This window comes from Acomys russatus, chromosome 4, assembly GCF_903995435.1.
Source record: "Acomys russatus chromosome 4, mAcoRus1.1, whole genome shotgun sequence".
Classification (NCBI taxonomy): Eukaryota; Metazoa; Chordata; class Mammalia; order Rodentia; family Muridae; genus Acomys; species Acomys russatus.
In genome coordinates this window covers 53,025,994-53,098,082 of record NC_067140.1, presented here as the reverse complement: position 1 = coordinate 53,098,082, position 72,089 = coordinate 53,025,994, and the positions used below count along the sequence as shown (strand labels likewise).

Here is a 72,089-nt window from a genome sequence, read left to right as displayed (position 1 = left end):
AGCTGTGAGGTCCAGACTGGGACTCCCTGAGTCTGTTCGTGAAACTCAGCGGCAACAACAGTAGGCTGCAGGAGAAGTTGGTTTAGCTCCAAGTCATCTGGTCCTGAGGAGAGAGAAGCTTACAACACAGAGGCTGGAAGGCAGGAGATGAAGCCTTTCCCAGGGGTTATAAACAAGATCTCTTACTCATCCCAGAAGGCAATGGGATTGGGGTGGGGGAGCTCCTATGAGATTTGGTAAAAGAGTGAAGGTAAGTCACTCTTTTACCAAAAACATATGAACAAACCGAACCAAACAATAACTGCATCCTTTTTTTTTTTTTTTTTTTGACATAAAGCCTCCTGTTCCCAAGTGCATGCTGGTGCCCTACGCATTTCTCAAATGTCTCTCTTCAGAGAGTTCTTAATGCGTTTCATTTGAAAGATACTGCTTTCTTGGATTACAGGCCATGAAACTGTGAATGGCTGGCAGGCGACCTCTATGTGTGTACACGAGTGTTGTACTGCAGATACTGTGTACGTAATAACAGGCTCTGGTGGTCACTTCATTGACACTGGAGTTCGAGAACTGAAGTGAAATGCAGAGAGAGCAGAACAGCTCTGCGTTTGCCTCGCTCTCCTCCCTGTTCTACCCCGATCATCACTCCCCCCCACTGGTCCTTTTATACACCCGAGCTAGCCTGATTCATCAGCCCCTCTTCCCTCCCTGCCTCCTACAGAAGCTGCTAAAATTATTTTCTGTTGAATTATAACAAGATTTCTCTAGAGTGCCAAGCTCCAGGCTTGGTTCCATTGAGTACAGACTCAGAGTCACGTCTTCATTCTGGAAGGCCTTTTGAACTTTCTTTTGTGCCTCTTGTGGTTCATTCTGTGATATTTAAAAAAAAAAAAAAAACCTTTCGGAGATTTATTTACTTTTATTTTATGTATACTGGTGTTTTGCCTTCATGCATGTCTCTGTACCACATGCTTGTCTTGTATCCATGGAAGCCAGAGGGCAACTTTGCTTCCCCTGGACCTGGAGTTACAGATAGTTGTGACTGAGAATGTGGGTGTAGGAACTGAACCCGGGTCTCCTGCAAGAGCAGCCAGTGCGTTTATCTGCTGAGCCATCTCTCCAGCTCCAACTCTGTGATCTTGTGGAGGTAGGTTTTCCAGGACCAAGGGAGGCCTCGCTGTGTTGTTCCAGTTGAACTGGAGAGCCTTTCCAGGCAGTGCTAGCAGCTTTCTGGAGCTGGTTCCCACCCAGTTTTTGTTTGCTTGTGTTTTCCCACCCTTGATTTAGAGATGGACTCTCTATGTGTAATGTATATGTATGTGTAGTGTATGTGTAATGTATATGTATGTGTAAATGTCTGGGTATGTGCACATGTGTGGAGGCTGGAGGTTGAGTTGATGTCAGTGTCTTCCTCTAGCTTCTCCACATTATTATTATTATTATTATTATTATTATTATTATCATCATCATCATCATCATCATCATTATTATTATTATTATTATTATTATTATTATTATTATTATTATTACTCAGTTAGCCTGGAGATCTTTGATTTGGCTAGACTTACTGCCAGCAAGGCCCAAGGATCCGCCTGTCTCTGCCTCCTGAGCACTATGACTATAGGTGCATGCTGCCACCTGATTTTTTCACGTGGGAGCTGGGGATCAAATTCAGGTTCTTGTGTTTATGCTGCAAACACTTTACCAATTGTGCTGTCTCCACAGCTCTGTCTCCTTGTTTCCTTAATGCCCTCCCCCACTCCTTTCTCTCTCTCTCTCTCTCTCTCTCTCTCTCTGTGTGTGTGTGTGTGTCTCTGTCTCTCTTTCTGTGTGTGTGTGCGCACATGCATGCATGTGTGTGCAATACCAAAGCTTGCATGCAGAGGTCAGAGGACAGCTTTTAGGAGTTGATTCTCTCTTTCTACCACATGGGTTCCTGGGATTGAAATCAGGTCCTCAACCTTGGCAGCAAATGCATTCATTCATCCACTGAATCAACTCAGTCCGCCACTCTCCTTGACTCTTTTTGTTTGTTTGTTTGGTTTGGTTTTAAGACAAGGTTTCTCTGTGTAGCCTTGGCTGTCCTGGACTTGCTTTGTAGAGCAGGCTGGCCTCGAACACTCAGAGATTTGCCTGCACCGTGCCTGCTTTTCCTTGATTTTTAATACTTAACTCCTGCCATTCTGAAGGATAGTTTCCATGTAGTTTCAATGACCTTGACTGTGTTTATTTATTTATTTTTCAGAAAATTGACTTTATGAACAAAGCCTCTATACTTCCGAAACACTTATATTTAAGACATCTCATGGAGGAATTAGCCCATGAATAAACTGAGTCTGCATAGGTAGCTAGATGTATTTTGTAAAAATTACTGAGTATACCATCACCATTTACCCCAGTGCTCAAGACAGGCATAGCTCAGACGGCAGCTTCCAACAGATGAGCCTGATGCAGACTGAGCTCGTTGGAAGCTAGGGACTTTCTTCTGAGCTCTTGAAGTTACTTGATTAGCCTGCTATCTATGAACCTAGTAATTTGAGCTGCCTCTGATAAATGCATAGACAAACAGTTCTATTAAGCACATGTGACTCATCGCCACAAAACTCAAGTATGTGTTAAGGTGTCTTTAAGGGTCATATTTTATTCCTAGTTTGCCAGCGGAGAAAGTCAGGAGCAGAGGAGTAAGTGCCGAGCTGATGTGAATACCAAGTAAGGAGCTGAGCTGGAAGAAGTCAGCCATCTTTTTACTTAAAACAAATTTATGTGTTTGAGTATTTTGTCCAAATGTATTTGGGCATAATCGTGCCTGGTACTACGGAGACCAGAAGTAGGTGTCAGGGATTCCTTGGGACTGGGGTTTGGATGGTTGTAAGTTCTATGTGGGTGTTGGGAATTGTCCCAGCTCCTCTGGAACAGCACCCAGTGCTTTCATCGCTGAGCCATCTCTCCAGCCCCGAAGTCAAGCATCTTAATTTATGATTTAATAATGTTCTTCCCAAACACACTTCATTTAAGTGTTATTTTTCTTCAAAAATAAGTGTTTATTGAAGAAGTCCTAGTACAATATGAAAGACATTATGACACACACCAAAAAACAGAGGCCTATTTCGAGTTGCTTGGAATGCATAGGTGTGGAAATCCTGACAGCAATGGCATGCTTAGGAAGAAATAACACCGGCAGTCTATAACAAAGGTATAGACTGCATACTGCATCCTGCCTGGATACTGTGGAAAGTAGACTAAGATGATTAGAAAAGATTGTGGAAGAAGCCAAGACATGACACAAGCTAGGATCTGTCCTCATGTCATCTCAGAGGGATGGATGTATCTTCTGGGCTGGTAGGAGGTTCCTGGAGGCTCATGATTATTTTGCTGAAGGAATATTTGTGAGAGCTTCATTTCCAGAGGTTAACAAGCCTGGCTACATGGCTTCTAATAACAAATGGAGTGAGCACCTTTCTGTGAAAGTTACCAGCATGCCCATGAAGATTTTAATTAGGAAAGCATGCATGTATTTATGGAGTGTCAATCACATGCTAGACATTACCACAGGCTCTGGAGACTCAGTATCAAATGAAGCCCTGTCCACACAGTCAGCAAGGTGGTAGTCTAGTGCAGATGGACACTTTGATTGGCATCTGCAAAACAGTCTGCTAATTCTGTCATGAGGTATAGGTGAATCCGAGGACACAGATAGGAAGGGATTCTAAGTTGGGAGACGAGGAAGAGCTTTAAGAAGGACCTTACAGTTGAGCTCAAGCTTTGAAAAATGTATTTTATTCTTCCTGACAGAAAAATGACACATATGTATATTAAACATTAGATATTTGCTAAGACAATGGAATAATAGCACTTACCTTTATTCCTTTGTTAAGTATAATTAAAAACTACACACATGGGCTGGGCTTGTAGCTCAGTATGCTTGCTATCCAGGAATGAGGCTTGGGCATGATCCTTAGAACTGAGAGCACACGCACACACACACACACACACACACACACACACACACACAAACACATACACAAACACACACATACACAAACATACACAAACACACACACATACACCCACACACATATACACACACACAACAACACAACTTCAGGATATTATAACTCAAAGAAACTTAGAAAGATTCTTGAGGATCTTGGAGAGAAGGCACGATGGCTAATGCCCAAGGAATGGTGACGAGGAGGTCACTTCTCTGGCTTATCTTTATGTTTGTTTCTGGATATGAGGAAGTCAGCAACCTGAAAACTTCAAAGACACCAAACAAAACAAACAAACAAAACAAACAACAGAACAAGCCGCCTTACACCTGCTGGAAATGGGTAGTCTAGCAAGGTCAAAAGCGTTTAGGCAACACTCACTTTCCCTTGGCCAAAACTGCAGAAGGTGAAAGAACCTTTTCTTCTTTGCCTACATCCTGGAAGGACAAGGACGAAACTTCAGTTTCATTTTTGCCAACTCCAATGACGCTCCCTCTTGTATACTTGGGCATTAACCCCTAAGACACAAAAGCTTACACCCACAAAAAATGTTTTTACAGAGATTTTTTTTGTTATAAATTTATTTACATACGAAAAAACCCAGCGATTATGTCTATTGAGCACTATTTGGCAGCAAAAGAATGAATTCCTGATAAAACAACTTAGAAGATTCTCCAAAGACTCCCACAAAGTAAAAAGGAAAAACACCTTCAAAAGTCACAAACCTGCATCATTTACATAACATTCTTTTTAAAAAGTACGTTTATTATTATTTGTTGTTGTATATGAATGTGCATGTGCAGGTGTGTAAGGTGGTCAGAGGGGTGTAGAATTCTCAGGCCACAGGCAATTGTGAGCTGCCTGATATGGGCATTGAAGTTGGGTTCTCTGTAAACAGATAAAGAACTCAAGAAATTAAACACCACCAAACCAAATAACGCAATTGAGAAATGAGGCTCAGAACTAAACAGAATTCTCAACAGAGGAATATTGAATGGCTGAGAAACACTTAAAGAAATGCTCAACGTCTTTAGTTATCAGAGAAATGCAAATCAAAACTTTGAGATTTTGGACTCTGAGATTCCATCTTACACCCATCAGAACGGCTAAGATCAAAAATTCAAGTGACAGCACATGCTGGCGAGGATGTGGAGAAAGAGGAACACTCTTCTATTGCTGATGGGAATGCAAACTTGTACAACCACTTTGGAAATCTATGTGGTGCTTTCTCAGAAAACTGGGAATAGGGATACCTCAAGACCCAGCTATTCCACTCCTTGGAATATACTCAGGAAATGCTCCACCACACAACAAGGACATATGCTCAACCATGTTCATGGCAGCCTTATTCATAACAGCCAGAACATGGAAACACCCTAAGTGTCCCTCAGTTGAAGAATGGATAAAGAAACTGTGGTACATTTACACTATGGAATACTACGCAGCTATTAAAATCAAGGAAATCCTGAAATTTGTGTACAAGTGGATGGAACTAGAAATGATCATAATGAGAGAGTTAACCCAGAAGCGGAAAGACTCACATGGTATATACTTACTCATAATTGAGCACTAGCTCAAAAGGCATGTCCCACAAAAGTCTTCACTTACCAGGCAATTGGGATAGATGTGAGGACATCCTACTGAGACTCTAAGTAAGAGAAATATAGGAGATTGAGAAATAGAAGGACCCAGAGTGTCCTAGAAACCTACAAGAAGAACATCTTGACAGGTGGATCGGGGCCCGGGGGGGGGGTGGTGTCTGCTCAAACTATTGCACTATCCAAGGACAAAACAAGTAGTAAACATCGAACCCCTACTCTGATCTACCCAATGACAGGACATGCTCCACAGTTATTTGGAGAGCAGGGACTGACTCTGACATGAACTCTTGTGCTCCATATTTGATGATCTCCCCTTGGTGGGGAGGCCTGATGGCACTCAAAAAAAGAATAAGCAGGCTACCAAGATGAGACTTGATAGCCTATGACCATATAGTGGGGGAGGAGGTCCCCTAGATCTTAGACCTAAGGGATGGGAATAGGGTAAAAGCAGGAGGGAGGGAGGAATGGGAGGATACAAGTGATGGGATAACAATTGAGTTGCAATCTAAATAAATTAATAAAGTTAAAATTAAAAAAATAAAAATTATATAATTGTACATTGAAAAAAAGAACACTATAGAATTTTAATCGAAGAGCCATCTCATCAGCTCTTATATAACATTCTTTTTAAAAAGTACTTTGTGTGCAAGGATGTGTATATATGTGTCACATGTGTGCAGTGCCTGGAGAGACCAGAAGAAAGCACTGGAGCCCTTGGGATAGTAGTCATAGACAGTTGTAAGCTGCTGTGTGAGTGGAAAAGCAGCCCGTGCTCTTAACTGCTGAGCTGTGGCTTCAGTCTCTATAGCATTCTTGAAATGCAAAGAAGACTCGTGATTTCTGGGCTTAAGAACACTGCAGAGGAGGAATCGCCATAGTGACATACCTCTTCTAAATTTTGACTGTATCGCTGTGGTAACTTGGTTCTGTTACTGCCTGCTCTTGTACTATCCTGCAGTATGCTGCATGATGCAGTGTGAAGACACAGGTACTAAACTATTTCTGTGTGAATAACTTTGTAAAAAGTTACTATTTGGGGAAACCCTGCAGGGTAAAGGATACATGTGATCTCTATTATCTCTGATAACTGTAGGCAACTCTATGATTATTTTAAAATAAAAATCTAATTAAAAAGTCAAACTGTTTTCAAGGTTGAGTTATAGAGTGCAAGGAAGAGGAGGGAAGGGTATTTTGGGTAGATGGACAGCAAAACCTGAAAGCAAGATATGTGGTGCATCCGCCTAAATGACAACTGGCTATCCAAGGCCAAATTATAACGGATGCCATTTAAGAAATTGAGAATTTCTGAAAATTACAAGCTTTAAAGAAATGGGAAGGTGACACAGTCAGGTATTTCCTTGGCAATGGTAGTGGGCTGGGGTGACTGGAAGTTGAGCTGAGATACTTGGGGCCATGAGAGATTAGGAGTTTGGAAATACTGAGGAGTTGAGAATGCACACTTGGGATGGAGCAATTTTAGGGTGGCCCATCTCAGTGTGAGCAGGGATAGAATAGTTGTAGGAAGTTATAGAGGTATGGACTTGGGATAGAATCAAATTGCTGACGTGAAGGCAGAGGCCGAAGGGCTGTTGTATGTGGCAAGACGCCTATTGGAATCACCTAGAATCAAAGAGGAGGACGGAACTAGAGAAGAAAGGTAACAAGGACAGGGTAGGGCTAAAATCTGTAATAAATACAAAGCATATGGGAAGAGTTGGTACTCCAGACAATGGCCTGACGGGAGAGGGCAGTGCTCTGTGCCAGCAGCTGACAGAAAAAAAAAGTGACATGTGGGTGGCAGGACAATCAGCAAGTCAGTGGAATCCAGGACATGGAGGGAGTGTGTAGGGGCAACTGTGACACTGAGGATGGTTTACAATGAATGGGGAATTGCAGAGGGGATCTGAGGAGGGTGGGTGGGCTGATCGGTAATTGGAATATGACAGGTGGGCTTAGGAGAAGAGACACAGGACCAAACTGGAGTGACATTAGAAGGAAGAGCAGGCCTTGGGAGACTTGTGTTTCTCACAGTGTTGAGGGAGTGGTGGTCAGTGACAGGTGTCCTGGAGGAGCTGGCCGAAAGGTGCTGACAGGATGCCGGCTAGCCAATGGCTTCTGGATATAACACAGGCATTTGCCCTGGCACCGTCTGAGGCAGGGTGGCATTTGTTGTGTGTGGCCTGGTGCATTCTGGCAGCAAATACCTAGTTTCCATGGTGTCCAAGCAGCTGGGCCAGCATGTGATGGGGAGTGAGGCCAACCTAGGCAATTCCAGGGCCCCTCTCCAGAAAGGCTCACCCCTTACATGTTATGGGGCCTGGTGTTATGGACAAATGGAAGCCTCCAGCTTCAGGTCAGCCCTCATCTCCCCAGTCTGAGTTTCACTTAGCACCAAGAAGACTCTCGAGGAATGTCTATCCCTAAGTCTGAGCTTTACCTCTCAAATTGATAGCTGACTTGGTCTGCCACTGAGGTCTGGGGCAGAGGACACTCTTGGCTCAGGCCTCATACGGAGATGGTGTCCTGGAAAAACAGGCCAAACAGACCCTGGGATGGCCATGAGATTGCAGAGCAGGGAGTTCTGAGGGCTTGAGTACCCAGGCTCTTCGAGATAGGAGGTAGGGGAGCCAGATTGTAGGTCCCCATGAACCTCTTGTTCTATGGAAGGAGCACAGTGCAAGGGTGACCAGGGAGGGGCCATCTAAGTGGATATGGCATCCATTGACCTGAGTCTGAGGAGGAGATGATGGCCTTGGGATCCTGTGACCCCCAACCTCTGTGACTAGTAGGGGACCCCAGCAGAAGTTAGAGCTGACCCTTCACTTTCTTCATGCTTCGTGGCTTTTTTCAGGTTTGCTTTGCAGAGTTCACCATTGTTAAAGGATGACACATTCTGTCATTTGCAGTTACAATTATTATTTGCATCATTGTTCAGTGATTGAATTTTAAAAGTTTTGCCTATCTAACAAATGGTTTACCATTGCCTCTTAGTTTCATAAGACATGCTTTCTTCTAATTGACACCTTTCCTTTTAAAATTATTATTATTATTTATTATTATTTTATTTCGTAGGCACGCCACTTTCTCTGTACTCACATACTACAAAAGAAAATAAAAAGGAGGCAAACCTGGATGGTCTGGATGAAGTCACAAAGCAGTTGACTGTACCCACATTCTCTCCCACACCCCAGGGAGTCATCTTCCATATGAGCAGTTCAGTGAAGAGGCCTGGGACACAAAGAACTGAGAGTGGATCTGCCCATATCCACTGACAATCAGAGGCCCCCAATCCAATGGCTTGTGACAGCTGCACTCCTGCTCAGGTATGAGAACACAGCCCCCCAGGCAGCATGACTGCAGCCTTGCACTCTGAGGCAGAGACACGCAGATGACGATGCCTTGTTGTGTGTGTGTCTGTATCCCATACATGGACACATTCAGTTCCAGAGGGAAGTGTACAAAACTTTTAGGACTCAGGAAGTAAAGAAATTTAGAAGCCTTTGGAAGTTCCACAACTTTGAAGATCCACAAGCTCTACCCCAAGGTTATGTAAGCAGTGACTTTAGCTAGAGAGAGGAGGCCTTCCCACCTACACAGCTGCCAAGCTCCCTGGGAGCTCCAGGGATGTTGCTCTCCAGTCACCCATTTTGAGGTGGGCATTTGGGGCAAACAGCTGACTTTGAGTCACCATCCTCAGGTAAGTACACATGCACCCATATTCCCATTTGTAACAGCAGCCAGCTCACCGGTTCATCAGGCTACACTTGGGTAGAATTGTGATGTGTTTGTTTGTTTGCTGTCTGTGCCTTATCTAGGGTGAGCAGTGGTTTGATCATCCCCAAGGAAAGTCACACAACAGCCTGAAGTCCCGACTCAGAAAGTGTCTGTGTCTATGTTGTGCTATACAGTAATGGATACTCAACACAAGTATGTAAGAACCAAACAACCAACGTAATATTCCTTTCTAAGGATGTTGTACCATCAAGCTGGATGGCTAGAAGAAATGACAGAACTTTATTCTCTTGCAGTTCTGGAGTGCAGAAGTCCAAAATCAGGATGATGAGGCTTAAATCAGGGTCTTGGCAGGATCACAACTCTAGAGTCCTTTTCTTACCTCTTCCAGCTTCTTCTGTGCCTTGGTCTATGATAATACCCAAGGCTTCGAGACTGTGATCATCTTCCCATGACCTATGTGTGAATGTGTGTGTGTGTGTGTGCGCGCGCGCGCGAGCATGTGTATGTGTCCATGTGCATGCACATGTCTGTGAGTTTGTGGGCATATGTGTGTTCATGTGTGCTGGCCTCTGCTTTCCTCATAAAGGGACACGCAATTGCATTAGGGCTCAATTTGATAATTAAGAGACCTGACTCCCCATCCTTAGCTTAGTCAAATGTTCAACAATACTTGTACCACACTGCACGACATAGGGTCCAGAGGGCTTTTTGTTTTTGGAAGGGAAGTCATTTATATTCTTTTGCCTAATGCAAACAGCCACAATTTCCAGGCTCTTACTGTGCTCTAGATATGAGAGACTCCTCATGTGTATTTTGCTTACATGCATTAATTTACGGGTGTTATCACTCTCAGTAGCATCTCACAATGGCATCTCAGGGAACTTGAGGGACTTGGCAGGAGGTGGCAAACTGACTTCAGAGTGAGCTGCAGTATTATCTTTCCATCAAATACGTAAGCTGATTACAAAAATGTTATCTATTTCCCTTTGTATAACAATTTCAGTGGCTCTTTACAAATGGCCTGTCTGTTGATAATCGCTCCAATATCCAAGTTAAAAGAACACTCAATGATTCTTAAAGGGAACCACCTTGAGATATTAGAAAGGGGAAACCTTTTCTAATATTCAGGATGGAAGATCCTGTTTCTAGAGGAGGCACATGACAGAGCAGATATTCCTTAAGGGATCCCGGGCAGGCCTGTTTCTTTAAAGGTATGCCACATTTACACAAAGCACATTTCTAGTTCAAGGGCCAGGGTGGGTCAAACTGTAGCCCATGTGCAAGGCTTTCTGTGAAACCTGACTGCACTGAGCACTTAGGGACAGACTCCACAGTTGTTTTTGGAACAACTTGGCTTAGCTTTCCTACTAACTGGACGTCTTGATGTGAACTCTAGATAGGACTGAAAAGTTATGGTATGAATCTTACACTGATGATGGTTCAAACTGAAACCATGTCATGGTTGCACGTCTTCATGGTCTGCTGAGCATGTGCTATGACATTCCTTTAACCATTTGCTGATTTTCTATGTGTGACCAGGTGGTCTAGGAATTCAGACCACACTGAAACTTGAGCCCTACATAGATTGAAGCTTTCAGCAGATGAATCTCTCTTCCATATGTATCCCTCCCCTTGGAGAAGAGATTTAAGGCAATACAGGTGTCACACAGCTAAGAGCTCTTTCTTGAACCTTTTCCTTTATTGTGATGGCATTAGTGATGGCATGGCCACCCCTCCCTCTGACCCTTGTGACATGCCTGAACAGGTGTGCAGATTGTGAAAAGGCTCAGGAGATGGGGTTTGTATGGCAGATGGTGATGCCTTGTCATGGTTCCAACTACAGTTTGTACATTCTGTTCTTCCTCCAACATGCACCATTTCTGATGGATGGCAACCTCACGTGGGTGGGATTGGTCCTAGCTGGGCTTCTCATGGTGGAGTTGACCTCATGCCTGCCACCAACTGACGTGTATTGGTTTCACTTCTATCCTCGAGATGTTAGAGGTCTATTGGGCCTCAGTGAATGCTTTGTTGTACCGACTTTAGAAATGACAGTTGCAGAGACCATTCAATCCTACCAAGATCACCCAGGCAGGAGTCTTCTCTCCTTCAACCTTATGCCACATCTGCCCTGGGTGATAGTTGAACTGTCTTACAGAAGAACTTTTAAAAAAATATAGTTAGTTAATTTATTCATATTACATCTCAATTGTTATCCCATCCCTTGTATCCTCCCATTCCTCCCTCCCTCCCATTTTCCCCTTCCTCCCTTCCCCTATGACTGTGACTGAGGGGGACCTCTTCCCCCTGTATATGCTCATAGGGTATCAAGTCTCTTCTTGGTAGCCTGCTATCCTTCCTCTAAGTGCCACCAGGCCTCCCATCCAGGGGATGTGATCAAATATGGGGCACCACAGTTCGTGTGAAAGTCAGTCCCCACTCTCCACTCAACTGTGAAGAATGTCCTGTGCACTGGGTAGATCTGGGTAGGGGTTCAAAGTTTACTGCATGTATTGTCCTTGGCTGGTGCCATAGTTTGAACAGGGCCCCTGGGCCCAGATCCACCCATCATATTGATCTACTTGTAGGTTTCTAGGACCCTCTGGCTCCTTCTATTTCCCCATTCTCCCTTGATTCTCTCACCTAGAGTCTCAATAGGAAGTCTTTCCCTCTCTCCAACTTTCCTGGTAGGTGAAGACTTTCTTGGGACCTGCCCCTTGGGCTAGTGTCCAGATATAAGTGAGTATATACCGTTTGACTCTTTCTGCTTCTGGGTTATCTCACTCAGTATGATCATTTCTAGTTCAATCCATTTGTCCACAAATTTCGGGATTTCCTTGTTTTTAATAGCTGAGTAGTATTCCATAGTGTATATGTACCACAGTTTCTTTATCCATTCTTCAACTGAGGGACACTTAGGCTGTTTCCAGGTTCTGGCTATTATGAATAAGGTTGTTATGAACATGGTTGAGCAAATCTTCTTGTTGTGTGCTGGAGCATCTTCTGGGTATATTCCCAGGAGTGGAATGGCTGGGTCTTGTGGAAGCCCTATTCCCAATTTTCTGATATAGTGCCAGATAGATTTCCAAAGTGGCTGTACTAGTTTGCATTCCCACCAGCAATGAAGGAGTGTTCCTTTCTCTCCACATCCTCACCAGCATGTGGTGTCACTTGAATACAGAAGAAATTATTTAGAGGTCAAGTGAGTTTAGAAAATGCTGATCCCTATTACAAACTCCTGAAACTAATACCTTTTAAAGACAGCACTTAAAAAATAAAATAATAATAATAATAATTTTTAGTTATAACACAAAATAATGGGCTTTATTATGGCAGTCTCATACATACATCTTGTAACTTATACTCAGTCCTCTCCCCTATTCTTTCCCCCTTCTTTCTTCTCTTTCACTAGTTCCCTCCCATCACCCAAATGATCTGCATAAGAGAGAAATACAAGCTATGTGGTATTTTGTCTTTCTTCTCCTGTTACTTTTTCTTATACTCCATCTTCTCTTTAGATCTCCTTTCCCTAGTGTTCACGTCATATATACATACATGTTTATATCAGTCTACGTATGAGAGGAAATATGTCACTGTATCTTTCTGAGTCTGGCTTATGCAGTGGATGTTTTGGTTATATTATGTAAACATGTTTGTTCTGATCCTAAGTGTGGGATGTGAAATTGCCTTTAACAGCCTTATGGGAGGGCTTGTGATCTTTGTCCACTGGAAACTGCCTTGTGGTGTGTGTGTGTGTGTGTGTGTGTGTGTGTGTGTGTGTGTGTATAGTGTTGTTGTTGTCTTTGACAACTGGAAAACTCCTTTGTGTGTGCACACTGAGAGGCTATAGAAGCAGAGAGAGAGAGAAAGAGAGAGAGAGAGAGGGAGAAAGAGAGGGAGAGAGAGAGATATATATCACTTCGAGACACTCCTAAGAAAGAAATGCTTTGGAGAATGCGTTGAGAAGGCTGTTGCTGATTTGTTCTGCTGTTACTGCTGCTGCTGCTATTGCTGCTACTTTGCTGTTCGCTGTTTGGTTGGACTGCTGGAATCCTGATGATGAAGAGTGGAAATAGCCCAAGGAACTGAGTCTAAAAAAATACCTATATGCCCTGTCCCTACTAACCTTCTTTTTCTCCTACCTAGGGTCAGAGGGTTGGAAGGGAGCATGAGGCACTAAGGAACCTTCAAGAAAGTAGGTTGTAAAATATCAAAGTTTACAAGCTTATATTACTTAATGTAATGACCTCCAGTTCCACCATATTTCTTGAAAATGCCATAATTTAATTCTTCTTCATGGCTGAATGAGATTCCATTGCGTAGACCACATTTTCTCTATCCGTTCATCTACTAATGAGGATTCCTGTTTTGGTCATTGTGCACAGTATGGAAATAAATACAAATGCAGAACTATCTCTGCATTGGGCCGACTTACGTTCCTTGTACTTAGTTTCCACTTATTTCAAATCTCTGCTTGAGGGCTTCCTTCCGTACTCTGGAAGCTTCTGGGCTCCCTCTAAGCATCTAGGAAAGTTTAAATCCTCAACTCAGTCCCCAAATCTTGGACAAGTGTCTAGTGTTCTACCATTGGAGGAGAGAGCGTCTTTAGGCCACCTCGTAGTTCTGAGAGGGTTGCCAGGAGAGCTTAGGTCCTGTTGCTCACAGCAGTGACTTACTCATCAACACTACCTCTTCCCATTGCTGGCAATGCCTGGAAGCCCTGCGATTTTTCACTTAGCCCACTAGGAGCAGTCCCCAAGGCAATCTAGGTATTTGCTTCAATCCTGGCAGGCAGGACCTCAGCATCTTCGAAGGCTGTCTATCTTTGTTTATCTTTGTCTGTCTTTGGTTGGCTCCCTGTACTTGACACTGTCATGTTCCCTTTGAAGGTTCTTTCTCTAGGTACCACTTAGGAAGCAAGATGAACAGCAAGTCACAAAGCACGCCGGTGGTACAAACTCAGTGGACAGAGTACGACATGGGAAGGATGATGGGGACTATTGTGAACAGATGCTCTTGCATCCTCTAGCAGTCTTTTTTTTTTTCCAATCTTGAGCAATTACTGTCATATGAAAAGTTGGTATTCTTCATATTAAAAAAGTGTGTGTGGGGGGAGACCCTCAAACCTGGACTTTTAGGCAATATCTCCAGAACCAAAACAATTTGCAATCAAATGAAACACCAGAGCATCATCACGCCCCCTCCCCCAACTGTGCGAAGCCTTCATGGTGCACCTCTGAAGTGAGTCAGGCCTGTGTCTCACCAGCTTTCTATGTCTGATTTAGGACAAACAGAAACAAAATCCTTCCAGACTCAGTGTTGCTTATAATATCTTGGTTCTACCATAGCTGGCAACCTTTGTGCCTTTGCTGACATTAGATTGACACACACCGTCTCTTCAAGTTTGGACTGTTTGCTGCCAGGAGGACAGACTAGTCAACCTAATGGATGCAGTCACCCCAAGAGGAACTGCCCATGGCCCCTGCTTTCCTTCTCAGCCAGAGGGAGATAGTGATGAACCCTAGGTCTATAAGAGGCCTTGCCGCAAAGAGCATTGAGAACAGCTCTGGAGGAGAGACACCTGTGGTGGTTTGAGTGGGAAATATTTCCCCATGGGCTCAAGAGTGAGTGAGCACTTACTTCCCAGCAGGTGGCGCTGTTTGGAGGGGGGGAGAAAAGGGAACCTTTAGGAACCGTAGCCTTGATGAGGGAGTACAGAAGTAGGGCTGAGAGGTGAGAGTTTCTGGCACGCGCACACACAGACACACACACACACACACACACACACACACACACACACACACACTGTTAAATTTGGTGCTCAGGCCACAGGAGAAGATGCCAAGTGGGACCAACTGCCTGCCAGTGAGCCTAGGGATCCTACTGTCTCGGCCTCCCTACCACTGGGATTGCAAGTACTCAACCATGTCATCGTGCCCGGCTTCTCGTGTAGACTCAGGGGAACAAACACTGTTGTTCATGCCTGAGAACAAACATGTCAGGACTGCTCTATCTTCCCAAGTCTCATTTTAGCATTCTTTTTTCTTAAACTAAAAAAAACTTTTAATTTATGTGCTTGTGTAAGTCAGTGTGAGTGTAAGTGCACTATGTGTGTGTGAGCCTAGAAGCAGAGTTAGAGGCTGTTGTGTGCTGCCATATGGGTACCCACTGGGTCCTCTCCAAGAGTAGTAAGCCTCATCACCATTCTCCAGATCCTAATTTAACATTCTTTTTTTCAGTTTAAAGATTTATTTATTTATTAAGTATACAATGTTCTGTCTGCATGTACACTTGCACACTGGAAGAGGACACCAGATCTCATTATAGATGGCTGTGAGCCACCATGTAGTTGCTGAGAATTGAACTCAAGACCTTTGAAACAGCAGTCAGTGCTTTTAACCTCTGAGCCATCTCTCCAGCTAATTTAACATTCTTAATGACTTTCTTCTAAGCTTTATAAACATTTAAAGTAAAGCATTCTGTCCCCACAGAGTCGTGGCAGTAGGGAATCTTGGTCCTATGGTACCTGCAAACCACCTGATTCTCACCTTCTTCCAGTTGCACTAGCAAGAACTCAAAGGAGAGCCTTAGATGGCATTTCCAGCAGGATCTGCAAACCACCGGATCTCTCACAGGCTTTGGACTCTCTGCCAGGATTACACATACTCCATCTTCCAGTAAGGGTTACTCTCTAGCGCCAGGTCAGAACAGATTGAACCAGGGAGTTTTGATTTCTTCCTGGGATGTGGGCTGTGGATGCGGACAGACCGAAAGGCGCTTTTCTGCCCTCTGGATCAGTGAGATAATGTCCCAATTTCTGTATTGACACCATTTTTAGGGAGCTCGCGCCACTGTGTGGGAGAAGTGGGTACAGCCTTCTTCAAGTTGCATAACAGGACTCATCAGCCTTTCTGTCTCCTCATCTATTTCTTACATCTCTTATGAGTCACTGCGGAGAAGCCTAGTGATAAAAATAAGTTTTGCAGCACTGCTATGTACTGCCGGGCTCGCGAGGATCTTCTTCCTCTACAAAATGCCCGACTGAACTGCGGAAAGATGATGGCAGAAGAAGCCGGAGGCATCTGGCCATAAAATGTCATGCAAATCACAGGCACTCTGTGCATTGTCCACAGTCCTTTTCTGTGGAGGGTGACCGTTTTGACTGTCACCCAGGTGACCTTTATTGCCTAAGGGATACAGGGTGAGTCAGTGGAAAGGAAGAGATGTAAAATCTAGTTCCAGAATTTGAGCAAACCTCGTAGTCCATCCAGGTGGAGTGGGAAAGTGAGATGGAACCTTTCCTGACACTTGGAGGAAGGGGCAGGGGGGGGGGGGGGGCGGGGGTGTGAACTGTGTGGACAAGCATTTTAGTCTGTAGCTCATGTCTAGGGAGTATGTCCGGGGAGTGTTAGGCAGTGCTGAGAAAGAGTGGCCTCCTCTCTGAAGCAGGTCCTGTATCTGTGCTGGAGTGCCCCGCGAGCGAGCCTCTCTCAAAGAGCTCCCCTCCGCCCCCGCCCGCCCCCGCATCCCCCCTCACCCCCCCTCCCGCAGCCCTCAAGCCCTACCCTGTATCTTTCTTGGAGACAGAGTCTCACTCTGTAGCCCAGGCTTGCCTGGAACTCACAATGAAGTACAGGCTATGCTCAAACTCCTGATAATGCTCCTGCCTCAGCCTCTTGCACCACCGCATCCGTGTCCCTTAAGTCTTTTCTCAATTGTTTGGTGTGTAGATGTTGGGAACGGATTTCAAAGCAGTGGAGGTACAAGGAGCCACTGCTGATGCTTCATCCATCAGGTACAAGGAGCCACTGCTGATGCCACATCCATCGTTCAGCATCCAACACCAGGCTGGTCAGTGGTCCGCTTTCTTTGCAGGCCTCCCCAGCCCCAAGGGAAAGGGTTTTACAAGTACTTGAAGTGAGACACAAGGACAACACAAGAAATCTGGGGACTCAAAAGGAAATTGAGGTCTTTACATCTTCCTTTAATGAGATGCTGAAGTGAGGGGGAAATGTACAAAAAGGGGCTGGGAATGCAGCACAGCTGACAGAGCCTCTGCCAGGCACGCAGGAGACCCTGGCCTGGGTTCCCCAGCACTGAGGAAAATTAGGAGTGTTGGCTTGAAACAGTAACGCAAGGTGTAGGTGTGGGGAGTGGTGGGTGGAGAGGAGGTGTCCAAAAGTTCAAAATCCCAGTTCTAGGGAGGCAGAACCAGGGGGATCTGAGTTCCAGGACAACCTGGACTATGTAGTGAGTCCCAGAACAGCCAGAGCTACACAGAGAAACCAAGTCTTAAGAGCCAAAACCAACCAACCAACCAACCAACCAACCAACCAAGTAAAACCCTCAAGGTCATCTTTGACTAATAATAGTGACTTGTGACTTTGATGCTAGCTTGTGCTTATATGAGACCATGTCTCCCTCAAACAAACAAACAAACAAACACCCAAACAATAAAAAAAAAGTCCTTCCCATGCCTGGCCTTGCTCCCACAGCTTATAATCATTATAAGATATTATAAGCATATCTGAACCTTCCCATAGGTTAACTTTTTGTGCTTAGAAATGGATTAATGATCTGGAGGGACTTTGGGGGGACATAGTATGAATTTCTACTGTGCAAAAGGCTGTTTTTTTGAACTAAGGTGAGAAAAAAAAATGCTTGTGGCTACTAATTTGAGATGCAGAATCCAGATCCCAGAGCCTTTCAGGCAGCATAGATGGTCTTGCGTAGTCATTTGGAGAGATTGTGTACTTTATGTTATTAAATATAATGCAACAAGGGGGTACTCTGCAGAAATTACATGTGCCCCGGAGAATTTGTGCCATGCGCCAGATCTGATATAAGGAGGTTTATTGGGGGGAAGGGAAGGGAGTGAGGGCCTGAGGAAGGGGTAGAAGCAGACAAGTGGACGTGTAGAAAGGGATGGAAACAGAGCCATGAGGGTGAGAAGGTGGAGGTGGCACAGAGGGGGAGAGAGGGGGGTGGAGGAGAGAGAGGGGGGAGGGAGGGAGGGAGGGAGAGAGATACACTGCAGGGAACAGAGAGAGGGAGCTGGGGTGGCGGGCAGTCCTTTTATACACAGCACACACCTGGCACACCTGGCGGTGGCAGCAGGGGATGACATAAGCTAGGTCCCTGAGAGGAGCCTTGTGGAATCGCCTTTAAGCTAACATTCCTCCCTTCTTGTTTAATTAGAAATGAGAAACTAGGGAGGGGTGTTGTGGGGCAGAAGTAAGGATGCTGTGTTCCTTCTGACTGGAAGTCATCTTTGGGGACCCTAAATTGGGATGCTGGCCAAGTCCTGGGAGAGCTGGCTGTTTCACTGCTGTCCAGGGTCTATGAGACCATCTGGGGCTAGAGGAGTGCAGGCCTAGCTGAAGCAGTCTGCCAGGCTGGGCTGGAGCACCTGTGGGTAACTGCTTTGGAGCTGCCCTGGCTGCAGGAAACACCTGGACTTGGCACGATGCTGACTGAAACACACACACACACACACACACACACACACACACACACACACACACACACACTTAGGGGCAGAAGATAAAGTTAGGTAGGCTAGGGAGGAAATTACTTTTTGGGGTATGCATTTGAACTGTGAGTCCCCAAGTCAGGGAAAGGGGGAGGAATCCCACCCTTTAGAGTAGGTAATGTGTGGGAAACTTTAGTCTGTTGATTGACAGGAGTACTTACTGAGTCCATTGGACCCATGAGAGGTGAATCCATGTGGATTCTCTGAAGCTTACAAGAATTTTCTTTTAAGTTTACAAAAGAAATAAGGTTTCAAGCATGCTAGCATTACCATTATTTGTAATCTATATTGAAATGGACAAAGTAGGGAAGGCAAGAGACTCACGCTTGAGAAATGATTTTGGGTTAAAAGCATTAATACCCTTTAAGGTGAGCTCAGTGAAGACAGAGGCTTCCATTGAGCAGAAGGGGCAAAAGACTACAGACTGTGAAAGAGGGGCTTCTTCCCTCTGTTCAGAAGACTGGATGTACATAAATTTAGCACAACAAGAAACACTTTTGTCTAAACTTAAAAGACAACCAAAGGAAATGTAAAATCTTGAGCTGGTGAGTATGATAGCGGGTTGTGTAGTGGAAGGCTTTGCCAGAGGTAGGCTAATAATTGATCAGAACTCTATTGATCCGTGTTCGAACTTTGGACTTTCCAAGTCTTACCATAACAGTAGCACAGTGAGGGAAGAAATCGGAAGCATTTTTTTTCATTCCTTTTATACACCTCAAATCTCTCTGATCCCTGTTTAAGCTTTCACCTGCATTTACCAACTTTAAAACACCTTCTCAGAGCCTAAATACGTTCTTAGATCCTCACAACTTAAGCTTTCATATTCTCAGAACTTACATAAACTTTACGCTTTTTTCCCTATTCAATTAGTTCACCATGAGACACAGGTGGTTGATTACCAGGAGCAGTCAGTTGTAAAGTGAGTTTCTTTAGATAAATAGGAAAAAGTTACATCTGAAACCAGTTTATCTTTCAATAGGAAGCCTGTGAGTAGGCAAACCTGTTTGCCTTTAAAAATAAGAGATCTAGTAGTTCTAACTAGGGAATGGACCAGTGAACCGACATGGTGACGGATTACCTTGAGGTAAGGAGCTAGTTGCCTGTTGTTCTCTGTCAAGCTACTGTCAGCTTAGCTGTCAATGTGATCAGAGACCCAAGGAGGATCAATAATAATCTAAATGGCCTATGTACCAATTAAAATGAGAGACCAGCCCATAGTCCACTACCTAGACAGCTGTCCCAGGTTCCTGTGGTCTCCATGGCAACATGGGGAGAGGCAGTCTGGCCATCATGGCCAGAAGATAAGAGGCTTTTTATGTGGAGGAGGAACATGGGAGAGACTGACCTCACCTTGTTTTTGACAACATGAGACAGTTAACTCTCTGTGTGTCTTGTTTGTCCAGAGTTCAGGCTGGACCCTGTGCCTAGTGGTTAGTGTACCATAATCCAGATAGAGTCCATTGTGTGCCCATGTCTTCTTGGAGTCCTTGGGGGTGGGGGTGGGGACAACACTGTTAGGATTCGGGAGTCTCTGTGTGTCATAGTAAGTTTAAACATCTCAAGTGCCATATTCATCAGGCCTCTGACAGGCTTGAGGGCTAGTACCTACTAAGCATATCTGAGTTAAACAATCTTTGTCTGCGTGTACTCATCTGATCTAAGCTGTGGCTTGCAAACATAAAACAGGCTAAATAAGGCTTATTCCAATAATTATGTTAGTACGTAGCATGACTACAAATACATTTATGAACACATTCGATCATACTAATATCAAAATAAACCTTTTAAGTGCATAAACATAGTCCATGACGAGACTGGGAACTTTTCTGACCTTTTTATGGTGTATCATTACAGAACACAAACGTATCTTTGGAGACCTCTTCCTTGGTCAGCTCATGTCATGTGTTGCTACCCTTGGTTGAGATGGTGGTGAAGCCATGACTTCCATCTTCTTTATACCATAGCAAATATGCCAAGGAGACACGTGTTGTTTATATCCTGTAACGTAATCATGTCGTATGGTTAAGATTATCTAAGCACAGACTTTCGATGATTAATCTTGAGTTATGAGTTTTAAGTTAACCTTTTGTTATAGACATTATAGATTTTTAAGCACATATAATAATTTATAAGTCAATAACCCTTTTATTTTTTTTGACTCCAGATGTTAAGAACATGCCTGGGTCTGAAAAAGGGTGAACAAGAACCCATTTTCAGAGCCAGCAATAAAGCCGAGCAGTATAAAACAGCAGAACAGTATAAAGACAATTTTAATATTATTCATATTTCAGTAATATCTGATCCCCTATTATATTAGATTCAGTGGCCAGAAAGCCCAGAGCTAAATTCTGAGCCTACACGGCTGGTGGTGGGCAAAATATTTATTCATGCATTCAAGAACAGTCAGAAACAAGCATGCAGTGGCCATGCATATCTTAAATTAGTTTTTGTTAATTCAAATAGGTTTTTATAACCTTGAAATTTTACCATCATATATAGAATATTTTAAACCAGGGTTGAATCTCATATACTGTATGTTGTAATAAATTTTGAATTTTATTATAATATGAAAATCTATACCGATCTAAAATATGAGACATGTTTTCTTAGTCTAAAAAGAGACACAATAATAAACAGAGTTAATTAGGAGTAAGAAGTTTTAGAATTGTTGCTTTGCAAGCCATGTGGCCACTTACATTCTGGTGAGGTCACCAGCAGAGATGAAGGAAGGCCACATGGTTGCTATTTAAAAACATTTGTTTTCCTAGTAGATATGCCTATTATCTATCTATCTATCTATCTATCTATCTATCTATCTATCATCTAATTTTTTTAAATGAGTTGCATCCAAGTTACATGCACATATACACATAGAGTTAAATGCAAGTTATATACACACAGAATTGGAGTTACATACACACATGTATATGTACTAAACAAGACTTGATTATTATATATACTTATGTATATATTTTTATTTATAATCCTTTTGTTACAAGTTTGAAACCAAGTGTTACTGTAGGTTATATAGAGTCAAAAACTAAAAGAATTGTTGACTTATAAATTTTTGATATGCTTAAAAATCTGTAATGTCTACAACAAACGATTAACTTAAACCATATTCAGTGAATAAATACAAATCCTTAGATAAGTGTTTATAGAATAATTTTAATTTTTTTTTTTTGAGAACAGAGTACAAAGAAATCAGAGATAAAAGATTAAGAATGAGGAAAGAGAACTTTAAATGTAGAGCAGAGCAAGTTTACATATATTTGGGAATAATTTGTCCATGGTGGTGAGAATTTGGATATCAGGTGTGCCAATTTGTAATAAAATCTGAGTCCATGAAGGGAGAGAAAGAGAAAGATGGAGAGAGAGAGAGAGAGAGAGAGAGAGAGAGAGACAGACAGACAGACAGACAGACAGACAGAGAGACAGAGAGCACAAGAAGTGCTTGGCTTAGTGCAGGCCAGCTGCAGGAGCAGGGAGGGGGAGGGGCAAGTGGGTCCACCTGGGCAGGCCAAGAGCCAGAGCCATATGGAGAAGTCAGACTCTAGCTAGGATTTGGAACCAAATTCACAGACAAACGACCTGTGCACACCCCAGGAGTGGATTGGAGAGCATCTTCTGCAGCGAAAAAGGTGTCTGACCTGTTGTATCCTTAGAGGCAAGACGTTTACACAGTGTGGGGAGGGAGACCAGACAGAAACATGGCTTGAAATGAGGAAAATGGAATAAATAATTGTCCAAATCCACCCGATCACTTGGGCAGTGTATTGAGGGCAGATTGGATACATTTAAAAGCTAAGGTATAGACACAGTTCTGATGGGTGAGGTGCAGTGTCCCAAGTCTGGGTTCCAGGCATCCCAAGGAACCCAGGGGAGTCCAAACTGAGGGGGTGCAAGCTGTCCTGGTAAATCGACGTTCACTCAGACAGGGGCCAATGATAAAAGCACAAGCAGACACAGTTTACCCAGTACCGGGATTTTTGAGAGAAGCCAAGAGAGCAGGGGATCGGGGGAATCATGCTAGGAAAAGAAAAAAGAAAAAGCCTCATCCAGGGAAATGGTCAGAGTCAGAGAAACATTTAAGAGTTAGAGTGAGAACTCACCAATGGTTTGTGCTGGGTGGAGTGCCTATCAATCAGTGGAGCAGAAAGCAAACTTGATGAGGGCAGGAGTAGCAGCAGAAGGGATCCCAGTGTGCTCAGACCCCAAAAGAGCCCTGCCCAGGCCACAGCACCAGTGTTACGATATATAATTTGGTGAGGGAGTACTATGATGGACCCATGCACAGGAGTGCCACTGAGAAATTACGTCATGCAACAGATCTGGTATAAGGAGGTTTACTGAGGGGAAGGAGGCGGGTGAGGGCCTGGAGAACGGGTAGGGGCAGACGAGTGAACATGTAGACAGGCAAACAGATGGGAGCAGAGCCATGACATGAGGGCAGACATCTTGGAAGATCACATTTAATTCAGTAATGCGCGCGCGTGCACGCGCACGCGCGTACACACACACACGAGGAGAGAAATGGGGAGAGGGAGATCACAGGGAACAGAGAGGGGGCTGGGGTGGCAGGCAGTCCTTTTATATAAACACAACTGGTGTACCTCTTTGGTGGCAGGTGGTGGCATCAGGTGATGACATAAGCCATTGTGGCTAGGTCCCTGAGAAGAGCCAGGTAGAATCGCCTGTAAGCTAACATGTGTGATACCCAAAATTATGTAAATCTCATCATTTAGATTCAGTAAAAATTAAAAAAAAACATGGACTCTTAATTATACAGTCTTGGGGAAAAATCATTTAAAATGGACCACTACCCTTCTATCCCACCTCACAAATAAACTTTGGTGGACAGTTCTGGAAGGAGAAACCTCTAAATTGTCTTCCAGTCCTATGATTCTGTAGTTAGTCTCAGTGTCTTTCTGGCACCTACATTCTCTATAAATATAGCCAAGGTTGGTATTTTCTGGTACAGAGGTAAGTAAACATCCTTTTCCTTTGGGGATATGCACCAGCTCTTCCTGGCTAGACATCTGGTCTACCTATTTTCAGAAGCAAGAGAGTTTAGGAGCCAAGCTATAGAGTGAGAGCCAAACACAGATCCCTGAATAGTCAAAACCTTGGTGATCACCATTATTTGTTTTCAGAAAAAGGCTTGCTTATAAATTGGACATAATAACACTTACCTTGGAAGATCACATTTAATTCAGTGATACACACACACGCACACACACACACACACACACGTAGAAATGTGTCTGTCATATAATTGGTGTCCCACAAATCAAAGCTGTAGTCATGAACATTACATCTGCTGTGAGGGTCTGCATGTCATGGAAAACACTGGTAGTTTAGGAATGAAGAATGAATGAAGTGAGGTCACTTAACATTAAGCTCCCAGACTTTTTCCCCCATTAGGCAAGGTCTTATGTAGCTCAGGCTGGCCTTACCCTCACTCTCTAGCCCATGAGGACCTTGAATTCCTGACCCTTCTGCCTCTACCTCTCATGTACTTACTTACATTACAGGCGGGTGCCTCCATACCAGGATCCAAACCTTAAGCCTTGGTTTTTCTATATGGAAAGGATAATCTGAGAGAGAGAAGTGAGTGCTCTGGGCAGAAGCATAGGTTTAATTTTCCTATGTGTGGAGGCAGAGGAGAGCAGCTGCAGTGGGATGAGTCACATGTCTCCGCTGTCTCCACAAAGCGAAAGAACTTTGGGTCCAGCTAGCTCTTCTGTTTACATTAATGTAATGTTGTGGAGTAACATCTATTCAGGGAATTATCAAAGTGGCAAGACCTACTTCAAGGTACACGTAAGTTTAAGGACATAGTGGGTAAAAATCTAGCCAGGCCATATAGTCTGCGGATGAGGGCGATTGTACCTCTAGGTATTGATATTTTCGGTACCCAGGCACTGTTGATCTTCATGTGTTGGGAAGCAGTGCCCTCTACTGTTCATACGGAGTCTGTGCGGATGCAGTCAAGTAAAGGGCCTCTGCAATAGCCCAGACACACTGCTATGAGGGAAACACCATTTTGAAAGGCAGTATCTAGGTCTCAGTTATATAAAAAATGCTGCAGAGGCCAGCTAGCCAGCCACAGCAGCTCTCTCCTTATGCTGTAGGTAGCCTCAGATTTTCTTTTGTGTTTTGTGTGTGTGTGTTTTTTTTTTTCCAGTGCTGCACATGCGCCCTCCCTCAAGTTCACAGCCAGGAGCACCCAGGAACTAAGGTTTGTTCTGACCCTTATTAGAGGAATTATAAAAGCAGTGATGCTAAGCACTGCACCTTAACTGCAGAATGTCTTTGCTTCTGAGGATCACAAAGTTAAAATTTCAAGTCACTTAAAGGCAGAGCAGTTGTAGCTGTAGCCAAGAGAGCAGCAGTTCCGTCGCCTACTGTTTGTACTGCTGAGGAGACCTGTCACTTATTCTCCATCCCTACTACTTCCCTTTTCCCTTCTCCTGGTCATTTCATAAAACCATGCAAAATAATATGGTGCTTCCATTTTCTGTAATATTCTATAGCACTTTGTTGGCTTTCTCTGCCACTGAGGTGGCTGGTTTATTATATTATTATTATTATTATTACTCTATTGCCTGCGCGCCTCTTAATCTTTAACTGCTATATTCTGACCCCAAACACTGCACTCAGCTCTCATCTTTTCTTAAAAAACAATGACCGAGACAGTTGTGCAGATGCCAAGCTGGTGCTGAGGTTTTGAGTCCTCTTTAATCACGCTTAGCTGTCCTCTCAGCATTATCCCACTCAGCCACAGGAGAGAAAAATCTAGTGATGAAACATTCACAAAAGGAAAACTTAAAATTTTTCTTTAAACAAATGATTCTGAGATGACAACGGGTGGAATTACTTTTTCTTTTCCAATTCTGAGTTTCAAAGGTCTGAGGTGAGAGGGTATCGGCGACTCTGTTGCAGGTCAGAACCCTTGAGGTGGGATTCTTCCACACTGCCTTTCTGTATGCCAAGATGGGGTCTATAACATAATGCTGACTGCCCAGTGGGAGCAAACTGCCAGGCTCAGGGAAGGACGGATGCATGTGGTGTGCAACGCAGACCTCTATTCGTAGCCTTCCAGCGCTCAGCAGTGCTGGGTCTTACCGTTTAGGATATGCAGGGTTAGGATACACTCAAAGTTGTAAAGAATTTAGCAGTTCCACATAATTTAACAGGTTAAGTTGCCTGCCCTCATTTGAGACAGGATCTCATTATGTAGCTGGCCTATTCACTGTGTTGACCATCTGGCCTTGAGCTCACACAGATCTGCTTCAAATGTTTGGTACTTTTCTTCAGTTACTTCCATTGAAAATAGGAACCAAAGCTAGATTTGTAGTGTGTGTGTGTGTGTGTGTGTGTGTGTGTGTGTGTGTGTGTGTGTGTGTGTGAAACCCAGAGGCTGATGTTACTATTGCCTTCACTGAACCGGGAGCTCACAGTTTTGGCTAGATTGGGCCTGGAGCCTCTGGGGTCTGCCTGCCTCTGTTGGCTCAGCCCTGGGGTTACAGGTCCATCATATGACGCTAGGCTAGGTCCATCACATGACACTAGGCTAGGTCCATCACATGACGCTAGGCTAGGTCCATCACATGACACTAGGCTAGGTCCATCACATGATGCCAGGCTAGGTCCATCACATGACGCCAGGCTAGGTCCATCACATGACGCTAGGCTAGGTCCATCACATGATGCTAGGCTGGGTCCATCACATGACGCCAGGCTAGGAACCTGAGCTCAGGTCCTCATGCCTTTGCATCAGGAATTTTACTACTAAGCCATCTCCTCAGCCTAAGATTTTTAATAGATTTTTTATTATTTTAAATGAGTTGAGAATTTCATTTAATACAAAGTATTTTGATCACATCTAACTGCCAAGCTCCTATATGACCTTCCACCCTCGCCTTCCTGCCCTACCCAACATTATGGTTTGTTTGTTGTTTTTAATCTACCCCTGCCACGGCCAGTTTGTGTTGCTCAAGGACTTTTGTTCTTAATCCTTTGGTACAAGTGTCACTGACAGACAGCAGCAGCTTGTCTCACGATCTAGAACAGTGGGTCTCAATCTTTCTGGTACTTCGACCCTTTAATACATGTGGTGACCCCAACCGTGAGATTATTTTCATTGCTACTTCATAACTGTAATTCTGCTACTGTTATGAATCATAATGCAGATATTTCCTCTGCAGGATCTCTGATATTCGACCCCTGTGAAAGGCTCGTTTGACCCCTTAATGGGTCCCAACCCACAGGTTGCGAAGCTCTGGTCTAGCATATCCCACAGATCTGATGTACCCCCACCTGTTGGACATCATCATGGGGAATTGCTACTCCTCTGTTTTCTATCCTACATGAGCCAGTTTTGGCCATGTTTATCTGTTTCCTCTTCTCCTCTCTCAAGATAACTATGACTCCTTTGTCTTGTATCTCCAATCTTGGTTTAATAAAAGTTATTTTTTTCCCTTCTTCAGACAGGAGCAATATGAACTCCAGCTTTGGATTACTAACTGCTTGGGAACTCAGGTATGTTAGAGATGTTGCCTAAACAGCCCAGCTACCAGAAGCTTAGGAGCTAAATTTATCTCTGACTACAGGAAGGAGTGGTATAAAACTGCCTTGTATTAAACTAACCCTTCTCTGGGAGTGGAGGGAATCTGGCATTTTGGAGGAGTGCGGTAAGTGACTGCAGGAAAGATGTGCTCCTTGGAGCCTTGCTTGGATGATTTTCTGAGCCCTTTGGGTCCCCAGGGTCCGAAGAGGAAAGAGTCCTGACTGCAGGAGAGGGGTGATCTCCAGAGAACAGGCTGGCTTCAGTCACCAAAAGCCTTCCTGATAGACCAAAGTTAGAATCCCTCATTTCTACAAATCTGACCTCGGTTCTAATGATTTGAACAGCAGGAGGGGTGTGCCTTGAGCGCAGTGCTGAGACCCTGAGCAGGCTGCTTCCTTGCCTGTGCAGGGCACTGAGACAGGACCTGCCTCTGCAGAGCACAGAGGCGACCGGGATCTTGAACTGCCTCTAAGATTTCCAGAACAAGTCTGTCTGCTTTCTCTCCTTGGCTCATATGTCAGTAACAGCTCTTTCTGTTATCCAGTGTTATCTTCGTGTGTTTAATGATCGCTGCATCTTGTGCGGACTCACAACAGCGACATCATGTGGTCTCAAGAAGCAATAGCAGTGGACTGAGCTAGCGAATGCCCATTCCTGCCTAGCGGTGAGCTCTTCTTTTCATGAATGTCAGAGCCTCCAGGGGCCGGAAGCTCTTCAGGAGGGAGTCTGAACATATCCTGTAATAAAGGACTTATGTACTTTGGCAGTTTTGGAAAAATAAGGGCTGCGGCCATATATAGACTGCCCCGAGCTTCAAAAGTGGTTTATAGCAGCTGCGTGCCATTTCGAGGTCCTTGCTTATCGCAGCTCTAGAGACCTGATTAATGAGTCTTACCCTGATCTGTCTGTAGAAATTTTCAGTATCCCAGTCTATCATCTTGAGGCCTTATAAATTTTGCTTTTGGGAAGACGGAAGGGCTCCAGCTTTCAGGGTTTAATTGCTAGAGTTGAGTGATTAAGGAGATGTCTGCTTTAGCTTGTCCAGCATTCCTCTCCCCATTTCTGGAAACACAGACTCTTTTACTGTGGGAAACACGCGGTATACAATCTAGCTGGGCTGGTCCAATTAACTATTTCTTTTCCTGTGCGTTTGTGTGTATGCGCACACACAGGAACTGGTGGAGGACAGAGAAGGGCACCGGGTGTCTTGCTCTACTTATCTCTTCCCGTTTCCTTCAGGCAGGGGCACATCGAACCTGAAGCCTGCTATTTTTAGCTCAGCTGCTTGGCCAATGAGGATCAGCCTGTCTTTCTTCTTCAGCATTGGGCTTACTGGGGCAACTGACTTTTTTACGTGGGGGTTTTGGGATTTGAACTCAGAACCTTGTTTTTCCACAGCATAATGCTTTTACCCAATGAACCAATTCCCTGTTACCCTCTTTCTTTTTTTTACATCTCCTATTCCCTAACAAGGAATTAGATGCATGCCTCAGGCTTGACCTATCACTGTTGGCCACAGTGATTGTAAGACAGTGGTTAAGTGATTTACCGCAGATGGGCTAGCCTGTGTTCCCTGGGCTCTGCTATTAGTACTACTGGCAAAGACTGTTCATTCTGCTGAGAGTCCTAATTGAGGTACATAATTTAGGGTGCTGACAGTCATCTTGAACTAAAAGGACAATGATCAAGAAGAGAGAAAAGTCTACAAGTAGAATAATATGATAGGCAGATTTGGGCCCAGGGGTCCCACTCAAACTAAGGCACCAGCCAAGGACAATACAGGAGGTAAACTTTAAACCCCTTCCCAGATCTAGCCAATGGTCAGAATATTCTCCACAGTTGAGTGGAGAGTGTGATATGACTTTCTCACGTACTATGGTGCCTCACATTTGACCATGTCCCCTGGAGGGGGAGACCTGGTGGCACTCAGAGGAAGGACAGCAGGTAGCCAAGAAGAGACTTGATACCCTATGAGAATATATAGGGGGACGTAATCCCCCTCAGGAACAGTCATAGGGGAGGGGAATAATGGGAAATGGGGGGGGGGGGGGAGGAATGGGAGGATACAAGGTATGGGATTAACATTGAGATGTAACAAGAATAAATTAATAAAAAAAAAACATAGATATTTAAAAAGAAAAAAAGAAGAGAGAAAAGGCAATGAGACCCTGATGACAATTTGAGGCTTGAGGCTTCTCCCATCCTTGCCTTATATTCATAGATTTTGGTTGATGATCATGATGATGATAATTATTATTATTATCATTATTAATATTAAGAAAGGATCTTCCAATATGAATAAATATGAATATGAATAAATTAATAAAATATATTAAAATAAATAAAATTGTACAAAAAATAGTTTAAAAAAAAAAAGGTCTTCCTATATTGCCTCTGGTGATTTTGAACTCATGATCTTTCTGCCTTAGTCTCCTAAGTGTTTGATGTGACACAGGTGACACTACAGCCAGGCCTGTTAATGGAAACATACACACCAGGTTAGTTGCCACTCCTTTAGATTCTCATATAAGTTCTACTGTAAGGAATGAGGGCTCTTCTGACTTCAGGGATCTTGGTCATTAGATTTTGGAGATGCATGAAACTCACCAATTAGTTCTGGTTTTACAGAGCATCTATAGGATTCCACAGTTAGCCGGGTTTGTCCCACTAGGTACCATTAATTGTCCTCATTCATCAAGAGACCTATTGACAGAGTTCTTTACTGGGCAAGGTTAATCTTGGAAAAGTGACATGGAGATAGGTGGTCACCAAGTAGGCCAAACTCCAGGGAAAAACCGAGGAGTGCCTCTTCTTTCCACAGAGTTTGCCACCTCCCATCTACAGGCCTGCGTCCCTCTTGCCTTCTGCTGCCCCCGAACACTGGTTGGGATCAGTGGGGTAATATGTCTTCTGTCTCAAGTGTGAGAGAAGGAAAGAGGAGACATTGCAGCTTCCACAATACGTCCCTGCTGAGGATCTTGGGCAGGGCGTTGACGAGGAGGTCAGGATTTATAAAGCTTAGATGGAAGATCAGGTACCCCAGCAATCTGATGAAAAACAGCATGGTGAACAAGAGAGAGCGCAAAATCCTGAAAGAGAACCCCAGAAACTGTTAATGAGGGTTGGAAAACCTGGAACAGAACAGAACCTCAGACTTGAGCTCATCTGAATCTTTACATTCCACTGTCACGCCTTAACTGCTCCCACTACTCAGTCAGCTAATCTTTCCATGTACCCCTAATTTTATTTTTTTCATGCCACTTTTTTCACTATGGAAATTGTTTCCTTATTTATTTAACCAATTATTTTACAAAGTAGTTAGTTGCATGTAAGTACGGATTTCTGTGGGCCCACATCTCCTTCAATGGGATCTTACCAGATGCTTAAGATTTTGCTAGTCAGACATAAAACAAGACCTTGTTTGGCGTCGATCCACATTTCCTTGATGAACACTGAAGCTGAACATGTGTTCACAGGCTGGTTGGTCTCACGTGTTTCTTTCCTCTTGCCTGTTTACCTATTAGGTGATTTGTGCTTGTTGCCTTACAGGAACTCTTTATATATTGTGGATGTAGATCCCTGTCCATTGCGTCTAATACTCTATACTCTTCCACATTTATAATGTTCCCTTGTTCTCAGGTATCAGACAATAAAGGGTCTGAATTTTAACAAGGTCTTGTTTGTAAATCTTTTATTTGATCAGAATGAATGCTTAAGTCAAATATGGTGTGCATGTCTGTAACCCCAGCATTTGGAAGGCTGAGGCAGGAGGATCGTGAATTGGGAGACCAGCATCGTGAACCCCTGTCTCAAAAAGCCAAACCCAAACAAAGGTAAGTCTAGAAAGATACTCTCACTTTTCTGTTCAAAGTCTCTGCGGGTTTGTTTACTGACTATCTGCAAATTCTTTATTAGTTTTCCCTCCAGGGCATGCTCTGGAGTGTGGAAAGGATGTAATGGCTACTTTTAAGCAATAAAACATGGCAAAAATCAGAGCGAGTCCTGTTGGCCTCTGGTGCTATGGATTAGAGGAACAGCTGGGGGCTTATGTTGGGAATGTTCTAGGTAGGGGTATGGGAATGTGTAATGGTCCCTGTCTGTGGTATTAAGGTACATTTGGTCAAGGGTATTCTCTTTAACCAAACTTTCTAGAGAATCAGAGTTGACTTTAAGCACTAATAATTTTAACTGTCCTGATGGAGCTCTTTTTAAACCATACTTCACAGTACTTTGAATATGTCTCTTTATGCCTCCTGATGCAGAGAGACCACACGGAACATAACTTGGCTTTTTCCTGCATGTGGAGGGGCTTCCTGAGTACCAACTGTTCCCTGCTGCCACAGTGTTTCCCTTGGGACTGACATGTATTCATATGTTCAAATCTTCAGTCCCGGTGTATTTAAAAAGTTAAATTATTATGTGCTGGATAGTATTAGGGATTTCTTTCAACAAATGTTTTCTGCTTCCTCTGCCTGCTGTCAGATGGTGGTTATACTTGAAGTTAGGGGTTCTGGCCCCTTCCCACTGCCTATCATTGCTGTTGGGAAACTGTGTGCCTCATGTTACCTCAAATGTGAGAGCTGCCACAGCTTTTGTGGGAATCAAGGGTTCTTTCCTCAGAGCTACTAAGTTGCTAACTTCTGACACTGCAAAGTTGAGTTTATCAGTTGCCTTTGCATCAGAAGTCATGTCACTTTAACTGTGATCATACACACAAACACACACACACACACACACACACACACACACACACACACACACACACCAGCAAGCTAGTGCCACTGTGTGTGTGTGTATCAGGTTCTTCTTGTCTAGATTTTTTTCTTTCAAGGCAGGATTTCTCTGTGTAGCCTTGGCTGTCCTAGAACTCACTTTGTAGACTAGGGTGGCCTTGAACTCAGAGACCCACCTGCCTCTGCCTCCTGAGTGCTGGGATTAGAGGTGTGCACCACCACTGCCCAGCTCTTGTCCAGATTTTGCTTCTCTGCTGGGATGGCTAAGTCTGGCTCTGGGCTCCTTAGCTTTGCAGAAGTTTATTGGGAGAGACCTTGCTTACCTTTTACAGAACATCGATGCTTTTTTGGTGGCAGGAGCACCCTGGAAGAAACGCCAATAATAAATAAATAATTTCTGGAAGCTGTCAGACAACATTAGTGAATCATCAGTTGAATGTTATATTTACATAAACCTTAAAAATTCTTGATGTATTTACAAACACATGTAATTTTTAAAGGTGAAAGTTTCTTTGTAAAGATTTATCTTATTTATTTTTAAAATTATGTGTGTCTCTGCACGGATATGTGTATGTAGGCTTGGATATTCATGGAGGCCAAGAGAGGGTGTCAGATCCCCTGAGCTGGAGCTCCAGGTATAGTGAGTTGAGTGACGGGTGCTGAGAAATGAACTTAGGTTCTTTTCAAGAGTGGCAAGCACCCTTAACAACTGAGTCTTCTTTCCAGACTTGTTCTCTCTCTCTCTCTCTCTCTCTCTCTCTCTCTCTCTCTCTCTCTCTCTCTCTCTCTCACACACACACACACACACACACACACACACACACGGCTGATATAAACCAAGGCAGAGGAAGCTAACTATTAATAAGGTGATAATATACTTGGTAAGTGATCTACAGACTGGGTCTTCAGAGTCTGCATTCCTAACTCCCTAAACTGCTCATTTACTTATGACTTACACAAAGAGAACTTATGGCCCATGGGAATCATACAGACATGACCTAAGGGAAGTTTCAAAAGGACTAAAATACTCTCAAAACCAGGCTTTCTGGATTTCTTTGGCATCTCTCTTCCACGATATTTCCTCAGCTATTTCATTGCCTTTCTACTGTGCTCTTCCATCACCTTTGTATTGTCCTCATGACATCAAGAGTAAGGGAAGTTCAGGCCACATTTTGAAGCCAGCAGAATTGGAGTCAGAAACTGGAAAACTCGAAATGTGTTCTGTAGCTGGAGGAAGCTGGGGTGCTTGACAGGTGCTCAGAGCACAAAGGTGCTTGACCATCACTGGCCAGTGGACCCTCACAGGACTGAAACAGGCTTCCAGAAGAAAAAAAATGATGTAGTTTTCTCTGGCCCTTGCTAAGAAGGAGGATCCATCAATGGGCCTCTGAGAATGGATGCTGGAGCAGGCTAAACTTGGTTCTAGAATGTCAAACCTAGCAAAATTCAGGAGTCTAACTTGCTGAGTGGAATGTGCAATTCTGTGGACCAGAATGACTTGTACAGGACATGTGAACATGGTCTGACAGAAGCAGACACCTGGCTGATCCCAGGACCACAGTTAACATCAGGCATCTTCTTTTACAGAAAGAGATGGACTCTTGTTTTGGAGATTAAAAGAAACATCTATCTTGACCACATGAAAACTCTGGCGATTGTCAACCTTGGCTGTAATGTCAGTGTGGTCCAGTGTGACTGTTGCTACGAGACAACCAGAAGAGGTAGAGGACTGGTACCTTCCTTCCAAAAATCCTGCCTCTTCAGACCTTTGCCTGTGGTGACATTGTGATGCTAACTGTGGGCAGACACTGAGCAGTGACATAAAGAAGTACGGCTTTCTGTGTTTTAACTTATGGAACAACTCCAGCCACAGTGGGCACATACCTGGGGACCTGTGTTGTAAAAGACTCAAGACTGCATTGTGGGGGAACAGAAAAGTGCTGTATCTGCCCCCTCCTATACAGCACACCCTCAATTAATGCTCTTTCCTCTTTTGTTTGGAATTCTCTTAGGTCTTAGGATAACTTTTGGGAAGCTGTCATTTGTATGGGTGGAAGTACGAGAGACAGCGCTCCTTTGTGCCTTTGGGGCTGGTGGGATAGAATGCTTCAGGATTAGAGTTGAACACTTTTGCAGAGTGCAGTCAGTACACCAGGCATCCACTTGATGACTCACAGTTCCTGGAAAGTCCCTTCATAGTGAAGGCACTGAGTGGAAGGAATGGGATTCTTACCTTAATAGTTAGGCTGTTACTCTTTCCTCTCTCAGAATCCATGCTTAAGACTTTTGATCTAGGAGGAAAAGAAACCACAGAAGAGATTGGATAAAATATTCAAATATTCATAATGTATAACATGGTTATTTAAAAGCTATATTAGCCAATGGCATAGCCAGTACCCAGAGCTGTTTAAATATATTTAAAACAAACTCAGTTCCTTGGCCACATTATTTATCTTGCCTGTACTCAGAAGTCAGTCACTTGTAGATGGTGGCTTCCTACTGGATGGCACAGAAAGTTCTACTGGACAACTCTATTCTATATCCTTGGCTTAACAGTGAAGTCTGAATGTAACATCCAACAAGCATCTAAAAAGACCTGAGAGTGTCCTTCAGGGTCAAGGACTTCTGTGTCCTAGGAACTGGCTTCTACCTTGCCATTTGTAAGAGGCCTACTTAGAGGACTATGCAGTTTCTGGCTTCTTGTTGTTGAGCCAAAGACCCTGCAAATATTTTATAAACAGAAATGCATATTCATTAAGACTCGCTCCCAAAAAGGGAGACGTGATGGAGGTAAGGCTATTTGTTTTGCTTCTGTAACTATTTGCATCTAAGGAGGGCACACCTGTTTGCAAGAGTCTTGCCATTAGTTTTTAATGTTCATAGTTCAGTAGAGTTGACAGTTCTCCAGTTTTGACAGTCTCTCCAGGGTGCACTTCATGTCTGTATCACGATTGGGATTTTACATATTTAGAAGTGAAGATGATGAGAGTTTTAAGGCCATCCTGTACACAGTAAGGAATACCCCCACTTATGAAGGATTTCAGACACCAGCACTTTAAAAAATGCATGTTTATGCTCTTAGCAATAACCTAAATAATAATGTAGCAGTGTGCTAAAGTTATGAAGGAAGGCATATTTCTGAAGTCCTTTAAGACTCTGATTCTACCCAGATCACAAAAGGAGGGGCTTGCTCAGCTCTAGAGGGGACCTGGGCAGAGTTCGCTCTGACTCAGCTGAGAAGGGGTTACCACCAAACTGGATGTTCCCTTGTGAGTGCTCACATTTCTCTTTCAAGGAATCCAGTCTCTAGTTCTTCTTCTATTCTCTTCAAGGCTTCCTGGTACTTCTTTAAAGAGAGTTGAAGGGAGCCATAGTTACTGTTTGGACCTTTGATTTTTTTCTAAGCATGCAATCATTTTTCACTAGACTCTAGAATGAAAGTCTGTTATTCCCATGGCAGCATCCTTTCAAAGCACCCCCTTTCTCTCTTCTTACTCCTTAGTAGGAGTAGGTTCCCAAGAGTAATTGGGACTACGCCCACAGACATGCTTGTTATTAATTTAAGAACACAGACACTGAGATAGCAGTTACCAAAAAAAAAAAAAAAAAAAAAAATCAAAGTACAATACAATGATAAGGTCTGGGGACTGAGGCCCGAACAGTCTTTCTCCAAATAGTACTGAGATAACTTTTTTCTGGGTAGTATCCCTTGAGCATTCTGGTTACATATCCTCCTGCTGCCCCTTGCCTGAGAAGCTGTACCTTTATGCAGAGCGCTTGATCTTCGCAGAGCTGAGACACAAACATATAGTCTTCCATGATCTGGGAAACCAAAGTTGAGTCTTAGAGCTTTCTCAGTTTGTTTCTGCAAGAGCGGAAGTGTGTATGTGCCACCCCTTTTCCCAAACCCACAGTGTAAACTTTTGCTGTATATCTAAGTTAAGTTCATTTCTGAGGACAAATAAATCATATTTTGTAGTCCAGATGGGAATTATTTAGAGGACTTTAGATACTAGTATGTGTTAGGATGTGTCCTGTAAAATGTTCAGCTGAAGAAAATCTAGAGGAATACATTTATCTTCCCCTCCCCTTCTTTTTTAACCACCAATTAGACCCAGGATGGTCATGAGTCTGGAATCTGATAACACGTCAATCTTCTGAGGGATGTATTAGGCTGGTATTAGGAAGATTATGTTTCCCCTTTTTGGGAAGAACTTTGAGGTCTCTGCTGTTACCTTGCCAAGCTCCTTTTCTTGCTCTGCACAGGAAGATTCCAACTGCTGTAACTTAACCTGTTGAAAAGGCAGAAACCTCAGATGAAAATGTACAAGACAGGTGCCTCATTCCAGTGGTTATCCAACAGCTCTTGATGCGTTAGGCCGCAGTAGATGGGGCCAGATGGCATCCAGAGCTTTGCACCTGAACGGACTTCTCTACACTGAACCTTTGTCTGTTACTTTTGCCCTTGAGTTATATGGTTCTTAAGCTATTTTTCCAAAAAAATTACAAGTCTTGGTGAAGGGAATTTTGACTTTCCTTTTTCTTCCTATCCCCCGCCCTCCCCCTCTCCCCACTCAATATCTTTTCTCTGTGTAGGCCTGGCTATCCTGGAACTCGCTCTGTAATTAGTTTGATTCATGACTTTTGCTCAGTATTTTATCCCTCACTATATTTTTTTCTTCCCTGCTTTGGAAAAAACAGTATATTACTATACTAAACCAACACAAACAAGCTCTCTCTTTGCCTCTCTCTTTCTCCTCTCCTCTCCTCTCCTCTTCTCTCCTCTCCTCTCCTCTCCTCTTCTCTTCTCTCTCTCTCTCTCTCTCTCTCTCTCTCTCTCTCTCTCTCTCTCTCTCTCTCTCTCTGTGGAAAGCAAGGATTGGTGAGCCCTTTGCCTTCATTAGGAGATGTCATTATTTTTGGGGACAAAAAGAAAAAGTCAGTGCAATAACAGTCTGTGCAATAAAAACAGAATGTGAGTAGGGGAGTGATGGGTTGGAGGCGTGAGAGGATGACGTGAGAGGCAGTGGGAAAGGCCTCTGGAATGAGATGATACTTGAGCGAAGGCCTAAATAACAAATGTTAGCCTGATAGATATCTTGGAGAATTAAGTTTTGCAGCGAAGTTATGGCCAAGGCTAAGGTCAGGAAGCAGTGCTCATTTGGTGATTGTGAACAGGGAGCTAAGTGTGAGAGCTAGAATAGGTAGGAAAGGCAGATAGGGCCTAGATCACAGGCCCCTGTAGCTTCTAGAGGGAGTGGCCTAGGCTATAGGACCTTGTAGCTTCTAAAAGGGGTTACAGAAACCTATAGATCAGGGATTTTCAACCTGTGGGTCATGACCCCTACAAGGGGGTTGAATGGCCCTTTCACAAGGGTCACCTAAGACCATCTAAATATCAGATATTCATATTACTATTTATAGTAGTAGCAAAGTTACAGTTATGAAGTAGCAACAAAAATAATTTTAAGGTTGGGGTGGGGATAGCATGAGGAACTGTGTTAAAGGTTTAGTAGCAGTGGGAAGGTTGAGAGCCACACTGTCTTAGATTTTGGAAGGAGGAGTTGCCTCAGTTACATTATAGGACACTGGGCCAATAGCTAGAATTTGGTTCTTGGTTCTAATTGCAGGGAGAATCCAGGGGAGGGCTTTAAGTGTAAAGACAAGATCCACATTGCGATCTGGAAGAACAGCTTTCTCCGTGTGTGGAAAATGGATATTTTGGGAGTAAAAGAAGATAGAAGGAGAATAGTTACTGAGGCGATTTCAGTTGCTCATGTTATGGTGGCTTTTAGAAGCAGAGAGTGACAGGGATAACAGATGGAGAGGAGGGGTTGCATGGTGGAGGAAGAGTACAATACCACGCTTCTCTATTCAGCTCAATTTTTCCTCTTCCATCTAGATGCCATGATTTGACATCTGCACACTGCACAGTTACTTCTCCCTTCAAGTAAGTTCATCTAGGCCAGTCATCCAGATGTTCTAAGAGCTATTCTTTCGGGCCTATGGTATGAGCCATAAGGTTTGGGAGCAGGTACCTCCTTAAGTGGCTGGCCTGATTACTAACACGCCAGAGGAAAAGAAGTAGAAGAGATGCTGTGCATCACATAGGAATCACACCACAACGCCACAGAACAGACAGTTCACAGGGCTAAGGGCAGTCTACAACAAAGTGTGGCAGAAGTTCTCACAAAGGATGAGATGCCTGCAGCTACCTCAGCCAGATCCAATGTGTTTCCTGATTATGGCTGGGTTACCTACAGCAAAACCTGTTCTGCAGAAGAAGGGATCTTGGGAGAAACCCAGTCTACTTAAGTAACAAGCATAGTCAAGGTCTTTAACCCCTTCTGGTCTTATCTCCAATTTCTTTCTCATGCAGTCTTGGACCCATGATTCTCTTTTTTCCAGATGTTTCCTACAGGAGCATAGACAAGCGAGTTTGCTTGCTGGCTTTGGGATGCCTGTATGTGTGGCCCTCAGTACTAAATTAGCCAGCAGAAGGCGGGACAAGAATTCTATATACTTCTATTCTCTGCCTCTATCTTCAGCATCTCCATTTCTTCAGAAATGTGTAGGCTTTTGAATGCACAGTGAAGCTAGATTTGGACATAGATGTAATTCTGGAGAAAATGTAAAGGAGAACTTTCATCTGCTTTCTCAGTACAAAAAAAAAAGTCTCTGATTCTTGCACTTTTGATTAGATACTTTGTGGTTGGCTTTAGGTCCTTAGATCTGGAACATAATTAAGGAAATACTATACATTCATAGCATGTTTAGAAAATGTCGATCATTAAATAGTTTAGAGACTAAGTGAACATATTCTTTTTTGTTACGATTAACAAGTATACCTTATTTGAAACTCAAGAGACATGCAGATCCTAAGTTTGCTTTTATTAAACTTATATGTAACCTCAGCCAGACTTCTAAGTAACAACTTCAAAATTGTTAGGTAACTTTGTAAGCATTTGGATAACACAAAGAGGAAAGAGTGTCTCATATATGCAGTCTCATTTTTTCTTCAAGCCAAGACTGTGAGAAAGTGATGACATAGCCTTATTACACACAGCAGTGCTAGAGCCAGGGCTTAAGTGAGGTGCTTCAGCTCCCCCCAATAATTTGTACTCATGGGTGTCCTGTCCTTCCCAATAGAATCTGCTGCACAGACAAGTTCTTGAATAAGGGCAGAGGAGAGACAAAATACCTCAGTGGCCCTGGCTATGTCAAATCTGATATGGGCAAAAATATAAAGAATTTACAGCTACTCTGATGATTGTGCCCAGCTTGACAGCTGTTTCCTGGCCATGCAGTCCAAACCCACCTTTGATTGCTTTAGCACACACCTTGGACTCTTCAGGGGTTATTTCCAGATCACCTTGTTCACACTTGACTATCTTTTGTGATTTCTTTGTAAGCTGTAGTTTCAAATAAAAAAAAAAAACACACATTTCAAATACAAACATAAAATGATGATGATGATGGTGATGGTGATGATGATGATGATAATCAGAGATAAAAGGTATCCTTTGGTGTATGGGTTGAGTCATGGCTATATGCACACTTCAAGGAGATGGCCCTTGGGAGATACTTGGTGTCCTGTGGAACTATCTTTGTTCTACCTGTCTCTTTTTACTAATCTTGTTATCTAGTCAGGATAAGCAAGCATTTCTTTCAAGCTCTAATTCAGGATAAGATACTCAGGTTTTCAGGATGAGTCAGAGTGGGTATCAGTGTCAAGTTCTCTGCACTGTGAAGAGGATGGAAGAGGAAATCTTTGGGGATTAAAGATAGTTGTGTGTGTGTGCTATGAGGGTAAAATTAACTCCTTATAAGGGTTCTGGTTAAGCACTTCAGCAGAGTGTCTATCTATTGGAATCTATCTCCTATGAAAAGAATGGAGAACTAGTGAGATCATTAAACACCTTGTCCACTACCCTTGTACTCCATACTTGCAGAGAATATTCATGGCTTTTTGGCATGAGCCTTAACCACAGAGGAGTGAGTCAGAGAGTTGACCCATGCCAAATTAAGGCTTCTTTGACCCCGTGTCCACTTCCTCATTTTTCCTCTTTGGGAATGAGGCTGCTGGGGAAGCACTGAGAAACATGGAGCCCCATCCTACCTTCCTCTGAAGTTCTGAGATACTGTGGACCAGAGTCTCATTTTTTCTCTCCTGGAGAGAGAAAGGACCAGAGTGTAAATGTGAACCAAAATAACATCATCTGCTGTGACTCAGTTGACATGCCTGTTTCATAGAGGTATTTTCTTACAGAAGTTTGAACTTATTTGTGCAACGTTAAGATGATCTTGAAATCAAATCACAAATGAAATAATCAGCAGATCATGGGAGATATAGATGTTTATGTTTCCAGTACTAAATATTGCCCAAGAAACTATGCTTTCCCCAATTTCCTCCCATGCCTGGACATAGTCTTTTATGAAAAAAGATCAGTTTAAGAACTTCCTTTGTGAAGACTAGTTTCGTGGTACCGGAAGGTGTCATGGAAGCTTCCAAACAAGAGAGGCAACCAATAGTCCTATCCAGTTCTGCCACCTGTGAATCACAATAGCAATCAGCATGGCATGATCACCCTAAGTATGTAATAGTGGCATTCATGTCCTGGTGATACCCAATAGCTCCCTAATTGGACTTAAGACCTGCTCAACAAGAGGGAAATCATGCCAGGTACTGAAACCCACACAACTGCCCAGGGCTAGTGAAGTCATGGATCTTGGAGGAGAACTTTTTCTTAAGCCAGCATAATCATTAACTACATTCTAAGTGTTTGTCTTTACACCCACAGACAAGTGCAGTCTTCACCTCTCATCAAGGAAACTTCTCTTTGCAACAGAGGCCATTACAGAAAACCACAACTGAAAAAAATGCAAACTTTTGAGCCTACTTCCATCTGATATATCTTCAGTATAACTCCTGTACCTAAGGTTCAGGGACCTTGTTGAAGAGAGGGAGGAAAACCTGCAATAGCCAGAGAGACAGGGAATTTTCTATGGGATTGTGTCTCCTAGAAATGTCAGAAGTTACACCCATTAAGTCTCATCAACATGGATTCCTAAATATGATAGAACAAGGATGACATCAATATACATACTAATGTCAATAGGGACCTCAGCCCTACCCAATAGTATACCCAACTAAGTAATACTGAAAGTGATAGGAATAGCCTCACCCAGAAAAGAACACACAAATTAGTCATCTAATACCAAATTGTCAGCCCTGAAAACATACATACCAGTAACATTATATGGCATCAGTGGGTTATATTTATGTATCTAGGAATATATACACATATATGAATGCAACAACAATTAATGAAAAAAGAGATCAGGAATTTGAAAGAGACAGAATAGGGTATATGGGAGGGTTTGAAGGGAGGAAAAGGAAGGAGGAATGGTGTAATTATAATCTCCAAAATATTTGTAAAAGAATAAAATGTTATGTTTATATTGATTTTTATATTAAAATGGTATTTCATCTATGTTGGGTTAAATTAAATATATTACCAAATTAAGATTAAAGAAAGACTAGCTTATTTGAGGGTGTGTGTGTGGTCTAGGCTGAGGCCAGAATGAAGCTCATGGAGTCGCTTTCTCTAGTGATGTGCTTACAAGTCTGGCTGTTTCTTCCTCCAGCTCCTGCAGAGCTCTCTCTCTTTCTAGAACAGTGTAGTTTTCCTTTTCCCATTCCTCATCTTCTGCAGGGTCTCCAGTCTGGGTGATCTCATTTTCCATCCTGGATGATGCAAGCGTAATCCATAAGGACCCAAGATGGACAATTTCAGAAGTGATAAACTCTGGCGTTTGAAGGCAGGTGTGATGGCACACACCTGTAATGCCAGTATTTAGGGAGACAGAGGCAAGCGAATTGCTGTGAGTTTGAGGCCATCCTGATCTACAAAGTGAGTCCAGAACAGCCAAGGCTACACAGAAGAACCCTGTCTCGAAAAACTGACCAACCAATCAACCAACCCAACCAACCAACCACCACCACCACCAACAAAAACCCCAACCCCCAAACAAAGAAACAAAAAACCCTCAGGTATTGTAAAGGCACTTTGATGACTACATGTGCATTTCAAGTTAGAAGCCCTTCTTCCTAAGACTCATAGAGTCAGATAATTTCCAAGCCATATAAAGGAAGATCTGCCTTATTCCCAGGCTAAACGCTCCAGAGTTCAACTCAAGGCAAGCTCTGCCTAGTTTTCTAAATAAATATATTTTCATACTTGCTGTGTTTGGGTGTCCTATCCAGAAAGAATTGTCAGAGTGAAGGAGAGTGGTTTGCTACATGATAGAGAGTCCTCTAGAGCAAGTAGGAAACTTGAGGTTATCCCTCTCAACTTTCAGGTTGACAACTTCCATCATGAACCTGCAAGACTCACCTCTGGATCTCATTTTCTTTTTCTTGTATTTTAAGAAGAAGCTCCTGGTTGGCTTCATCTATTCTCTGCATATCCCTTTCAAGGTCCATGTTCAAACTGATAATGTTCTTCTTTGATTGGGCCAACCTCAAGATTTCCATTTTTTCTGACCTGTAGGCTCAGCCCCGCAAATGAACAAGGGCTGGTTATCTTAAGAGCAAACATCACTGGACCAAATGGGCTCTCTAGAAGACAGGTAGTTCATCTGCTGTGCTCTTCCTGGGAGCATACTTTTCTGTTTTCATTCTTGGAAACTCATGCATCCTAATCACCCTCTACGATGTCTCAGTAATTTTCAACCCATCAAGGGGCATCTCAAGATAATGATGCATCTACAGTCTGATTTCAAGAAATACTTTATTTCCTTAAATAGCTCTGTACTGGAGAGAACTGTTTCCCATGGCAACCTTTTCCTAAATTGTTCTCAAAACATGATTATGCAATACACTTTCATTGACTATTTTTATCTAGGCACCTGCTCCAGCACTTCTGAGCTAGTATGGCTTTATTCAGAGACAGAAGTTTCTGCTACCATAACAGGGCTTCAGTCTTTCCCTCCATGGTTCCACATCTCTTTGACTTTCTGATTATATTTGAGATTCTCATTTGAGGGCCATTTCAGTGAGCACATACTTCTATTTCAGGAATGCCGTGGAAGGGCACAAATATCAGTTTTGAAAATATTGTGAATGAGATTATAACTTTAGGAAAAGCACTTAAGTCAAGAGAGGCTCACATTAAACTTTTTCTAGCCTATAAAATAATTCGTTGTCTTTGGATTCCTTCATCGGGAATAGGGTAGTACAGCCCAGGGATTTTGTTTTGGCTAGCACAAAGCATGATATTGAAAAAAAAAAAGTCCTATCTAGGAAAGGCTGGCTTGTGTGGGGGATTTATAGTAGTTACCACTTCCTGTGGAAGTGGTGTGCTTGGGAGATGGGTGGAGGGAAAAAAGGAGAGCTGACTAGAAGATTAGAGAGGGTGTGAGCAGCAGACATGCTGCACATCAAGGTCCTGAGCCGCAGCCTTTCATAGTTAATGTTACTTACTCGTAATTTAGCTGATGTTCCTTCTGTTCTTCCATTGTAGACCCCTGAAATATCAACAGAGATGTGGTTATGAACTGAGGAGATGGGTCCATTAATCTCTCAAATAGAAAGTAAATGAACTGGTTTTCTCCCTCTCAGAGCCCATGAATTGGACATGACAGAAACTCCAGGTCTTTCTGATCATCTGACTCTGCATCAGTGAATAAGGATACAGAGATCTGCTGGAGAATTTCATAAGATGTCTTGCAAGCAAGCACACCTAGAGACTGCCTTTCATCATAACTCAGTTTGGAGTCAGAACAAAACCCTAGGGAGAAACAGGTGAACAGTTTTTCTTAAGTCTCCTTTCTTTATGACTGGCTGCTTCCTTCAAAGTCTCAGGGCATGGATATAGGCTCATCACTGCTCTGGAAAATCATGGGTGCTATCTAGGCCCTGGTCTCTGCAAGCTTGGTGGAAAGTGTGTTAGTATTATTCAGGGATCAGAAAACCAAGTAGAAGAAAATTCTGTGGCTCTCTCTGCCCTGTTGCCTCTTCTACAAACTCTACCTCCCTTCTACTGGTGCGCTTTGGCTCCCTGATCCTGCCCTAGTCAATTAGCTTCTGAAGACTCTCATCTCTTCCCACTGGAACCATCCACTAGAATCTTACAACCTTCCATGGTGTTATGACTTCACAATTGACATAAGATGCGCAGGCGGCATGTCACAGTGGTGCCACTGGCAACTGGTTCTTGTTATCTTTCCAAAGCCAGACCTCTGTAGGTGTGTGGGCTTTATGGTTGTGTTCCCTAAGCTGGGATGAGTTTCAAGGAATTTTGTTTCTAGGTAATATAAAGTGACAACTTTCTTTGCCATGTCTTTAGAAAATGGGCTTTTCTTCCTGCCCAGGTGTGATGAAGAAGGGAAATTTGGTCTTGTGGCCATAGTGATGCTATCATGTGCCCTACTAATGACTCATCCACCCTATGGGTATTGAAGAGTAAAGTACCATTGTCTTCTAGAGGGAACATGACAACCCACAGCATTTGTCCTTGTGAATGAAAGAGTACATTCTGAAGTCTCTCTCTCTCTCTCTCTCTCTCTCTCTCTCTCTCTCTCTCTCTCTCTCTCTCTCTCTCTCTCTCTCTCTCTCTCTTCTCTCTCTCTCTCTCTCTGTGTGTGTGTGTGTGTAGGGAGGAGAAATAAGTTGATTTAATTGCATATGAAAGAAGGAGAATGTGAGAAAATGAGCATGTGAAGGGCAGCGGGGGAAGGCAGCAAATGTGTTGCAAAGGGAGGATTTTACAATTTTAAGTTGGACAGTGCAGAGAGCACAATGGTGCTTCCTCGAGACTGAAAGTAGTTTGTCAATGTGTGAAGAGGCTTTGTGGACACAGGGAGAACTTGGGGTATGCTGAGATGAATGCAGAGACAGCAGATACAGAAATACCAACGAGGGCCATGAAACCCGCCCCTTTTTTTTGGCCTGCAGAGGCTCATGGGTACATCCAAGCTGGCTATGGTCTGAGTTTTAGAACCAAGAATCATCCCTCCCTGCAAGACAGAAATTCGGAGATTTTGGCATCCACAGTGCCTGTAGTTATCTTGAATTAGCCCCACTATGTCTTCTCCTGCAAGCTTTAAGGAAAAATCATTCACAGAAAACAAAGAATATGCATTCTTTATACCCAAACACACACACACACACACACACACACACACACACACACACACACACACACACTGTCAGGCAATTCTTCACAGCAGGTAAGGTCTCTTCTGGGTGTGAGTCACAGAGACCTGTCAAGTTTCAGGCCTCAGAGAGGACCACACTGAGGTGATTTGTGAGCCAGACTGACTTCTTAACGTACTAAAGTTTCTGGCCAACTATTTGTAAAATTGATGGCCTCCAATGACCCCCCATTACCATCTCCTGAAAGTAGGCATTGCATTGCTTTATGAAGCTGTACACAAAAGAGTAATTAAGCAACAATTCAGGCCAACGGCCTCTCCCAGGAATTGATGGTAGGGAGACTTCATTAACCCCAGCTGCTTATAGCTTCGCCAGGAAATGCCCTGGACCAAGGTTACTGCAGCTGTTAATGGATTGGATAAGAACTTTAACTGGGATAAAAATAAAGCTGAATCTCCTTCCAGGGGCGCCTTTCTCCTTGAGGGGCTACCGAAGCAAGCTGGATGAGCTGCAGAACCTCCAGCTTGGGGCCCTGCACGGATGAGGACAGCAGATTGCTACCAGTGAGAATCGTTAAATCAAGGTGGAAACAGGGCCTTGGGGGCAAGTTAAGGCTTTTGATACAAGCCTCTTCCTGCAGACTACAGATGGCTTGATTAACACCCAGTGCAGCTTCTGGAGCAGATGTTCTCTGTGGTAAAGTCTCTATGCCCTCCCTCTCCGGAGGGAAGAGCGGCTGAGATTCATTTCTTGTCTCAGTCCCTGCTGTCAGAAATTCCTCCTCCTTTGTGTATAACTCTGTTGGGAAACTCTTGCCCCAATTCCAGGCTGGGAGCCCCTGCTGGATTTGCTGTGGGGACTGGCCAGGTAGGTGCACCTGAGCCCTCAGGGGAAGCTGCTGGGTGCCTCCAGCTGTTTGCTGGGGTTGGTGGGAAATGGAAAGCCATCTCCTCTGCTTCTGTTGTCTGTCCTCTCTTTGACGTTTGCTAAGCTACGTTGGATGAATTTATAAGTAAGTCTGGCTTTGAGACTCACAGCTGAGTGAGGTTCTCGGACATCATTTTAGAAAACTGTTTCTCAAATACAGTTTTTCCCCTGTGCATTTCTGCATTTGTAGTTACTATTGTTGTGCAAAATTTAGGTTCATTTATAAAAATATCTTTGAATTTCCCTTTGGAATAAATTTCTAGTATTCACAAAAACATAAATTTGAACTACTAGAGGTAGAAATCTCTCTGATATAGTATCAGATATGTAGATCCCCTCTCATATATATATATATATTTATATTTCATATATATCTCACATATGTGAGATAGAGAGGGAGGATAATACTGTTATTTGACCCAGACTGGCTTTTCCCTTTTTAATTATATGTAAGTAAAACTTCAGATGGAATACAGTTTAATATCCAATAAATTGAGGTTGAACTGACAAAAGACGTATGTGTTTCTTTTAAAATGAAATTTATTGAATCACTGTTGTTATAACAACAATAAATAATTAAAACAGCATGGGTTTCATCTCATAGCTTTAACTCTTTTTTTAAAAAAAAATGTGTTTTTCTTCCAAAATTTCATACAATCTACTTTAAATTTTTAATTAATTTTAGAATTATTCACATGTATGGATGTTTTGCCTGCATGTATGTCTGCACACCATGTGAATGCCTGGTGACCGTGGAGGTCAGAAGGGAGAATCAGATCCCCCGGAACTGGACTTACGGATGGTTGAGAACTGCCCTGTGGGTGCTGGAAACCAAATCCAGGCTCTTAACCCCTGAGGCATCTCTCCAGTTTTTCATATAATTTATATTGATCAAGTTCTTTACTTAATCCCTTCCAGATCTATCCTTATGTCTCCAACTTTGTGTCTTAAAAAAAAAAATAGCTCACCGACTCCATTTTTGGTGCTTATAAACTCCCAGATGTAGGTCCACCCACTGAGCTGTGCTCAACATGCCAGGTGCACATCCCTAAAGAAAACTAATTCTCCTTTCCTGAGAAGCCATCTACCGTCCTTAGCACCTTAGTCAGGATTGGGGGCTCCAGCTCACTCTATGCTAGAATGCCGACAGTCTTGTGCAGACCATCAACACAATCATTGGGAGGATGTAACTCCACCCACATTAGTGCCTAATGGCTGTACACCCAGCCACTCAAGGGATGCTCACCTGTGGCAGGACTTGTGTGCATCCTTGTCTCCTTTCCTTTCTCATAAAATCACACCAAAGAGGGCTATGAATACATCTTAGTGGGAAATCACATGCTTAGCTTGTACAAGGTTCCTGCACTCAGTCCTTGACACACATACAGCCTTCCTTCAAGGAGTACATGTATACAATTCTTGTTTTTTCCTTAGTATAACAAAATGACAGTATAGTTATTTTTAATTCATTTTACATACATATATACATATACACATATATGCATACATACATGAAGAATTAAATTATGAAGAAATTGAAAGCAAGAAAGACTGACAGTCTCATTGGAATTAGAGAACCTGTTAAAGTCTTCAGCATGTATGAGATTCTCAAATAGCTGATTTTTCTGTGAATCTAAGCATGTGGAAGAGGAAATGGAATTTCTTCAACTGTAACATGAACCAGGGAATTTTCACAGTTGTGATGCAGAGCTAATATTATGCATGCCATTCAGTGCTCCCTTAATATTGGTGACATGTTTTTGTTCTCAATGTGGTCATTTCTTCTGAGATAACTGCATGCATGTTAGGCATTAGGCAAACTTTTAAAATTTATTTTCACATGTCTCTGCATGTGGTGTAGGTATATGCTTGTTTAAATTTACATGTGTGCTCATGTATTCAAGTGCACATATACCTGTGTGTGTGTGTACACATAGAGACTTGTTGATATCCAGAGCCCCTTTCTTTATTGAAGCAGGGTTTCTCAGTTGATCCCACATTTCACCAGCTAGGCTAGCTAGCCAGCTTGTTCTGAGGATCTCTTGTGTCCATCTTCAGGTGGGCTGCCCCTCCCACCCAGCATTTATGTAGGAGTTGTGATCTGAACTCTGGTCCTCACATATGTATATTAAGTTCTTAGATATTTCCTCAGCCTCTTTATTAACTTTACATTTGTGTGTATAAATTTATTTTCCATATTTACAGTTAGAGTATGATTTCTTTTCTTTCTTTTTTTTTTCTTTCTTTCTTTCTTTTTTTTTTTTTTTTGATTTTCTTTGTTTTTCGAGACAGGGTTTCTATGTGTAGCCATGGCTGTCCTGAACTTGCTTTGTAGACCAAGCTGGTGTCAAACTCACAGAGATCCTCCTGCATCTGCCTCCCCAAGTGCTGGGATTACAGGTGTGTGCCACTGTGCCCAGCTGTACAATCATTAATTATGAAGGTCTTACTTAAACAGAGTGACTAGAGCCTTTGCTCATGAACTCATGAAGCTCACACAAAGCCTGATGTGACTTCGTGCTCTTTTCCCAAGTCTTCTAACTCTATTTTCTCTGGTGCTTATGAAAACACAATTGTTTAATTTGTTTTAAGTTTAATTGGTTTTAATTTATTAGACCTATTAGGTAGAGAACTTTTCTAAACATTGAGAGTTTGAGTGTCTCTTGTTAATTACAGTAATATCATGCTTCGATGTTTATTCTTGAGTGATTTGTCACCAGTTGGGGCTACATGTCCTATCTTTATTCATTTAGCTAATGGAAGATGTTGAACACATGGTATGTTCTGATCTAGGTGATGGGATGACCCAAGACGAGAACAGTATTAAGCTTTGCAAGGGAGACAGACGTGTGCATGTGCTACCCTGCCATGTAGTGGATGTTCTGGCAGTGGTAGGTAGAAAGTGCTTTGGGATTCTGATGGACAGCCTGTAATTTTTGATGACTTAAGTGTGCTTCAGCAGGACAGTGACTTCCTATTGATGGGCATCCTACTGTAGAGAAGCAACTCTACCAAATAATGGGAGAATATTATAAGCCAAGGTAAATGGTGACTTTGAAGGCACAACATATCTAGTGAGGGGCAAAATTCTCTGTTGTTTCTCATAGAACTTAGCAGGCCTATTATGAGAAAAGTGATGGTCTAACATGATTTTAAGTGGGATGAAGAAATAAAACTGCTATTTTAAAGATTAAAAAAATTATTAAGAAAACCTTATGTGAGTGGGTGCAGGCAGACAGCATGTATGTCTGTATGTCACACACATGCCGTGTCCCCTCAGGGACCAGAAGAAGGCATTAGATCCCCTGGAATTGATGTTATAGATAGTGGGAGCTGCGAATCAAACTCAGGTCCTCTGAAATATTATACACCCTTATAAAGGGACACATGTAATTGGGGACAGTTATTGCCATAGAAGGAAACATGGAAGGTGTGCAGACAGACATGGTACTGGAGAGGTAGCTGAGAGTTCTGCATTGGGATCAGCAGGCAGAAGGGAGAGAGAAAGACACTGGGCCTGGCTCGAGCATCTGAATCCCCGAAGCCAACCCCAGTGACGCACTTCCTCTAACAAGGCCACACCTATCCCATGAAGACCATAACTCTTAATAGTGCCACTTCTTAGTGACCAAGCATTCAAATCTACAAGCCTATGGGGGACATTCTTATTCCAGCCACCACAAGCCCCCAAACCTTTAACTTGAAAAAGAATTTAAATAGTAGTAATTGTGCTGGAGATGTGGCTCCAAGGTTAATGGAACCACGGCTTAATGTTCTAGCAGAGGATCTAGGTTGGGTTCCTAGCGCCCAGGTTAGGTGGCTCACCATTGCCTGCAACTCCAGTCCCAGGGATCTGACACACTCTTTTGGTCTTCACAAGCACCTGTACTTGTGAACACATATATAACCCTCCACATACATACATACATACATACATACATACATACATACACACATACACACAATTAAACAATAGTAATAGTAAAATAAATAGTAAAACTACAAGCACTATGTTAAAATGTAAAGAGATTGATTAGGCCATTTAAAAAGTATAAGCAGTGTTTGTCTTATAGAAAAATCCCACAGTGGTTATTATTCTAGGGGAGTGAAAGGGTGGCAAGCACCACGAGGGCAGCATGTGAGTGACCGAGGTCTGTGGAATTGGCGTTCTAAAAGCACCGGTGACTCAGGTAATTGGGAAAGACTAGCCGGGTACATAGCAGTGCTGGGGATTGATTGGAGCTTCCGCTTTCATCGCAAAAGTGTCGGGGTGGGGGTGGGGAGGGCTAGAGTGGTGTGTAAGGATGGCAGGCCTAGAGAAAAGGCTCCCACTCAAAGATAAACAAAGATAATGATGAATGGACTCAGTATCCTAAAATTCTGAATCTGTAAAGAAAAAAAAAAAAAAAAAAAACAAAACCCCAAACAACAAAACCTCTCCCCTGAACATTCATAAAAGGAGTGAAGCGATCTATACATCAGGGGAACAGCTTTTTTCTGAGTGTTACTTCAGACTGAAAAGCTAGAAACAATTATCTAGCAAGAGTGTCCCAACTTGGTTTCACATTTCTCACCCCTGAACTTTGTAGATGACAGCTTGTCACAATGTCAAAGCTTGGATACACCTGAAAGTACAATAACCTTTGAGGAAGAACAGTGTGGATTGCAAATTTTAGACACAGCCAATGTGTGTCAGATGTAAAGGTTAAATAATTTTTTCTTACATATAAAACTTTAGTTACTCCAGTTTCCACTGAAGTGTCAACCAGTTGAGGGCAGGACTTTGTGACGTGTGTTAGTACATGCTTGTCTCCAGATGCTATTGTGGCTATCCCTGTCAGTGTTGTTTCTTTCATGTCTTCTCTTGGTTGTTGGAGCACAGGTGAGAGCTACTGATTTTCTGTGGTAATTTGATACTCTGCCAGCTCTCTGCTGGGCTGTCTCCTCTCTTCCTTCTCACTGCATCTGAAGATGCTTCCTTTGCATTTTCCAGGGTGTAATTCTATCATCTGCACAGAAAGAAGGAATCACAGCTCTCATTCCAGTTGGTCCAGAACTTTGTCTTTTCCTCACTTGCCTAAAAGGCAATGCACAAAGGTTACGAAAGAAAACTCTGTAAGGTCCACTTCTGAAAAAACACAGAAGTAGAGACAGGCGAACAGCCTGCTCTCCAGTAGAAAACCTTATTGTAAAGGTGACAGACTGCTCTGCGCTGACTCTCTCTAATTACAATTCTGCAGGCTTTTTTCTTCAGAAAGAGTTAAAAATATAAACTAAATATGATAAAATAATTTGTCAAGGATAACCAGGAAGACTCTGAACAAAAACATATGTGCAACTGCAGAGAGAGAGAGGGACAATGTCAAAGTTAAGATGGAAAAGTAATATTTCAATAAATCTTTATCTTTTGGATTATAGCTTTGAGCCAAGTATGCATTAGGTATAATGTATCTGCGAGTAAAGCTATCAAGAGAGTAGAAAGGACAGAAGAGAGGAAGGGAGGCTCACAGAGAGGAGCAGCAACCCGGAAAGTAAGTTGTAACTGAAATTGAGAAGGTGGCCATTCTGAAACAGACGGACGACTGGCCATCTACAATCCGGAAAAAGGAAGCTAGGTCCAATACAGGAAGCACGGCACCTGGAATTGTAGTAGTCTGAGGCATCCATACCACAGGCACTATAGAATACCAGAGCTTTGAGAACATCCCAGGGCGAGGCGTGCTTGTGCACTCCGTTAATTCCAGTTTTGGGGAGGCAGAAGCAGGCAATCTCTGTGACTTCTAGGCCACGCTGTTTTACACAGTGAGCTCCAGGAGAGCCAGGGCTACATGGTGAGACCCCACTTCAAAACAAAATCAACAAAAGAGAACATCATTGACAATGTGAAATGGGAGGGGAGAGCCACACCCATCTCCCAAACAATGACCATGTAGCTTTATCATTCCACGAGCTTCTTATCTGTTTTGTGGGATGCCTCCCACAGAATATTTGTTTATAAGAGCATCCGTAGGAGAAAAGAAAATCAATCACCACTCAGGCCCCAGGGATGAGGGTGCTAGTTCAAGTAGAATTTTAAAATTCTTTTTGTCTTCTGATAGTGGATGTTTGGAATCATACCCAGCTGCTGGTAGAGGAGTCAGTGTTTTGCAGGCAAAGAGATGTCACATGCCTTCCTCAGCTGCATCCTTTACCGTGTAGCAGGCTCTTCTTGCCCTATGAGAACAGCGATTCTCAGCATGGTTGACCGTCCCTTTCACATCTGCACATCAGATAGCTACATCAGGATTCACAACAGTAGCAAAATTACACTTATGAAGTAACGACAAAAATCATTTTATGGTTGGGGCTCACCACAACATGAGGAACTGTACTAAGGGGGTCACGTCACAGCAGTAGGGAGGTTGAGAAGCACTGTGTTAGAAGATTACATCTGGTTTGGTGACTTGTGACTAGGTTGCTATGGTTCTCCAGCATCACAGCTTGGTACCATTTCCTTGGAGTAGGTGTCATTTGCTGCTATTCTTTCAGCATGAGATGCCTTGCTGCATCCTTAAATATAACTTTTTTTTTTTAAATGTAACTTTTAAAAAAATCCAGTCATACCTATTTCTATCTCAGAACCTGCAGGGTCCTGAGAACATCTAACTCTCCTTTCTGTCATCTGGACCAAACATTCCACTGGCACACAGCTGTTGCTGATCGCTGATGTTTGGAGGGTCATTCAGACCTTGCTCTTTACATAATAATCAAGATTGGTGACGGTCAGAAACCCAGGGTCCACTCTATCCAGGGTTCTCTAGCTTCTAAGGCAGGCCTCAGGTCAGAAGGCCTCCTATGAGAGGTACTGATTCCTCAGGGTTTGTATTCGTACCACAGAGCTTGCTTACCACTATGAAGGTGGGAACTGTGGGCAGTTAAAATAACAGACAGGATAGGCAAGTCAAAAGCTCATCAGTGTACTTCCTTAAAGAATCCAGGAGCGTCCTTACCCCAGGAACACTCCTCAGCCACTGCTCTGGATGGTCTAGGCTTGCCAAGAGCCTACACAGCTCAAGTTCTATCATGCATTTCCCCCCCCCCTTCTGTAAATTGTATATTGGAGATATTTTAATTCCTTGCTTGGTTTACAAAGGCAATAATAAGTGTTCTATGGCCACAATGTCTATAAAACTTTCACTGTTTTGCTCAGACGATAATATCACTAGCTAACCTCTGCCATGCCTTCCATTTTCCAGAGCAGAGTTCACAGAAATCCCCAGTATTCCTTTAGGTCTAAAGAATCTATAGTGAGACCTCTTATTGGACTCTTATTGTGCTAGTTTTTAATTATTGTTGTGACAAATTACCACAAAGTTGTGCCTGTAGTATAGCATAAATTATAATCATGCAGTTAGAGATTAGAAATGGTTCTCTCGAGGTCAAGAATCAAGATGCAGGCTGGTCTTAGGGATCCCAGCAGGAGTGTTTCTTGTCTCTTCCAGTGTCTACAGGCCACCTGTATTCCTAGGTTTATCTCCTTCCCCCATCCTCAAAACCAAGAACATAGAATCTTCAAATATTTGGTCTAACTTGTGTTTGTGCGGGCCACCGCCTTTTCCCTTCCAGATCCTCATCCATCCATATCTCTCTCTCTTTCTCTCTCTCTCGTTCTTGTAAAGACTATTAAATAAACATAGCTCAGGATGCTCTTCTTGTTTTAAGATGCTTAATTACAACCGTAAGAAACTTTTGTCATTTAAGATGATGGTGCATCTATAGCCTGTGCGGGTTAGGAAGTGGGACTGTGTGGAGGCTCCTTATGCAGCCCACCTGGCTTGTATCAAGGTGTAGGAAGAAGCACACATCACTTGGGAGGGGTGGCCTCTGAGGTGGTGGGATATTTGTATGTAAGGTGTTATATGAGGTGGTACTATATTTTTGTGTGGAATTAGGCATGGCGCGAGAAGATCTGGATGAACATCAGGTTGACAAGGGGTGGGCTTCTGATGGCTCTTCTTTGTTGTCAGCTGGGTAGGAACTGGAATCTACTAAGATATGAGCCTCTGAGGGGGTCTGTGAGGGCATTTCCAGGAAGGATTAACTGAGAGGGAAAGATTTTCCCCGGCCTGACAGCACCTTCTGGCAAGTACAGGCTTAGATAGAGTAGTCTGAGGAAATGGCCTTGCTGCTTGCTTGCCTTGCTTCATGCTGGTGAGTGTGTCTTGTTCCATGACTGCTGTTATTGCTGCCCCCTTCCATTGACACTGGAATCTAGCTTCTTTAGATTTCTAGTATAGACGGAAGCCTAACCATTCTCTAGGAGTCTTCCAGGCCACCAGCATCAGATTGGGACAACTAAGGCAGCCAGCCTCAAGAGCTAAGTAGCTATTTGGTTCTCAGAATTTCCTGTACTCAGACAGCCATTACTGGACTACCCATTTGCTACAGTTATAAAATGTTCTAGTAAACATGAGTGCATGTACACATGTGCATGGGCACACACACACACAATCACACTGTTGGTTCTATCGTTTTGGGTTTGGGGTTTTGATTTTAGGGAACCCTGCCTATGGAGTGTTGATGTGCTTTAGTTTAGTTTAGTTTAGTTTAGTTTTTGTCAACTGACACAAGCTAGAGTCATTTGAGAAGAGCTAATAGTCATTTTCTCAATTAACTATTGATGTGGTAAAGTATAGCTCATGATGAGTGGCGTCACTTTTTGAGCAAGTATTCCTGGATGGAATAAGAAAGCAAGCTGAACAAGGAAAGCAAACCACTAAGCAGTGTTCAGTTCCTGCCTTGAGTTCCTGCCTCTGGGTTCTGTCTTGAGTTCCTTCCTGCATTGCTTTCCTTGGTGGTAGATTGTGAGCTGTATGAGGAAATAAACCTTTTCCTTCCCAAGTCACTTTTGGTCATGGTGTTTATCACAGAAACAGGAAGTAAATAATACCTGATGATTAAGAGTAGCAATTGTCTCACTAATCTTGGCTCAGCTTGATTTATTTCATTATTATCCCATTTTGTACTTAAAAGTCTCTAATGATTGGCCTTAGGGCCCAGTTTGAGCATTTTTTAAAAAACAAAAACAAAACCTTAACTCTTGACCCCAAGTTCATGGTACTCCTCAAGTGGCGTAGCTTTTGCTTCCTACCATCCCAAGCTACATAGGCTCTTAGAACTCTGATTGTCACCCATCAGTCACTCATGTCACCCTCACATACTCTCCTAGGATAATTATAAACTGAAGGTTTGACTGTAACACAAATATTGTTTTTACTTAAATAAAATTTGTCCTCATCCTATGTAATATGTTTAAGTTTTACATTTTATTATTTAAGCTGTGTGTGTGTGTGTGTGTGTGTGTGTCTGTGTGTGTGTGTGTGTGTGTGTGTGTGTGTGTGTGTGTGTTCACACAAGTGCAGGTGCTCATTGAAACTAGAGGAAGGTATTAGATCCTCTGGTGCAGGAGTTACAGGCAATTTTAAGTCTTGCTCTACAGGCTATTATTAACCCTGAACCCATCATCCTTCTGCCTCATCTTTCAAGTGCTACAGTTACATGTGTGCATCACCACCATCTCCTGATTCTGTCATTTGCGCAGTGAGCACTTTGCCTACAGGGCCATCTCCTGAGCTGTCACTAAATTCATATGTTAACTAACTGACCCTAATTTAATGGAATTTGGAGGTGGGGCTTTTAAGGGATGCTTATGGTCAGGTAACGTCTTGATAATGTAGCTCCATGATGGAATTATTAACTTTACTATTACTATATATTAGCTGCACAAAATTCTGGGTCTTATTTGACATTTTTGCATGTCAAATATTTTGCATGACATATTTTGCATGTGAATATATCCATGACCTTGTTGGCCTGATCCCACATGTCTTTCTTTTCTCTCATGGTCCCTTTCTATTTCCCCGAGATTCATCACAGGAGAGAAAATGCACAATGCTTTAACTTCTTGCTTAACACAGTGATATATAGTTCTACTTGTTATTCTGCCAGTGTCCTGATTTTGACCTTGCCCACTCCCTGCCATTAGAGAAAGGGAAAAAAGTATACTGTGGAGGCAAAAAGGCCAAAATAAATAAGGGGTCAAAAAACAAAACAAAACAAAACAAATTTCCCCACTCTCTAGCAATCAACTCTCACTGCTTGGAGCCTGACCTAGGGCCCTGTGATGCCTTGTACAAACAAGTGGAGTCTAACTCCTAATGACCCCTGGCACCTCATCTCAAACACCAGTCTCGGGAAGGACAAATGGTGTGATAAAATTTACTCCCTGACAAGAAGAAAGTGAGTCCTCTCTTATCTATTCAAATACCATCCCACACAAATGGCCTAGGAGACAAGGCCAGGTAATTTCTATTAACTGCTATAAAATTCATGCTCAGAGGGCTGATTTTTTTTCTCTGCAAATTCATACACTTTGTTTTTTCCTACAGAGTAGATTAGTTTTTTCCCAAAGGAAAATCCTTGTTTTATTTTCTCTTGCTTTTCTGAGTGATTAAAAAATATGCAAAAGCAACATGATTTTTTGGCTATTTTTATTGTTTTATTTATTAATTTTTTTTCATACAATAGATTTTAATTACATTTTTCCCTCCCACAGCTCTTCCCAGATCCTCTCCACCTTCCTACCCACCCAACTCCCTGCTTCTTCCTGCTTCTGTTTTCTCTTTCTTTCACATCCCTCATAAAACAAAAAATGAAAATAAAAACAAACAAATCCCCAAACAAAACAAAATGAAACAAGAATCTCCCCCCCCCCCCCACACCACATGAAGTTTGTTTTGTGTTGGCCAACTACTCCTGGGCATGGAGCCTGTGATTGTGGAGTGTGGTTGATATACCCATTGTCTCTCCATTGGAGAAAACTGATTTTTCCTTTCCTGGTTGGTATCAATTGCAAACAGCTTCTTGGTTAGGGATGAGACTTTGTGTCCCTCTTTTCAGTGCTAGGAGCTTGTCTGACTTTAATCTGTGAGGGTCTGTGCGTGATGCCACTCTCCAAAAGCTCATATTATCATCAGTCCTGTTGTGTTTGGAAGACACTGTTTGGTTGGAGTAATTCATCACCTCTGGCTCTTATAATCTTTCAGTTTCCTCTTCTGCACAGACCCCTGGGCCACGAGGGGAAGGGGTTCATGATGACATCCCAGCCAGGAATGAGTGCTCTAAAACATTTCACTCTCTGTGCATTTTCCAGTTGTGGTTTTCTGGGTTAGTTCCAATCCATGGCAAGAAAATGCTGCTCTGAGGGGAGGCTGAGCGGTGCACTGATCTGTGGGCACAACAGCATGTCATTAGGGTTATTTTATTACTGTGTGCCTTTAGCGGAATAATAGTACGACTAGAGCTCATGACCTGTTTAGTCTCGGGTTATTGATCACTTTAGCAGTCTGAGGTGTGGGTTCCAACTCATGGAGAGGCCCTTACAGCTAATACAAATGTTGTTGGTTACTTCCATAACTTTGTGCAACTATTGCACCAGCATGCTGTTATAGGTCGTAGGGTTTGTACCTGGGTGATAGTGATGATTTCCTTTCTTCTTTAGTAGCGTACAGGGTAACTTCCGGGATCACGGTAAACAGTCAGTTACCAGATTTAAACTCCGTGTTTGATGATGTAACTGTCATCTTCAGCAGCAGAGCTCTCCCATCAGATTGTGGAGAGCACAGCCTTGGCAATAAACAGTCTGTGATGTTGAAGGAAAGCCATGGGACCCCACTGGCCAGCAACCTAACAAGATGGAATCCATTCCTGGCCCTGGAGGTTTTACTTGGTGACATCCGGTACCTAGTTGGGGCACGGTCTCACCCATTATTTGGTGACTTCATCTAAATTCCTTTCACATGTATATGTATTCTAAGAATCTCATACAGTAGTAGGTTTCTATCTGGTATTTCAAAAGGCCTTTAATGTTAGTATTCTTTTCCATACTCCCTCTTTTACTCTGACCATCTATCTCCCTGCCCATTTAATTCTCTTATTCTACTTGTCTCCTTTTCTCTCACAACACTATATTTTATTTTCCCTTTCCTGGAAGATCCTCTCCTCTCCTCTGGTCCCTGACTAGGTAGCTAATCTCTGTGGCGATTCAAATTGTAGGGCACATATTGAAAGCTTAAAAGCTAACTCTTTTTTGGTCTGGTTTATCTCGCCCCAGGAGGACTATCTCCTCGCTCCATCCATTTACCTGAAAATTTCATAATTTAATTTTTCTTAACAGCTAAACAATCTTTCATTGTGTAAGTGTACCATATTTCATTATCATAGACTGGTTCCAATTGCTGGCTATTATGAATAGCGCAGCAATGAAGATGGATGAGCAAGTGTCTCTGTAGTAACATGAGAAGCCCTTTGGTCCAGGTAGATATTGAGGCATTCTTAGCTTCCAGAGGAATCTCCATATTGATTTCTGTAATGCTGTACAAGTTTTCACTGCCACCAGCAACAAGTAAGTGTTCCCATTTTCTTGCGTCCTTGCCAGCATATGCTGTCATTTGTTTTATTGATCTTGACTTGGGTAAGATGAATCCTCAGGACAGTTTTAATTTGCATTTCTCTGATGGCTAAGGATGCTGAATATTTCTTTAAATATTTCTTATCCATCAATGCTTCATCTTTTTGGAAATTTCTGCTTAGTTCTGTACACCATTTTAAAACTGGGTTATTTGTTTGGTGTTCATTATATATATATTCTGGGTACCATCCCTATATCAGGTATATACTTTGTTTAAATCTTTTCCCATTCTGTAGGTTATTGCTTTGTACAAATAATGATGCCCTTTATTGTATAGAAGTTTTTATGAGGTTCCATTTATTAAATCATTAGTTCTTAGTGGTATTCTGTTCAGAAAGTATTTTCATGTGCCAATGAGTTTAAAACCATTCCCCACTTTCTCTTCTATCCTATTGAGGATGTCTGGCCATATGTTGAGACCCTTGATCCATTTGGAGCTGAGTTTTCTAAAGGGTAGTAGATATGGGTCTTTTCTTTATAAAATTTTTTATCTGTTCTGGTAAATGCTTTAATTCCTGCTCCTATGACTTGAGCCTTTCATTCTCAGCATGACATATACCATATTTTCTCCATCTGCTCATTGTTGGGTGATTGGGCTTATTACATACATACATACATTTATATATACATATATACATACACTATAGATATAACTCATAGTGCTGCAGTAAACATAGATGTGAAGGTATAAATGTGATATGCTAGCCTTGATTCCTTTAGCTATATGCCCTGGAGTGGGATACATGACTCATATGGTAGCTCTACATTTAATTTTTTGAAGACCCTCTAAACTAATTCCATATTGATATTAATTATAAGTTTTTTTAAACAGAGTGATACATCAGTTTTTTTTTAAGCAGGGAAGATCTCTGAAAACTAGGAAAAGGGTCTTAGTTATATTTCTGGTGCTATAACAAAATACTTGAATTTGAGAACTTGTGTTTAAAAAAGGCTTATTTAGGGAAATAACAGTTTTAGAGCCTTACAGCCCAAGTTCAGCACCATTTTAAAAAATCTTTTGTCAATATCTCCTTTGCAAAGAAAAGGGAAGAAAATAGCTAAGTTCAGAAGAGCCAAGTTCTCAAGCTCTTTTTTTTTTTTTTAATAACCCATACTCATAAGAGCTTTATAAGGCCAGGATTGGTTCTTGCTGAAGGCAGTGACCTCAGTGATGCAATGACTTCCCAGTAGGTGCCAGCCCTTAAGGTTCTCACAGCTTCCCCAAACCACTACTCTGGGACCAGCCTTCTACATGAATTCTTGTAAGACACAACAACCCATATCAAGTCTATAGTGGGACCCTCACTGGGAATGAATTACCTGGCCAGCATGGCCAGCGTCTTGGTCTTGGACACTCAGCCTATACAACATAGAGGGAAATGCTTCATTGTAGCTGTACTGCTCCAACCCTGTGCTCTTGGTCTATTTTGTTTGTCAGTTTCAGCATCTGGACTCATGGGCTGGCAATGCACTTACAGCTCTGCAGTGGATTAGGATGCTACCAGAATCTCCATGAGTGTGCCTGACAGCTCCCAACTTCCGTGCTTCTCCAAAGCCAGGGCCAGCTAGTGCTTCTACCAATCTGTGAGGTCCTTGTCCTTGCTTCCCCTTTTTGCTGTGATAAAATACCGACTAAAGCTAACCTGACAGCAAAAGTGTTTATTTGGCTTATGGGTTACAGTCTATCATGGAGGGAAGTGAAGGCACGGACCTGGAGGCAGGATCTAAAGCAGAAAGCACAGAGGAACACTGACTGCTTACAGGCTTGCTTCCTCTGGCTTGCTCAACTACTCTTGGTATACAGCCCAGACCCATGTGCTGAGAGATGGTACCACCTGTATCAATTAGCAATCAATAAAATGCTCCACAGACATGGCTGCAGGCCCATCTGATGGAGGCAGTTCTTCAACTGAGGTTTTCTCTTCCTAGGTGACTGGCATTGAGTTGGCAAACACTAACCAGCACAGACCCCAAGTTTCGTTGGCTTCCTTCCTTAATTGGGCCACAGATCTATTGCCATTGGTTGGGATTCCTAAGTTTACCCTGTCTCCCTCCTTTGTCTAGACTTGAGCTCTCTAGATCCTCAAGGCTTCTAGAGAAACTAACCTTTCTTTTGTTGTAGCATTACAAGCTTAGTATATACACCCTCTGGAAGTTGTATTTCACCCTTGTTTCAGTCCCTTCTTAAATGGAATGTTCTGTGGCAAAACAAATGTGTATTATGATATTTGTGTACACACTGGAATATGTCTGCTGAAAGTAGAAGAAAGAGGCTTTAAAGTTACATGTACTCAGGAAATTCCACTCACTAAATGTAACCTGAACCATCTAAACATGCACATCATGGGAGGGCGCTGTTTTCACAGACAACATCTTCTCAAAGGCTGGATTGGGCCATCCTCAGAAGAAAGAGAATTCCCCTTTAAGGTTGACCTTCCTCTCCAACGTTAATTGCTTTTAGGCACCCTCACGGTAACACTTAGTTGAACTCTGTACTGACAAAACGTAAGTAAGTAAACAAGAATAAAGTTGCGCGCTTTCTTAGGTCAATTTTGGTTCGTAGGAAAATGTTGTTGAGAGGTCAAACTTAAGATAATTTTGGAATTCTAAACAGGTTTTATAACCTCTATTGGCAAGAGATATGTATCTGCAGAATCCATAAAGCGTTTAAGGTAGTTGATACGGAAACAATAATGACCCTGGAACAGGGTACTTCCTGGAGATTAATGACCAGCTGGGAGGGGTTGATGGCCTGAGGTGTAGTTGAGGGCCATTAACCTCAGACAGTCATTAAGACCCAGGAAATGTCCTATGTCTAGGTCGTTATTGTTATTATAAATTGAAAATGGAAAAAAAGAAACAGGCATACAGATTATGTGAAGGGTGACTCCATTTCCACTGGTCTGAACAGGGAGTGAGTGTTCTGGGAGAATTTATTCCCCCATCCATTAGCCAACCCATCTCCCTGAATCCTCTGTCACTTCGCCCTTCAACTGATGGGCCTTTGTGCTGGGAATCCCTGAATTCCCCAGATGATGGAGTGGAGAGGTCCGCTGCCCTCCTTGCAGCGACTGCCTGCGAGAGCACACAGTACAGGGAATTACTTTACTGCTGCTCCAAATTGCATCCTGCATTACAGCCCACTTGCCTCCCCAGGGATCAGCTGTTTTCTTCTCTATTTAGCTGCAATAAATTTCCCACAGCTAAATTTTAAGCTCTTGACTATTTTGTTTGTGCTTATTTCCCAGACCCTCGGGGGTGAAAGTGCACAGCATTGGCTTAGCAGTTGTGTGATAACCTCTAGTAAAGTTAGCTGTGGCACCCCAATGCAGCTTCTGATTCATTTCCATGAAAGCATTTTAATTCAGATGACTTTTGAGTTCCCTATAGGTAAAACTTGGTTTTGAGTGCAATTAAGTTTTGCCCATTTACATCCTGGATCAGAAGATATCTTTCGTCCCCAAGAAACTAAAAACTGTTCAAAATGTGCAAGTCCTCACTTCAAGGCTACTAACAGCTCTTCAGGGCTTTATAAATGGTGAGATAAATTGCGAAGCACAAGTGATCTGACACAGAACATGCAAAACTTACCTTACTCGTGGGCTATTGGGGACTTCAACCTGGGTTTTGAGAAATCACTGCCGTCTGCCTTGAGCCCCGTGTTGTCATGGCTCTGAGGTTACTATTTCACTTACTTAGGGGACACATGAAAGTTTGAGCAACCTGTCAAATTAGCCAGAATTTATCATCTGTGAATACAAAATAAAGAAAAAAAAAAGACCCAAATACTTAGGCATTTACCCATGCAGTCTATACTCAAAAGGTGCTCCCTCTTTCCATGGAAAACCGTGAGATCTTTGGGATTCCTATGTTTCTTTGACTTAAGACATTGAAAAGCTCAGTTTAAATACAGTACTGAATTTCTAGCCATTATTATTATTTTTTTTTTAGCAATAAGTAATAGTAGTAAGACTCAGTCTTAATTATTAGAATCCCAGTCCATAGTTAGCTTAGAAATTCAACATAACCAAAGTGGTAAAATGAAATAATGTTGAAGTATTATGGTAATATCCATTTCAATTTCCTATTGGCATAATCTATGAAATCCCTTTCCTTGGTAGGCTCTTCGGAGCAGTTCACAATCTCTCTGAGAGAAACCCTTTTATGTCACTTAGTTTCACATTAATAAGTGTTTTTGAGTGCCCCTTCCTTTTTTGTTTGAGTCTATGCTCTACCTTCCAGTCTCTTCTCTGTCTGCCATTCTTGATGTGGTGGACCAACTTTCATTGCACTTGGTAGAACATCCTGACACGAATGTCACCTGAGAGGCTGTGACATGATGTGGAGAGACACATGTTCTTCCCATCAACTAACCCCACCCATTTTCTTTTTTATGAAAGTTCATACTGAGTTCATTTTCTTAGGGTGCCTACTGGTTTCCCAATTCACCTTAACTTAATAGCTCTCTTTCTTCTTGTCTAGAACTCTTTATATAATTTGATATGAATTATTATAGATGTGGACTAGGACATGTTATAAGTGATTGTGACCTATAGGTGGACTCCTGGTGACATCATCTCCCACCAGGATAAAATCTCGCCACATGTCGCATTGCAAGGAATACCAAGCCCTGTCTTTAAATGTTTACTATAGTCACATTTCTGCTACACCTACCCTACTTTTTGGACTATAAGACACATCTGACCATAAGATGCACCCAATTTTTAGAGCAGTAAAACAAGAAAAACAGTAAAAACAGAAATTGGACACTCTAAGGCATAACTTAATTACCCTCCCCTCCACCTTTGGGGGTAAAAAGTGCATTTTATGGTCTGAAAAGTACGGTAGCCTGTTCCTTGCTGAAGTTTCTGTAGTCATTTCTGGTGATCTACACAGAGGCCCCTGATGTTTGCCAGTTCTGTCACTGCAAAGGCAGGGTAGGGCAGTCTCTGTGCAGCCTCAGGTTGCTCTGTGGAGAGTCTCAAGAGATATAAGTATTGTGAACGTATAATCTCAATATTATTCAGGAAAGGGGGCAGAACAACAAATACTAACACATGTCCTCCTTCATTCTAAATAAATAGGAAGTAGTGAGAGATGCAACTAAACGTAATTATTAGTTTCAATTGTCTTCAGTATAGGCGTTCAGTCACTATTCATCAATACACTATGATACAGTTAGGTGTTGTAGTACCTAACTGTAGAAAATTCTAGTGACTTTCAGTTTTTTAAACAGTCTTATGCTGCTTCAAAAGTTTCCCCCCCCCTTTCCCCACAAAGAATCAGCTTCTCTATCCCCAATCTTCTGGACAGCTTTCCTTCATGGGGGAACAAGAGCAAATGCTTTACTGTTTGTCTGACTATGGTGAGACTCAGCTCCCTGCTTGGTCCGCTGAGCCCATCACAAGTGCCCTCTGTGTAGCAGGCATATGCTTTTTGTCTTAGTTCTAGGTAGGCTTTTCAGAAGGCCTTTCAAATCCTTTCCTTCTCGTTATAGCCTTTCTCATGTGAGAAATCTGACTTTACCTTTCCCAGTCAGATATTTTCTTCTGGATGGTCACCCTGCCTAGCCTAGAGTGTCATCTGGAAATTCACCTGTTCAGTTCACATCAAATAATGGAGCCAGATAGCTGCCTTGCCACCTCTGCTCTGCCTTGTCACACTCTCTCCAGCTCTTTCTTGGGTCAGGGAGCCATGTGTGATGGTCCAATATGTTATCCACTGGAGAACGACTTGGTCATCTTGCTGTCAGGCAGTGACCTGGTATTCTTAAAAAATGAATTGTTTTGTTTAATGTTCTTTATTTGATTTTTGGTGACAAGTTCTCTGCCTGCCCAAGGAATGGCATCTCTTTGGTGGCTTACCTTCTGTTCTGCCCTCTCAGTTCTCTTCATAAAGCATCCAGAGACAGGAGGTGGTAGCCAGGAGTAAGGTGTGCTCCAAAGCAACATCTCCATTAGCTGTGCAGGGGGACAATAGAATGCTGGGGGTGGCCTTCTTGACATATTGTAGACCTTAGCTTTGATCTTGAATGTAATTATGGGAAAGCAAGAACATTCTACTTAATGGTATTTCTTTTCCGAGCTAGAGAAAGAGAAGAATGTTAAATGTAATCCCTAGAGCTATTCCTATCCTGAAAGGATTAAATAAACCTCAGAAAAACATAGTCGATAGCAAGGTCTAAATATGGATTTGGTGGTGGGATGGGGAGAAGGTGAGGATTAGAGGAAAGGGTTAACCCACACTGAAGATGTGTGAATAAGTCACATGGAAACTCACTAATTTAGAAAAGACTGGCTGCCTTGAAGAGTTTCAATTCATTTCAGTGTAGGCTTCCAGTTGAATTTAGTACCATCACTTAGGAAGCAGAGGCAGGTGGATCTCAGTGAATTCCTAGTGAGCCAGGCGACATAGTGAGGTACTGTCTCAAAAGGCAAAGCAAAACAATAACAACCAAAGAATTTGCCTGAAAGTGCTTTGTACAATGCCCTGAAGCCAAGCGTTATGAAATGAAAATCCTACTGCCAGATGGGAGATACCTTCCTGGGAGTTATTGGCTAAGAAGGCTACAAATTATACAGATCAATGCCCATGGATGCCTACCAGAGCTAAGTGGTAAGGGCCAATTACTGAAAATACTACATACTTCAAATCTGGAATACAGAGAAGCCATGCCAGAACTGAGCGGGAAGGTTCTTGCCTACTGTAAGTTGCTGTGCTGGAAGCTGAGCTGTAAGGATTGAGGAATCAACAAAGGTCTTTTCAAGCTTTGGCCCTTGTGTGTTACAATACCAACTCACCAGCCAAGAGGTTCTTGCCACTTCAACAGGGGCACGGCTGTAGAGGACTAACCAAGTGATTTCCGATTGTATCTGAGGACTGCAGACTCGGGAAGGCTCACGGCTGAGGAGGTCACAGTGAATCTACTGCGTGATATGCTAAACGGGCATGTTCTCAAGTTGCCTTCTGAATATTTGTGTTTATATTTCTAGACTAGTTCTGTCCTTTGCTTTGATAAAAAAAGATTTTCTGTGCAGCGAAGAGTGGTTAATGATGCAGGGATTCTGCCTGGTCAAGATGCTCAGGCGGGGTACCTTTTTTTTTTTTTTTTTTAACCTTCTTCAAGTCTCAGGGAACACTGTGGAAGGAGGGATGTGAAGGATTCAAGAGCTGGTGAACCGAGAGGCCAGTTAGGAATCACTTTGTAGGGGTTTGACCTGACAGTGGCACTCATTAACGTAGAAGCTACAGTTGCCTGCATAGGGCCTGCATCAGACTGAACTAGAAAAACATTCACTTGTAGAAGGAGTAGAAAAACACTGAGTTCTGCTCAGTGAAGGTAAGGGAAGCAGAGTTGCTGGGAGGAAGGTCATCGTCTTCAGGCTCCACTGGAGAGCTTCCCACTCAACGCTCACATGAGCCACCCCAGTTAAGCATAGTGGGTCACAAGGCAAAAATAGTGACAAACCAAAAAGACATAAAAGTGGCATGGAGACTTGGTGAGAGGAAGGGGTGTTAGGAGTGGGCAGAAGATGGGGGTGGTGGTGGTAATGTGATGGGTGTGACCGGAATGTCTTGTATACATGCGTAAATGTTAAGTTTTTAGCCTCATTCTTCAGGGTTAGGTATGGTCCCCAGACACAAGAATCCAGGATTTGTTGTTGAATTATATTGTTTTTCTAACAGGAAAGAAGAGCACTCCAACTTTCTTTAACTTGTCTCTAAAAATGCTTTACCAATTAAGCTATGCCCTGAGCTCTTTTAATGGTAGTTCTGACTCTATTATAGTTTACAGACTCGTAGAAGGACGTCCTCGTCTATTTATTCATCAGTTCTTTACTGAACTCTTAATGTATACTGGGCCATATACTTGGCCCTAGGGATTCCAAGAGAAATAAAATACTATGCTATTCCTCAAGCTCATTGTCAAGTGGTGTTTTTTCCCTTTCTTTATACTAAACATTGCCCCCAAAGTTTAAGCTTCTACATTGAGATTCTAAGGTCCTTGGCATTGTATCCCAGTGTTCTGCTTAGAGGTCAGAGTGAATTTCCTTTTCTATTTAGATTAATCCTACAGCCTTCACAGTTCACTCTATGCTGACTTTGTAGCATTGGCTAGGGAGAAACCAGTTAAACCTCTCTTTTACCTTTACATCCCATGTGTGGCTACACTGTTTTTAGTCCATTTAAAGGATACAACATTTTGAGATGCTGCCTTGGAGACAGACATCTTCCGTCACCAGTTACTGAATCTGGCAGTATCTAGATCTTAGATTTATAATGTTTAGAGATCTGTGAGAAACACATTTCTATTGTTAATAAATTACCCAGTTTCAGGTGTTTTTGTTATGGCTGATCACTTGATTGGATCCTTTTGAGATTTCCTTTCTTACTGGGACCTGGTTGGGGTCCTTTGAGAGGTCTGACCAATCTGACCCTGTCAGAGCAAACTGATCTCAACTCCTTTCAGATGCAGCTGTTTTGGGGCCCCCAGTGGCCAGGGGATGCACTTCCGTAGGCAGTGATCCTGTTCAGTGACAATCCTCTTTCTGAGGATGAAAAAAATAAATCTCCCTGTGATAGTAGGTTCTAATTTATCACAGGGTGAACATATTACTCCTGTCACCTTGTTGTATTCTGTCATCTGAGCCCCATTGAGGTGAAGCCATTACCCTTCACAGGAAGGCACCGACTTATTCATCTCAGGGAGGCTGCTTCCTGCCTGTAGCTTCTCTGGAAGACGGCCAATGGGAACATTCATCGTTTACAAATTGATTCACACTGCCTTGGCCAGCATTTTAAATTTGATATTAATCTCTTCTTCCGAAGGCCTTCTGCAAAATTCCAGGTGCTCCCGGGTGCACGGTGGTTCCTCCTCAGTGTTGCTCTTTTGGTTGTGGGTTTGTAAAAATATCTGCCTTTACTGAGTTTACTTGCCCTTCCAGCCCACATTTATTTCCAGGAAGCCTTCCTGGGCTCACTGATTTCAGGATCCTGTGGCTCCAGGCTACCACTGGGGGACAGTCGCTGAACATCTGGCTTCGCAGCACTGGGCTGCAAGCCACAGGCCACAGAGTCATGCTCTGAGTGTCTGAGCTGTTGAGCCATAGACAAATTATCTACCAGTCCTAGACTTTCGTCTCCTCACAGGTGGACTGAGGCCAGGATTCACATCCACATCACGGTGGAGGCTCTCTGGTATTGCTATACGCAGCAAATTCTCAGGCAGGGAAGAGGGAGGACGTGCTGCGTCTCTGTGCCAGCGAGTGATTTCTTTTACAAAATATTTCCCTCCTGAGTGAGGACAAAGTTACTTAAAAAGTTTAATCACAACTGGTCTGTGGGCCAAAGTGTTATCTAATTTATAGTCTCAGTATTAAGAACTAAGAAAGTATGTGCCCCCAACTTCTAAATTAGCAGCAGAATAGAGAGGCACTCGGAGGCATCAGAGATTAGGTCAAGGAGTAACAGTGTTGCTTACCTGACAGATATCGAAAGAATGAGAAGTATATTAGCAAAAGAATATGGCTGCACACAAATTATGTTTTGCGTGGGAACATCCAGAATAACTGATGTTTTGAATGAATAATAGTGAGAGGAATCTAAACAGACTTTTAAGAAATTCTCACTATGATTTAATCTCTTGTAGGTATTTGTCATTATTTATCTTGATCCTTTTTCATCATAGATATATGAATGAAAATTGATTCAGTAGCGGGGAATTTTTTTTTCCCAGAGGACTTGCTCCACTGAAGTTTTAGGAAGAGCTAGTAGGGTCTGTCCCTTGGCTTTCGGGGATCAGTCTAACACATGTGCTCATGGTGGAAGCCTCAATTCACTTAGATGATGTTAAAATTTGATTGATTTTCAGAACTTGAGCAACATAAAAAAATTACTACCAGCTTGCAGCCGAATCTGGTGGCACAGGCATGTAACCCCAGTTACTTAAAGGGGTGAAGTTGGAAGGTGGAGATCTGAATACCTGATTGCTTTGCCAGAGGTCCAGCCTGAGGCAACTCCAACAGGCTGTGCCTCAAGAAGAAAAAGGGAAAAGAAAAAGGACTGGAAACATGGGTCAGTGGTATAATGCTTTCCTGAGGCCCTGGTTTCAATTTCCAATAAAAGACAGACAGACACACAGACAGACACACTCAAACACACACATATACATACCCCCCACAGACACAGACACACATACATATACAGATACACACACACACACACACAGAGGAACATGCAGACATACATACAAACACACACAGGAACACACAGACACAGAAAAAGTACATAGCTATATATACACACACACACACAACACACACATACACACACACAGAGGCATATGCATAAACACACAGACATAGACACATAGACTCAGATGCAAATACACACATAGAAACAGAAACACATAGACATACATAGGCACAAGCACACAGACACACTAATAATAAATAAAATTTAAAAGAAATGTTATAGAGGAAGAAAGTTCTTCAAAACAAGAAAGCCTGGAATGAAATGTTCTAAGCTGACATAACTGCTCTCCCCTCTGCCCTGCTTCCAAGGATGAGTGCCCAGTAGTTTGGTTACCCCACGTAATTCTAAGGAGACTTAGCAACGTGAAAGCAGCTGACACTGGTGACAAAGCTGTGTCTGAGCCAAAAGGGCCACCGCATTGTTGGAAAGGCAGGGTGAAGGGACAGCACTGCTCCTTTCTTTGCAAGCAGTCCAGTTGAGGGCACCGCCAGTGGGTCTCTTGTTTCCTCTTGCTTCGGAAAGCCATTGTCCAACCCAGGAGAGAATTCTCGTTGGCGGAAAGCCTTCCTATCTTGCAGTTCCAGGGCAGAGAAGGGAAGGCCTTGCATCTGACAACATCCTGGGCTTCGGGATGAAAAATTGCTGTGAATCTGAGTAGAGATAAGCAAGAAAAGGACAGTGACCGATGCTCCAGTGGTGAGGGAGCGGTGGTGCTGGCCGCTGCCCATCCCTCTTATCTCACCTAATGGCCGGCGCCTGCCAATGTTTATTTGGCCACTGCCATTCACCAGCTGCTTCGCTACCATGTTGTTTTTCTTCCCAGATGGCAACACGATGTTCCACGATAAAACTGACACAGAAAACAATGCAAAATTTGTCTAAGAGAGGTTCAGCAAGCATGAGAAAAACATCTGATATCTCTCGGAGCCCGCCAAGTTCGCAGCTCGCAGTGCCAGGGTAATTATGGGGTGATTTGAACAAAGGCGTTGCAGGGAAGCCACTTCCAAATGAATCAGGTAGCTTCCAGAAGGGGTGAACATTGGGCTCCTGGTTCCTCTGGCACCCGGACAGAATCGATAAGTGCTGGCTCAGACTCCCAGTAGCCTCGTACATTACCCAGTGCCACGCTTTTCTCCACGCTGCCTAATTAATGGCTCACTATTTTAAAAACTCTTTTTATTCAATTAGACTCTGCTTTCAATAAGATAAACACGCCTACTACAAAAGTCCTGCCCATCTCTTCAAAGCATCTGCTTTTCTTTCAGTTGCCCTGATCTTTCATTCTGTCCATCTTCGTGTGCTCTGGTTTTTTAAAATGGACTGCTATTTTTAGGGAACTGATATAAAAACAGGGGTCCTTCTCATCTTCTTGTTCTGGGGTGCTTTTCCCCTTTAACCTCTGCACAGGAACTGCCGCCGAGTCCAGCACAGCCGCTCTCACTGACTGCAGAGAGCCATGCGTGTTTGAACTGGGGCGTTGGCGGACTCTCATTCAAATCTGGCACTTTGAGACAAAGTCTTGCCTCTTCTGTGGGCTGCTAGGCGCGCTAGCCTTCCATTCCTTGTCAGGCCAGAATCCCAGGTGAAGTGTTAGCTGCTCTTTCTCTCATTTAGCCATGTGTTTCCTCATTTGCCAAATGGTTCCAAGAAATGCATGCCTTTGTAGACGGACTGCGTTTTTGGTTCTAACATTTGCTTTGTTATAGAGTTGATCCTGAGAATAAAAATAGCTTAATAAGTCTATCTCCCACTTGAGAAATCTGCCCCAAGCTCGATTTGCTGTGCAATTAAGCTGTTGTTAGTGAAAAATAAGGAACAGAACACTGCCAATCATCTTTGGTGACAAAGAACTATTAGAGTGAACAAATTAAACTTTGCTGCTTTATAAGTGGTGTAGTGTGTGGGTAAAATGTGAAAGCTGATGTTGTATTTATTTGGTCTGGAAGCCTTAAGAAGCACTGACACATCCCTACTCATAGCCAAAGGCAGTAACAAGGGCTGAGGCTTTCCTCAAAAGACCCAAGTTTAGCTGTCTCACTAACCAAAACTGAATGACTCAACCTCCCACAGTCTCTTGTTCCTTTAAAGTGTCACGGGAATCAAACCAACACACAGGTAGAAAAGTCCTGTAAGTTTGTGAACCACAGCACAGTTATTAGGTATGAATGCATTATCCAAAATATGTTTCTCCATTTAGGTAGATCTTATGTTTTTCTTAAGACTATAACTTTCCATCAGCAGATTTTTTTTTCCTCTCCCTAATTTGATGGTTTGTTACTGTGGCCTTAGAAACCCAAGGAGGAAAGGACAATGCAGATTTTATGATTGCTGTGACTATTTGGCTTCTAAGGGCAGAGGAAACCTCTGAATATATTAACATTTGAGGCCACATTCTAATTCAGTTTTGTAGGGAGCAATGTCATTGGGCACTGGAACCTTTCAGCAGGACAGAATGTTGGGCATCTTCCAAGGTAGCAAGAGTTGATTTTTTTTTTCTCACATAGAAATCACTTGGCCATTCCTGTAGAGGTGGAATTAATATAATGTGCATGTTCTTATTCATATTCATGTTAGTTCATAATGAAAAAAACAAAAAAACAAAAAAAAAACAAGGTCAGGCAGAAGACTCTAGGCATACCGAGAGGGAGGTTGAATGTATAATCTATGCTTGTTGAGCTTTGTCTAAGGAGTGTGGTCCTCAACTCTGGCTTGAGCCAAATGCATCTTATTTGTATATTTTGGTTTTGATTCCTCATTACTACTACTGTAGCTTTCTTAGTTAGGGAACCCACATTTGAACACCGACTTCAGAAACTGGGTAATGATATGTAGTCTTCAAAAATGTCTAAAATTTCTCAGGTGATTCTTAGGTCTTTCTAAGTTGAGAAATAAATCTTTAGAGGCAGAGAATAATAAATTATCTCTCAATCCGTATGTGGTTCTTAGTTTGCTATTGGTTTGTTAAACATTATTTTTCATTATAGAAGAACGTCACACATGAACAGGCTATATGCAACTTACAACCTCATTATTTATTTACTTATACTTTTTACATTAATTCATTTGTGTGTGTGTGTGAGTG

The 72,089-nt window shown here is 42.7% G+C and overlaps 1 protein-coding gene across 1 annotated transcript; it reads right to left on the bottom strand.

Moving 5' to 3' along the window:
- Positions 1-30,316: 30,316 nt before the first annotated feature.
- Positions 30,317-43,679, bottom strand: Tmco5a (transmembrane and coiled-coil domains 5A). Its single transcript, XM_051144896.1, has 11 exons — positions 43,645-43,679; positions 42,557-42,706; positions 41,784-41,907; positions 40,279-40,329; positions 39,500-39,571; positions 36,395-36,451; positions 35,922-35,981; positions 35,441-35,505; positions 34,393-34,450; positions 32,483-32,523; positions 30,317-30,515 (listed from the first exon to the last, which is right to left on the bottom strand). The coding sequence occupies exons 1-11, from the start codon at positions 43,677-43,679 to the stop codon at positions 30,317-30,319; spliced, it is 912 nt and encodes a 303-aa protein (XP_051000853.1).
- Positions 43,680-72,089: the final 28,410 nt, after the last annotated feature.

Bases quoted from the DNA above. Each gene is read 5' to 3' on its own strand.
- Tmco5a (XM_051144896.1), bottom strand. From the start codon at position 43,679: ATGGAAGAACAGAAGGAACATCAGCTAAATTACGA. The intron at 40,330-41,783 runs GTAAGCACATCA...TTCTCTCTCCAG, and splicing joins AGGAAGAAACAGCCAGACTT to GAGAGAAAAAATGAGACTCT. The intron at 34,451-35,440 runs GTGAGCACTCAC...TTTTCCTCCTAG, and splicing joins GGATTCCTTGAAAGAGAAAT to ATCAAAAGTCTTAAGCATGG.